Raw genomic sequence first — 72,089 nt, forward strand, 5'->3', positions numbered from 1 at the left:
TGTGTTAGGTTTCAAAAAATTCCCAAGTAGAGATAAGAAAATTGGGAAAATTACAAGTATAAGTAATAATAGAGATTTAGTCCATAATGTGAAAAAAATCTTGCGGTGACAAATCAGATGTGAAAGTCTAATTGGATAAAAATTAAAAATAAAAATGAAAATTAAATAGTGAAAAAAGATTTTCTATGTATAGAAGAGGAATGGAGGGAGTAACTTCGCTATCCGTTCGTATTTATGAATTTTGCTCTCACCAGAGATACGACCCCGTCCGGGGTGGATCAGCCTCCACAGTATAAGCCACTGTGTCGCTTCTTGGGCTGTCTTTGCTGTAATGCTGGGGAGATCCCTCGTTCCTCCATGGGGATGTTGTACCTCGTGTTACATGTGGTAGAAAAGAGGACTTTCCATGGTATAGTATGTTTGCAACTCCATCCCAGATGGAGTGGCCCAGGACACATAAGAAGAGAAAATATGGAATTCCCAGAGAATCAGAGGAGAGAATACAGACCACCGAGATGGGTGGAAGAAAACGAAAGAGGGGAAAGAGAGGAGGTCACAAGAAAAAGAAGGAGAGAACACTAGGGAAAGGCATCTATAATCTTAGCCAGGCCACCTTTAATGAGGATGAATTAAAAATATTAGACTTAGGCCTAAAGTTTGCCCCAGATAAGAACCTGGATAAGTTCGAGACCTTCATAGACCTACAAAAGTTCATAAGAAAATTAAACATTAAGAAATTTTATGCTAATAAGAATTTTATAAGTACCGATAAGGAAGAAACACAATACAAACATTCCCAACTAAGAAATAATTCGGTTTTTAACCCTATCCAACAACAGAATGAAGGCATCAAAGTTTTTAAAAAAATGGTAGAAAAGGATATCAGAGAACTAACAATTAAACCTTCAAAGAGAAAGGGGATTTGGAAGACTATTAAACAACTAGAAAAGAAAAAAGACATAGTCATCAGACCGGCAGACAAGGGAGGAGGATTGGTAATTTTGGACAAAATCGCCTATGAGGAAGAAATGACTAAGCTCCTTAGTATCCCAGACACTTACAAACAATTGAAGAAAAACCCAAAAGAAGAAAATAACAAAAAATTAACAGATTACGTCAACAAGGGTCTAAATAAAGGGATACTTCATAAGAAGGAAGCAAGATATTTAATACCCAAGGCACCGAAAATTCCAGTGATATATTATGTACCAAAAATCCATAAAAATCAAACACAGCCCCTAGGAAGACCCATAGTGAGCGGGATAGACTCCTTATTTTCAAGATTGGGTGCCTATGTAGATGGATTTCTACAACCACTGGTAGTGGAAGGCAAGTCATATTTGAAGGACAGTAGGCAGCTTCTAAAGGAACTCCAGGATATCACCATAGAAGATAATGATATATTAGTAACAATCGACGTAAACTCTCTTTATACAAACATCAAGCAGAAAGATGGATTAAATGGAGTAAAGTGGGCCCTTCACAACAGATCCAAATTGAAATAAGAACAAATTGATTATATACTTGAGGGATTAGAACTGGCTATGTCCCACAACCATTTTTGGTATAAAGGCAAGCATTATGTTCAAACCAAAGGAGTAGCCATGGGGGCCAAATACGCACCCAGTGTAGCTAACCTCTTCCTGGACCATTGGGAGGAAGAACAAATATATGGAGTCACTAGAAAAAACATCAAGATGTATAAAAGGTACATAGATGACATTTTAATTATCTGGGGTGGCACTCACCTGGAATTACAGCAATTTTTAGATGAGATAAATCAGAATATTTATGACATCACGTTTACAGGAAGTTGGGACAACCAGAGTATAGACTATCTGGATTTACAGATTTTTAAAATGGAGGGATCCTTGGGCACCAGAACCTTTTTTAAAACCACGGACAGGAATGGATACATTCCTACCTCAAGCTGCCACCATCCAAGGTGGATTGGCAATATACCCAGAGGACAACTCGTAAGATTGTATAGGAACTGTACAAAAAAAGAAGACTTTGATAAACAGGCTGAAGTCATCATCAATAGGTTCATAAACAAAGGATACAAAGAAGCCCAGCTGAGGGCTCTCAAAGAAAATGTAATAAAAATGGATAGGAAGCAACTGTTGGATAGCAAAACAAACACCAAGAAAACCAGAAATATGGAAACCGCCTTCCTGACAGGTTTTAACAGGCAACACAAAGAAATAGAAAGGATTATCAAAAAACGGTGGCCTATTCTGAAAACAGATGATGTACTAAAACAAATCCTGCCCAACAATCCCTCTTTCATATACAAAAAAGCTCCCAACTTAAGAAATAGATTGGTGAAAAACACAATTGACCCCCCATGACAAATTAAAATTGCCGAACACCTCAAAGGCTTTTTCAAATGTGGCCATTGCCTTCCCTGCCGTAAAAGTAAAAAGACCAGTAGAAAAATAACTAAATTTACCTCGACTACTAATGGGAGAGAATTCAACATCAAGGAACTTATTTCATGCAAGAGTACGCATGTTACGTACATTATAGAATGTCCTTGTCATAAACAATACGTGGGTAGAACCACAAGAGAATTACACGTAAGAATTAAAGAACATATTAAGAACATTAAAAAAGGATACGATAAACATAGTGTCTCACGTCATTTCAGAGACTTTCATAACCAAGATCCTAAACAAATGATTTTTTATGCAATTGACAAAATCAAAGGACATTGGAGGGGAGAAGATATGACCAAGAAAATTTCTCAAAATGAAACCAGATGGATTTTCAACATGGAGACTTTGCAACCTGCTGGAATGAATATAGATCTGGATCTTAACTGCTTTTTAACCAATTTTTAATTTCAATTTTAATTTATTTTTTAACCAATTTTTAATCTTAACACATTTTTCCAGGGTCGAATGTAATACAATCAACAAGGCCTTGAACATAAATATATAGCAGGGGAATAAATAATAAGGTTGCACCTAGAAACTTATATTCTAATATCCTAATGTCCCAACACTTTAATTCTATTTTTCCTACCCAACGTGAAAACAAAATAATAAAAAATAAAAAAATAAAAATACTAATAATCCTATCCCATTCTACCATTTTAGTGCCTTCCCTTCGTATACATTTTTATCTCTTCCATTTTATGTATATATATTTTTCATATATGAACTTTTTTTTATATATATAGTTCATTTTATACATATAGTTCATTTTTTAATTTTATTTATATATATATATATATATATATATATATATATATATATATATATATATATATATATATATATATATATATATATATATATATACAATCTAGGTACATTTCTTACATTTTTTACATATATTTCCTCTTTATGCCAACTGAGATCGAATGTTATTCATTTCCTTTCCCTATTCTACCCCTTGGGTAATATAGCACACATTGGAAATAAATTTCAAATAGCCAATGTCTTTGGAATTTAGGTAGCTATTTGCACATCTGAGACGTTGTCCAGTGTAAATTTAAATTTAATTTTAATTGTAATTTTAATTTAATTTTTTCTACCTCTATTCTCTATGGTAAAGCATATACACACTTTTAGTATTTCAGTATTTTCCCTTTATGTATATAAAAAAAAATTTCCTTCATTTTTCCTTTTATAGATTTTTATAGATACTGTTTTTATAGATACTGTGTATGAATTGGAATTTCTATGTTGATATCGATTTAGGGGTATGTATAAAGTATTAAGGATGTCATAGTATATATTCCACTTATAGAGGAGGAGTGCCCAATCTGCGTTTATTTACATCAGATTATTAGCAGGTACAATGATACATTCCTTGCATGGCCGGCACAAAAATCGGCTTAATAATGGCGATTCCCTTAGCAAACATGGCGGTTAGGCCCCGCGCATGCTCGATTGGTAACTACACCCTATATAAGTGGAAAGGTGTATGAAGATGGCCGCTCCAGATGACGTCTGAATGACGAAACGCGTAGGGCTTGGCCAGATACGTACACCTCCAGTGCAAACGGCGTGCTAGCCGAGCGGAAGTTCCGAACGCTTTTTACAATACGTGTTTTATCGTACTAAATGTGAGTACTTTTAAGTTGTTACAAATAAACTGAGTTGCAAACATACTATACCATGGAAAGTCCTCTTTTCTACCACATGTAACACGAGGTACAACATCCCCACGGAGGAACGAGGGATCTCCCCAGCATTACAGCAAAGACAGCCCAAGAAGCGACACAGTGGCTTATACTGTGGAGGCTGATCCACCCCGGACGGGGTCGTATCTCTGGTGAGAGCAAAATTCATAAATACGAACGGATAGCGAAGTTACTCCCTCCATTCCTCTTCTATACATAGAAAATCTTTTTTCACTATTTAATTTTCATTTTTATTTTTAATTTTCATCCAATTAGACTTTCACATCTGATTTGTCACCGCAAGATTTTTTTCACATTATGGACTAAATCTCTATTATTACTTATACTTGTAATTTTCCCAATTTTCTTATCTATAGTATGCCTGTGAAGGGGCGCATGTTTCTGGTGCTTAGAACTGTCCCTGCACAAAGTGTCATTTGTGCAGGAAAAAAAGTCTTTTAAAATCACTTGCGGCTATTGTCGTGTCCCGTAATACTCAATGAGTGTTCTCTGCAATAGCCGACAATTCATTCATTCATTGATAAAAAATAAAATTAAAAAAAAGCGTGGGGGTTCCCCTAAATTCAATTACCAGGCCCTTCAGGTCTGACATGGATATTAAGGGGAACCCCGTGTCAAATTTAAAAAAAATTGACGTGGGGGTCCCCCTAAATATCCATAACCAGACCCTTCAGGTCTGATATGGATATTAAAGGGAACCCTGCATCAAATTTAAAAAAAAATTGACGTGGGGGTCCCCCTAAAAATCCATATCAGACCCTTTATCCGAGCACGCAACCTGGCAGGCCGCAGGAAAAGAGGGGGGACGAGAGAGCGCCCCCCCTCCCTCCTGAACCGTACCAGGCCACATACCCTCAACATTGGGAGGATGCTTTGGGGTCTGTGACCCCTCAAAGCACCTTGTCCCCATGTTGATGAGGACAAGGGCCTCATCCTCACAACCCTGGCCGTTGGTTGTGAGGGTCTGCGGGCGGGGGGCTTATCAGAATCTGGAAGCCCCCTTTAACAAGGGGACCCCCAGATCCCGGCCCCCCCCCTGTTTGAAATGGTAAGGGGGTACAAAAGTACCCCTACCATTTCACAAAGAAAGTGTCAAAATGGTTAAATAAGACAAACACACTTTTGAAAAATTCCTTTATTAAAAATAAAAAAAATAAAAAAAGATTCCAGCGGTGCTAATCCACTCTTGCTATCCAGCGACGGGTCTCCGGGGTCCAGCGATGGATGATCATATTCAGCGACGGGGGATCTCTCAGTCCAGCGCTGTCCATACATCCTTCTTCTGTCTCCACTCCGGAGACACTGCAGAAAACCCAGCGCTGACGTTTCTTATATTAGGAGGGCGGGGCCACCCGTCACCTGACCCCGCCCCTCTGAAGCTGGAGAGGGAAGCCAGGGGTTCCCCAGTGACGTGTGGGTGACCCCGCCCCCTCTGATGTAACGCAGGTTTCTGTTACATCAGAGGGGGCGGGGTCACCCACACGTCACTGGGGAACCCCTGGCTTCCCTCTCCAGCGTCAGAGGGGCGGGGTCAGGTGACGGGTGGCCCCGCCCTCCTAATATAAGAAACGTCAGCGCTGGGATCTCTGCAGTGTCTCCGGAGTGGAGACAGAAGAAGGATGTATGGACAGCGCTGGACTGAGAGATCCCCTGTCGCTGGATATGATCATCCATCGCTGGACCCCGGAGACCCGTTGCTGGATAGCAAGAGTGGATTAGCACCGCTGGAATCTTTTTTTTATTTTTTTTATTTTTAATAAAGGAATTTTTCAAAAGTGTGTTTGTCTTATTTAACCATTTTGACACTTTCTTTGTGAAATGGTAGGGGTACTTTTGTACCCCCTTACCATTTCAAACAGGGGGGGCGGGATCTGGGGGTCCCCTTGTTAAAGGGGGCTTCCAGATTCTGATAAGCCCCCCGCCCGCAGACCCTCACAACCAACGGCCAGGGTTGTGAGGATGAGGCCCTTGTCCTCATCAACATGGGGACAAGGTGCTTTGAGGGGTCACAGACCCCCAAAGCATCCTCCCAAAGTTGAGGGTATGTGGCCTGGTACGGTTCAGGAGGGAGGGGGGCCGCTCTCTCACCCCCCCCCTCTTTTCCTGCGGCCTGCCAGGTTGCGTGCTCGGATAAAGGGTCTGATATGGATTTTTAGGGGGACCCCCACGTCAATTTTTTTTTTTTAATTTGACACGGGGTTCCCCTTAATATCCATGTCAGACCTGAAGGGCCTGGTAATTGAATTTAGGGGAACCCCCACGCTTTTTTTTTTTTTTTTTTATCAATGAATGAATGAATTGTCGGCTAATGCAGAGAACACTCATTGCGTGTTCTCTGTATTACGGGACCCGACAATAGCCGCAAGTGATTTTAAAAGACTTTTTTTCCTGCACAAATGACACTTTGTGCAGGGACAGTTCTAAGCACCAGAAACATGCGCCCCTTCACAGGCATACTATAGATACCCCCAGCTACGAAATTTAAAGGAATATTACACTTTTATTGTTTCACTTTAATCATTATTAAAATCACTGCTCCTGAAAAAAACGACCGTTTTTAAAACTTTTTTTTGCATTCATCCATGTCCCCTGGGGCAGGACCCAGGTCCCCAAACACTTTTTAGGACAGTAACCTTCATATTACCCTTTAAAATGAGCACTTTAGATTGTGAACGTTCGAGTCCCATAGACTTTAATAGGGTTCTAAAGTTCACACGAAGTTTAGGTCTGTTCGCAGGTTCTGGTACGAACCGAACAGGGGGGTGTTCGGCTCATCCCTACTCCTGCCAACTGGACTCAGTGGCCAAGGGAGGACCCTCCTGTCTTAGAGCCGTCTTTGCAGCCCAAGCTCTTCTGGACAAGACCGCTGACGTTGTGTTGGGCTCCTCATGACATAACTGCCATACTGAACCGAATACAGCCTAAGCACCTGTACTTAGCAAGGCACCTCAGACTCCAGTGTGCCTTGCTCCTCCCCGATAACATCACTCTCCTCTGATGTGATACCCTTAATCCATCCACTCTGCTTCCTCTTCTCGAGGGGAGAACCTCTTTGGAGAATGAAGATCCTCATCTCACCGCTCATGACTGCTTCGAAGTTAAGAAAATGGAAACAACTAACCTACCAACAGTCAGTGAAACAGCCCCTGAGGATACTGACTTGACAATTTTTGTGGATGGTTCCAGGTATGCAGACAGTGCTGGACAGTACCACACAGGATATGCAGTCACCATTGAGGATACAATTCTTCAGGCTTCAGCATTACCCTCCTCCATGTCTGCCCAGGAAGCAGAACTCAAGGCCCTGACTATGGCATGCGAATTGTCAGAAGGAAAGAAAGTCAATATTTATACAGACTCAAGATATGCCCTTGGTGTTGCCTATGATTTCGGGGTCATCTGGAAAATCAGGGGGTTCCTAACAGCAGCAGGTACACCTGTAAAACACATCTCAGCTACCAAGAAGCTAATGGATGCCCTACTCCTCCTAGCACAGGTGGCTATACTTAAGGTGAAGGCACACAGTAAACTAAATTCCCACAAAGCAAAAGGCAATCACCTTGCAGACACCGGTGCAAAGCAAGCTGCAAATGGGACGTGAGAAGTGGTCAGCAGAGTGAATGCACCCATCCTGGATGATCATGTGGATACCCCTGAAGAAACTTTACAAACCACCATGATTCTACAGAACCCTCCTTTGAACAGGACCCATCTCAAGGAGCAATAAGAGGCAGCTGACAAAGAAGAGAAAGAAGTATGGATCAAGAAAGGAGCTACAGAAATCAAAGGAATCATGGAATTAAACAAGCTACCATGTCTGCCATGATCAATGTTTCCTGCAGTGCCTCTCACCTGTCAAAAACCTTGATTAACGCTTTGATCAAAAAATACTACTTGGCCCCAGGGATCACTCCACTTACCAACAACTTCTGCAAGTCATGCACCATCTGTGCTAAATGCAATCCAGGAAGAACAGAGAAGGTACCTTTGAAGCATGAGTACCCCTTCCAGAGAATACAGATCGACCACATCCAGATGCCAAACAGTGGCCGATAAGAATATGCATTATTCATCATTGACATGTTCTCCGGATGGCCCGAAGCCTATTCTGTCACCAACATGACAGCAAAGACCACAGCTAAAAGACTTTTAGCAGAAATGGTGTGCAGATATGGCGTCCCAGAGGTTATAGAGAGCCAATTGGGGTAACAATTGTGATTACTGGGGGGCAGCGAGCTAGAACACCGGAACAGACTGGGGTTACAAGCCCACGAAGGCCTTGAAAGGAAAGGACAGAAATCGGAAGTCACTTATAAGTAGAATGACAATCCTGAAACACATGGTTACCAGACAGTTCAGGCTGACCATTGAGGATCCAAGCCCAGGAGACAGCCGGACCTATGTCTTGGGTCTATGGTGGGGAAAAGGGTATTACAGTTTTAGAAAGACTTTTCCAGGCCCCATGTGCAGACAGTAGGGGACATGGTGGCCATAGCAGACCCTACCTTCGAGGACACCATGGCTGCAGAGACTGGTTTCTCAGATGTCAACTTGTGGCTCGAGTGGATGAGGTACAGTGCAAGGAAGCACAATAAAACCAATTGCTACATGTGTGGGGGGGCAGTACCCCTAAACATACCCCTGAACAAGAGACATGTTTAATCAGCCTGTTTACCAACTCAACCACTAACCACTCCCTGTGTGAACATTGTAAAAAAAGTATCCTATAGTCACCAATACCCTCAAGCCAGGAGAAGGCATCACCATATACGCGGGCAATTACACATGTTATGGACGGTATCAGTGAGTGGGGAAACCTCTTGGAAATTTCACCCCAGGTTACTGTGGATCTTATAGTGAGGTGTCTGCAGATCGGGTGCAAAATCAAATCCAGTCTGTAGGAGATGTGTACTGGGTCTGCGGAGACATGAAAATCTGAAGTAGGATGACAGGACAGTGGACAGGGGAATGTGCACTGGCTAAGGCCAAAATGCCTCTGCATATTTTCTCAGTACTCCTGGAACCATAAACAAACAAAACACCTAAGCCTAACAGGAGACGTAGGAGTGCCCCAGTGGGGGGCTTTGACCCTCATGCATATATAGATGCCATAGGAGTCCCAAGGGGGGTCCCAGATGAGTTCAAAGCAAGAGACCAGGCTGCAGCAGGATTTGAGTCTCTAATCCCCATCATCTCTGTAAACAAGAATGTAGATTGGATAAATTACATCTACTACAACCAACAAAGGTTTGTAACCTACACCAGGGATGCACTCCAAGGTTTAGCCAAGCAACTAGAGGCCACTTGACAGGTGACCTTCCAAAACCGTATGGCCTTGGATATGGTCAAAGCTGATAAGACACACTCAGCTAGGCACACTATTGCCGTTAGCAGCATGCCCCTGCTAACGGCGATATGCCCTTAGCTCCATGCGCGGGAGTGACGTCATCGCTGCTCCGGCAATGTGAGTGGCAGGAACAGTGATACCCGGAAGAAGATGGATGCTCCGGACTACAGAGGACATCGGTGACATCGCTGGCTCCTGTGTCAGGCAAGTGACACATAATGGGCTACTATGCGATGCATAGTTGCCCATTATGCTTTACCTTTGCAGGGCGACAAAGAGGAAGTAAACCCATCAGGGTTTTTTTTTTACCAACTGTATTCCATTGTGGAGATTTACCTTCACGCCCCTGTCCCATAACCAAACATAAAGTGAGAGGAGATCCCTGCAAATGAAGGGAATTTTTTAGGGCCCCCCAGGTCATGAGAACTAGCTTCCCAATTAGAAGATTTCCCTCTATTACTTTTACTTGTATTTTCACTTTCAATGATAATGGTAAGCAGGACAAATAGAGAGTTATATTTTCAGTACTGTTTAACTTTTCTAAACGCACTTAAGTGAAACTGAATCCCCTTTATATGTTGACTTTGAATTCAAATAATGCAAAACAAATAATGAAACATATCTATTTATCTTAAACTGAGGCCATGATCTATATAAAGACATGGACATGGAGGTGAATCCAGCAACATTTTATTGTTTCAGACAAAATAAACAAAGGAATACAATTAATAAGGGTTATTAGCAGTTGTGTACTAGGTACACTGAGAAAATAAAGATATAGAAATTCTTGTAAAATCCAATCAGCACAATATTTTTTTCAGCATTGATTCATCGTTCAGTAGAAACAAAGAGCAATGATAATATTTGAAATGCAAAAACACGCGGAAACCAGAGATCCTTTCATGGAACCAGAACACTTAATGAAGGCTCATTGTTAGCCATAGTGAACTACTGCCCTTTGTTTAATGCTCTTTGACTTAACCACTTCAATACAGGGCACTTTCGCTCCCTTCCTTCCCAGCCCAATTTTCAGCTTTCATCGCTCTAGCGCTTTCAGTGACAATTGCGCGGTCATGCTACACTGTACCCAAATGAAATTTTTATCATTTTGTTCGCACAAATAGAGCTTTATTTTGGTGGTATTTATTCACGACTCCGTTTTTTATTTTTTGCGATATAAGCGCAAAAATGCGGAAATTTGGAAAAAAAACAATATTTTCTTTTTTCTATTTTAAAAGAAATCCAATAAAATCAAATTTTGTCATAAATTTAAGCCAAAATGTATTCTGCTACATGTTTTTGGTAAAAAAAATTCCGTTAAGTGTATAATAATTGGTTTGTGTGATCACGGACATATGTACGCAAATGATCATGTACATATGTGTGCAGGTGATCACGTATATATGTGTGCAGATAATCATTGGAACATGTGATTTTAGTGGGACATATGTGGGGGACATGTTTTTATTATTAGGGACATGTGTTTTTATTATTTGGGGACATGTATGTTTTGGGGACATGCGTGTTATGGGGACATATGTGGGGACTGTGTTTACACTGTGTGGTGTGTTGTGTATTACACTAGACTGGTGATCAGTGAGTAAAAAGCTGTAAAAAACAGCTCATACTCACTGATCATCAGCCGGCTGCAGCGATCTGCTCTCCTCTCCTCAGCGATGACTTCTGTGTGAGGAGAGGAGGAGCCGATTGCCTAGCAACCGGCTGTTTGTTTACATCACATGACGGCCGTCATGTGATCAGGAGGGCCAATCAGAGAGCCCTCCTGCCTATCTGAGATGCGCCGTGTCCGGGTGACACGGGCGCATCGGGATCGCGCCGCTGCGTGGGCACGCGCGTGCGCGATCCCGCTCCTTCTGATGGACGTTCCTGAACGTCCTATCAGAAGTAGACGGCTCCCACCCAGCCGTATATGTGCATTGGCTGGGTGGGAAGTGGTTAAGGTGTATCTAAAGTCAAAACTTTGTTGGTGTTGTCATTTTGGATAGAACAGGGAATAGTTAGAACCTCTGTCAGTATGTCATTGCTTTCTATGTACCCTTTGAGAGGATTTACCCTCTCTATTTGTCCTGATTAGGGATGAGCTTCGAGTTCGAGTCGAACTCATGCTTGACTCGAACATTGCCTGTTTGCCTGTTCACCGAACAGTGAACAATTTGGGCTGTTTGCGGCAAATTCGAAAAGCCGGAACACCCTATACAAGTCTATGGGAGAAATCTAAAGTGCTAATTTTAAAGGCTAATATGCAAGTTACTGTCCTAAAAAGTGTTTGGGGACCTGGGTCCTGCCCCAGGGGACATGGATCAATGCAAAAAAAAGTTTTAAAAACGTCTGTTTTTCAGGAGCAGTGATTTTAATAACGATTAACCACCTCAATGCAGTGCATTTACACCCTCTTCCTGACCAGACCATTTTTCAGCTTTCAGCGCTCTCGCAGTTTGAATGACAATTACTTAGTTATGCAACGCTGTACCCACATGAAACTTGCGTCCTTTTTTCCACACAAATAGAGCTTTATTTTAGTTGTTTTTAATCACTGGTGGGTTTTTTATTTTTTGTGCTATAAATAAAATAAAACGTAAATTTTGTGAAAAAAATGTCCTTTTCTTTGTTTCTGTCTTAAATTTTTGCTAATTAGTAATTTTTCTTCATAAATTTTGGCCAAAATCTATACTGCTACCTATCTTTGGTAAAAAATAACTCACATTAGTATATATTATTTGGTCTTTGTGAAAGTTATAGAGTCTACAAACTATGGTGCCAATCGCTGAAAATTGATTACATCTGATCAGGCCTTCAGTACATCAGGTGTATCTCATTTCTTGAGACACTAACAAGTCAGGAAAGTACAAATACCCCCCAAATGACCCCTTTTTACAAAGTAGACATTCCAAGGTATTAAGTAAGTAGCATGGTGAGTTTTTTTAAGTTGTAATTTTTTCCCACAATTCTTTGAAAAATTAAGATTTTTTTTTTATTATTATTTTTTTTACAAAATTGTCATATTATCAGGTTATTTCTCTCACACAGCATATGCATACAACAAATTACACCACAAATTACATTCTGCTACTCTTCCCGAGTACGGCGATACCACATGTGTGAGACTTTTACACAGCCTGGCCACATACAGAGCACCAACATTGATGTAGTACCTTCAGACGTTCTACAAGCAAAAATGACGCATCTCATTTCTCAACCACCTATTACACTTTTGAAGGCCCTGGAGTACCAGGACAATGGAATATCCCATAAAATGAGCCCATTTTGGAAAGCAAACACCCCAGCGTATATTCTATGAGACATGGGCTGCAAATGGGTACTTGGGTACTCTGATGGGCTGGAGATAGGTACTCTGGTACTCTGATGGCCTGGTGACAGGTACTCGGGTACTCTGATGGCCTGGTGACAGGTACTCGGGTACTCTGATGGCCTGGTGACAGGTACCCGGGTACTCTGATGGCCTGGTGACAGGTACTCTGATGGCTTGCTGACTGGTATTTGGGTACTCTGAAGGGCGGTGACAGATACTCATATGGACTGTGACAGGTACTCGGGTACTAAGATGAACTGTGACAGGTACTCAGGTACTCAGATGAACTGTGACAGGTACTCAGGTACTCAGATGAACTGTGACAGGTACTCGGGGAACTCAGATGGACTGGGACAGGTACTCGGGTACTCAGATGGACTGGGACAGGTACTCGGGTACTCAGATGGGCTGTGACAGGTACTCGGGTACTCGGATGAACCGTGACAGATACTCGGGTACTTTGATGGGCTGTGACAGCTACTCGGGTACTCGGATGAACCGTGACAGGTACTCGGGTACTCTGATGGACTGTGACAGGTACTCGGGTACTCAGATGGGCTGTGACAGGTACTCGGGTACTCAGATGGGCTGTGACAGGTACTCGGGTACTCGGATGAACCGTGACAGATACTCGGGTACTTTGATGGGCTGTGACAGCTACTCGGGTACTCGGATGAACCGTGACAGGTACTTGGGTACTTTGATGGGCTGTGACAGGTACTCGGGTACTCTGATGGACCGTGACAGATACTCGGGTACTCTGATGGACCGTGACAGATACTCAGTACCATGATGGACTGTGACAGGTACTCAGGTACCCTGATGGACCGTGAAAGGTACTCGGGTACCCTGATGGACCGTGACAGGTACTCGGGTACTCTGATGGACTGTGACAGGTACTCGGGTACCCTGAAGGACCGTGACAGGTACTCGGGTACCCTGATGGACCGTGACAGGTACTCGGGTACTCTGATGGACCGTGACAGATACTCAGGTACTCTGATGGGCTGTGACAGGTACTCGGGTACTCTGATGGGCTGTGACAGGTACTCGGGTACTCTGATGGACCATGACAGGTACTTGGGTACTCTGATGGGCCGTGACAGGTACTCGGGTACTCTGATGGGCTGGGACAGGTACTTGGGTACTCAGATGAACTGTGACAGGTACTCGGGTACTCAGATGGACTGGGACAGGTACTCGGGTACTCTGATGGGCTGTGACAGGTACTCAAATACTCTGATGGACTGTGACAGGTACTCTCTGGACTGTAATTGATAGGTACTATGAGGGGTGGTGACAGGTTCTCTTTATTGGGGGGGCAATCAGTGTGCTTGATGTGTACTGTAGGCGGTAACGAGATGCTACTGCAATCTCCTCCTCACACACGATCAGTGTGTGAGGAGGAGAACCCGGTAACATCTCATTACCACGGTTTGTTTACATTTTAGTGGTCGGCTGTGAAAGGATCACAGCTGATCACATGGGTAAACAGCCGGCCAATGGCTGTTTACCAGCATCGGTGATGAGCAGTGTTCCCGGGGAACACGGCGCCATCGACGTGCACGCGCAGCGTGCTGACGATCGCGCGCGTGCGCCGTGCACAGTCGGGGTGTGGCCATCTGTGACTTCATCACGGCCCATCACGTGGTAAACAGCCATAACCAATGGCTGTTCACCCCCTTCGGTGGCGAGTGGTGTCTCCGTGACACACCGCCACCGAAGAAACAGGGATGCGTGCGCACGATCGCGCGCATTCTCTGTTTAAGCGGGAGGCCGTCATATCACGGCCTCCCGCCACAATAGGTGCGTCGCCTGGCTGTCAATTGACAGGCGGCGGTCAGCAACCAGTTAAAGTGAAACAATAAAAGTGTAATATTCCTTTAAATTTCATACCTGGGGGGTGTTTATAGTATGCCTGTGAAGGGGCGCATGTTTCCCGTGCTTAGAACTGTCCTTGCACAAAGTGTAATTTTGCAAAGAAAAAAAGTCTTTTAAAATCACTTTCTCTGTATTAGCCAACAATTCATTCATTGATAAAAAAAAAAAAAAAGCGTGGGGTTCCCCTAAATTAAATTACCAGGCCCTTCAGGTCTGGTAGGGATATTAAGGGGAACCCCGTGTCAAATAAAAAAATAAAAAATTTATGTGGGGGTCCCCCTAAATATCCATACCAGACCCTTCAGGTCTGGTATGGATATTAAGGGGAACCCCACATCAATTTTTTTTAAAAATGACGTGGGGGTCCCCTTAAAAATCCATACCAGACCCTTAATCCGAGCACGCAACCTGGCAGGCGGCAGGAAAAGAGGGGGGGACGAGAGAGCGCCCCCCTCCTGAACCGTACCAGGCCACATGCCCTCAACACTGGGAGGATGCTTTGAGGGTCTGTGACCCCTCAAAGCACCATGTCCCCATGTTGATGTGGAGAAGGGCCTCATCCCCACAACCTTGAGCGGTGGTTGTGGGGGTCTGCGGGCGGGGGGCTTATCAGAATCTGGAAGCCTCCTTTAACAAGGGGGCCCCCAGATCCCGCCCCCCCCTGTTTGAAATGGTAAGGGGGTACAAAAGTACCGCTACCATTTCACAAAGAAAGTGTAAAAATGGTTAAATAAGACAAACACACTTTTGAAAAATGTCTTTATTAAAAAAAAAAAAAAAAAAGATTCCAGCGGTGCTAATCCACTCTTGCTATCCAGCGATGGATCTCCGGGGTCCAGGGATGGCTGATCTGATGCAGCGACGGGGGAATCTCTCAGTCCAGCGCTGTCCATACATCCGTCTTCTGTCTCCACTGCGGAGACACTGCGGGGATCCCAGTGCTGACATTTCTTATATTAGGAGGGCGGGGCCACCCGTCACCCTCCCCTCTGACGCTGGTGAGGGAAGCCCTGGGGTTCCCCAGTGATGTATGGGTCACCCCGCCCCCCCTGATGTAACGGAAACCAGCGTTACATCAGAGGGGGCGGGGTCACCCATACGTCATTAGGGAATCCCTGGCTCCCCTCACCAGCGTCAGAGGGGGCTGGGTCAGGTGACGGAGGGCCCCACCCTCCTAATATAAGAAACGTCAGCACTGGGATCCCCGCAGTGTCTCCGCAGTGGAGACAGAAGATGGATGTATGGACAGCTCTGGACTGAGAGATCCCCCGTCGCTGGATCAGATCAGCCATCGCTGGACCCCGGAGATCCGTCGCTGGATAGCAAGAGTAGATTAGCACCGCTGGAATCTTTTTAAAAAAAAAATTATTTTTAATAAAGGAATTTTTCAAAAGTGTGTTTGTCTTATTTAACAATTTTTACACTTTCTTTGTGAAATGGTAGGCCCTTACCATTTCAAACAGGTTGGGCGGGATCTGGGAGTCCCCTTGTTAAAGGGGGCTTCCAGATTCTGATAAGCCCCCTGCCCGCAGACCCCCACAACCACCGCTCAGGGTTGTGGGGATGAGGCCCTTCTCCACATCAACATGGGGACATGGTGCTTTGAGGGGTCACAGACCCCCAACGCATCCTCCCAATGTTGAGGGCATGTGGCCTGGTATGGTTCAGGAGGGGGGGCGCTTTCTCGCCCCCTCTTTTCCTGCGGCCTGCCAGGTTGCGTGCTCTGATTAAGGGTCTGGTATGGATTTTTAGGGGGACCCCCACGTCAATTTTTTTTAATTTGATGTGGGGTTCCCCTTAATATCCATACCAGACCTGAAGGGTCTGGTATGGATATTTAAGGGGACCCCCACGTCAAATTTTTTTTTTATTTGACACGGGGTTCCCCTTAATATCCATACCAACCTGAAGGGCCTGGTAATTGAATTTAGGGGAACCCCCACGCTTTTTATTTTTTATCAATGAATGAATTGTCAGCTAATACAGAGAACACTCATTGAGTGTTCTCTGTATTACAAGAGCCGACAATGGAAAGTGATTTTAAAAGACTTTTTTTCCTTGCAAAATGACACTTTCTGCAGGGACAGTTCTAAGCCTGGGAAGCATGCGCTCCTTCACAGGCATACTATAGACACCCCCCATGTACGAAATTTAAAGGAATATTACACTTTTATTGTTTCACTTTAATCATTTTTAAAATCACTGCTCCTGTAAAAACATCCGTTTTTAAAACTTTTTTTTGCATTGATCCATGTCCCCTGGGGCAGGACCCAGGTCCCCAAACACTTTTTAGGACAGTAACTTGCATATTAGCCTTTAAAATTAGCACTTTAGATTGTGAACGTTCGAGTCCCATAGACTTTATCTAAAGTTCACACGAAGTTTAGGTCTGTTCGCAGGTTCTGGTGCGAACTGAACAGGGGGGTGTTTGGCTCATCCTTAGTCCTGATACCCATTGTCACTGGGAGTGGAAAATTAGAGAAAATCCAAAATGTTGATTTGTCACTAACTTAAATATAGAGAAGGAACAGCGGGGACATTTCAATAAGAAACGTTTAAGAGGTAATTTACTCTTACTTCATTTTGGGTCCAGAAGTAAAGGAAGATCTCCCTAATGGCACATAGATGGCAATGATAACCTAATGAAAGTTTAAACTATAAATTGCTTTATGCTAATTTTTTTTTAAAGTTTCGGGGCATGACTTACTAGCACACAAGATGGACGCTTAGGCTCAGAGCTCTGCTGACTGGACAGAGAACACGAAGTGACAATATCATTTTTTTCACTTCACAGCCTACACACCTGCCACATGTCCTTCCACACAACTCCCACAATCATGTTGAGGAAGATAAAAGAATAACGTTGGCCCCAGAATGTCACAGCCTTCTTCCTCCAGCCAGCGCCTAGGAAAAGCACAGACCAAGATGGCGCCGCTGCCTCAACTTCCTGCACCTCAGGGTCCTACACATGTCTCCCCGATGCCCAGCAGGGAGATCTCGATGAGCTGGCAGCTCCTCTATCTCCAGACAACTCCACCTCAACCAGCCCTAAAACCAGAAACCCCGTGAAGAGCCACATGAGGCTGGAAACACCACCAACATCCTCCATAGAGGTGAACCAGAGACTTTTCCCCTGCATTCTCATACTGTCTCAAAATCCTCAATTTGCAGCTTTCCCTACATCTGGACAACCTGTTCTCACTTTGAAAGAGATGTTTCTCTTCCTGCAAACATTTCTATTTCCTGATCTTGATCTCTCTGCTCTCATGAATACATTATCCACTGATCTACATGCTATGGATGACAGAGTACAATATGGATCTTAACCAAACTAGTATATCTTAAAGACAGATCCAGACGTAACAATGTCAAGCTGCAAGGGATCCCAGATTCAATCCCCCTACACAGGCTCTACACTTATGCGTGCAACGTGATGTCCACCATCCTACCGGATGCCTCTCCCATAGTGACTGCATCCACCGAATCCCAAAGTCACCACACCTGGCTGATGTACTTATTAGGATCCACTTCTTCCAGAAAAAAAAAATTCTCAACAAGGCCAGAACACTGCATTCTCTCCCTGTCTCATTTGAAGAAGTTCAACTTAATGCTGACCTCTCCAAATGCACCCTTCAAATTAGAAGGCACCTAAATACAATAATAAAGGCTCTGCAAAGCAATAGGATCTCATATAAAGGTATCTCATCATCCACAATGGAGCCTCCCATGTTATCTTCACCTTCAACAGCACCCTGAAACTTCTCAACTCTTGGGGAAATATTCTGGATCCACCTCGTGAGTCTAGCACACCAGCCACTTTGCCCAATTGCTCCTCTACTCGCTGTGCTTCCATCATGCACACTGAAGACCTTCTTCGGATGCCTGAGACTAACCATTAGAAGCATTCTCTCCTGCCCTATGCTCACTTACATTGCATAAGCAAACTTTTTCCCCATTCAGATCAGTAGCAGTTCCGATCTGCCATTTTCCGCCTTGCTACTCTCAGTTTGTATACTGTTCTATTCACATATTACTGTTACCTTTACAAATATTTAACCTCCAGGTTTTTATTCTTGCATATTGTGACATTTCAGTGAGTCAGCCAATGGACAATACATACCTGCTTGAAATGAGCTACACTCTCATCCCGCAACACCTTTGAAGGTACCCTCTATAAAAGCACCACTTAATCGTAAGTGTCTTGAACCAGTGCTATCCTCTACTCATGCTTTTTACAATGCCAGTCTCAATCCTATCCATAAACGCCAAGGGTTTGAACAACCCTGCCAAATGCAGCTCCCTTTGGAAAACTGCACAGTCTCATCATTCTGATGTCCTATGTATCCAGGAAACATTTCTCTCTATCTGTTAAGCCCTCTTGTCAAAACCAGCATTTCACACATATATTCAATGCCTGCTTTCTGAACAAAAAATAAAAGAGGGGTTATGGTAGCTGTTGTGAGCATCAGACGGACAGCATGGCTGCAACCTTCCCCACACAGCTCGTTTAACACCTCCTGAGACAAGTCCTTTGTGGGTTCCTCAGGGGATGCTCTGACACATTGCACAAGTATCATATGGGGATGGATGGCTGAACTAAGCACCTGTGTGGGATGAACCTGACAGAGCCATTTGGCTACGGTATAACAACCTGTTGGGTGGTATACGCCCTTTGTGTGCAGTTCGTTTTGGCTAAGTCCACGGTGACTTTCTGGCTTTCCTCATTTGGTCGTGGATCTGGTCCCGGAGGGTGGTCATCTCTCCACTAGATTTTAACAAATTGGATGCTCTTTGAACAGTAACATACAGCATTACATGGATGGGAGTGCAATGCATAATGAGCCCCGGAAGAAAAGGTTACACATTTCTGGACAACCTTGAAAAGTGTCGGGCCATTGTTGGTCCCAGCATTGATGTGATCGACAACAGTGGTGTCATTATCCCCAATATGCTGGTTTAGAAACTCTGTAACTTGGTGTATCCTCTAGTAATCATTGTGCATTCTTATGTAATTACTGTTTTTTATGTGCTGTTTTATGCAATAAAAATGTATTATTTTGCTATAAATCTATAACGACTACTGCCTAATTAAAGTCCCATTAGAGGAAAAAAATGGTTTTGTGCTTAACGTATTAGGGATGTGGGCAGAGAGTCATTATCCACAAAGTTTATTGCACGTTCAATAAATTGTAGCAATCAAAGACACAGTCTCCTTCCATCTACACAATAGCATTCGGGATCCCAATGGCTGCTTCGTTTTACTGATATCAACAATGTTCTTTACACACCGCTGAACATTTACGCTCCCAAAAGGAAACAACTTCCTCACCAAAAACAATTGGATACCACAGCAACAAATAGAAGACACACATCTCTCTTGAAAGCTCTCCTACTTCTGCATAGAAACCAATGGGTTTCCAGGTTTTATTACCAAAGCTGGTGCTAGAAGCTCGTTGGTTTCTATGCAGAAGAGAGCCTGATTTTGCACTTTCCAGCTTTAGTAAAAAAAAAACATTGTGTACTTAAATTTGGGGTGTGCCTGTATCTTTGATCTTAAAAACCACAGGATAATGGTGTTGTGGTAACTTGCCCAAAAAAACAACAAAAAAAAACATTTCCCTGGTCTCTACACATCACTCTCAGCTGTCCCAATATGCTTTCACTTACTTTTCAGATAAAAAATGACATACGGCAAGTGTGTCCTTTATCCCCACTGATCTTCAACTTACTCCTAGAACCCTTAGCAGAACATATCAGAACAAATCCCTGCATCTCAAGCTTCTCCACTGGTGATGTAGAACACCAAATCAGCTTATTTGCTGATGATGTTGTCCTTATAGGCTTATGAAACACTATAGTGGTTCAGTAAGATTTTTATTATAAACTAAACAAAACAAAATCAGTCATTTTAGACCTAGGACTCAATTTTGTCACCAGATGCCTACTACAACAGCAATTTACATTTGTCTGGACTGAATCTAGCATCACATAGATCGGGATCCAATTGACCAAATCAACAAAAGATTTATTCCAAGCCAACTACACCCCCCTGTTTTCCAAAATACAACACAACCTACTTAAGCCACATGAATTCTACTGGTCAGGGAGACTAGCAGCCTTCAAAATGATGATTCACCCAGCTTCTCAATCTCTTTCATACACTTCCTATTCCCACTTTGTGACACTATTTCAAATTCTTGCGATCCACTCTCAACACTTGGCAAGGTAAGAAGCCACATTGTGTTCATACTAAACTCATTAAGTACAGGTCAGCAGTAGGAATGTGCCGAACACCCCCCTGTTCGGTTCGCACCAGAACCTGCGAACAGACCTAAACTTCGTGTGAACTTTAGAACCCTATTAAAGTCTATGGGACTCGAACGTTCACAATCTAAAGTGCTCATTTTAAAGGGTAATATGCAAGTTACTGTCCTAAAAAGTGTTTGGGGACCTGGGTCCTGCCCCAGGGGACATGGATCAATGCAAAAAAAAGTTTTAAAAACGGCCGTTTTTTCAGGAGCAGTGATTTTAATAATGATTAAAGTGAAACAATAAAAGTATAATATTCCTTTAAATTTCGTAGCTGGGGGGTATCTATAGTATGCCTGTGAAGGGGCGCATGTTTCTGGTGCTTAGAACTGTCCCTGCACAAAGTGTCATTTGTGCAGGAAAAAAAGTCTTTTAAAATCACTTGCGGCAGTATATTGTCAGGTCCCGTAATACAGAGAACACTCAATGAGTGTCCTCTGTATTAGCCGACAATTCATTCATTCATTGATAAAAAAAAAAGCGTGGGGGTTCCCCTGAATTCAATTACCAGACCCTTCAGGTCTGACATGGATATTAAGGGGAACCCCGTGTCAAATTTTAAAAAAAATTGACGTGGGGGTCCCCCTAAATATCCATACCAGACCCTTCAGGTCTGATATGGATATTAAGGGGAACCCCGCATCAAATTTTAAAATTTTTTTACGTGGGGGTCCCCCTAAAAATCCATATCAGACCCTTTATCCGAGCACGCAACCTGGCAGGCCGCAGGAAAAGAGGGGGGACGAGAGAGCGGCCCCCCCTCCCTCCTGAACCGTACCAGGCCACATACCCTCAACATTGGGAGGATGCTTTGGGGGTCTGTGACCCCCTCAAAGCACCTTGTCCCCATGTTGATGAGGACAAGGGCCTCATCCTCACAACCCTGGCCGGTGGTTGTGAGGGTCTGCGGGAGGGGGGCTTATCAGAATCTGGAAGCCCCCTTTAACAAGGGGACCCCCAGATCCCGGCCCTGTTTGAAATGGTAAGGGGGTACAAAAGTACACTTTTGAAAAATTCCTTTATTAAAAATAAAAAAAAGATTCCAGCGGTGCTAATCCACTCTTGCTATCCAGCGACGAATCTCCGGGGTCCAGCGATGGATGATCATATCCAGCGACGGGGATCTCTCAGTCCAGCGCTGTCCATACATCCGTCTTCTGTCTCCATTGCGGAGACACTGTGGAGATCCCAGCGCTGACGCTTCTTATATTAGTAGGGCGGGGCCACCCGTCTCTTGACCCCGCCCCTCTGACGCTGGAGAGGGAAGCCAGGGGTTCCCCAGTGACGTGTGGGTGACCCTGCCCCCTCTTATGTAATGCAGAGGGGGCCCCTTCACGGCCGTTTTTTTGCATTGATCCATGTCCCCTGGGGCAGGACCCGGGTCCCCAAACACTTTTTAGGACAGTAACCTTCATATTACCCTTTAAAATTAGCACTTTAGATTTCTACTTGTATAGGGTGTTCCGGCTTTTCGAATTTGCTGCGAACAGCCCAAATTGTTCACTGTTCGCTGAACAGGCGAACAGGCAATGCTTGAGTCAAACATGAGTTCGACTCAAACTCGAAGCTCATCCCTAGTCAGCAGGGGGCTCTGGTTTTGCTGACTTTAGCAATTAACATCTGGCCACTATACACACACACACAACACGTGAATGGATTTACCCCTCACCCAACACTGTGGGAACAAATAAAATCATCCTTCCAGGACCAACCTAAGACTGTGCATCCTGGGGATACATCTAGGAGCCCAAGTGCCATCCTCTCTCCCCCCTCTTATGTTTGCCTCAATCTTAGCATGGAAAATGCTGTTAACTGACAGCTGCCCTCCTAACCAAACAGTCACACCAAACATCCCACTAGCGGTTTTCCCCCTATTAACCCCAGACCTCTATCTGCAGCAATGGACAAATTAAGGGGTAAAAAGATGTATACACTAATTCCTCTCTCAAAACCTTCCCAACTCTACAAAAGAAATTTGAACTACCCTTCCATGCATACTTTACCTACTCCCACATAAAGCATTGACTGTCTAGGTTTCCTAACCCCCTATAAAAAAAACTTTATCTAAATTTGCATGGAACTTCTTTGCAGAACACAATTTGCAGAAGAGTATTTCGCTCTTTTTCTGTTATGATCAAGCAAAAAAAGTATTCACTAAATTCAAACCTTTCCTGCTATAAAAATCTGATCTGGAAAATACATATACTGAACTTCAGTGGCCCAATGCCCTTAAATCCACATATAGAACAACATGCCACTCCTCGCTATGGCCGTTACTGCTAAAAATCCCACTGAGATGGTGCTTAACCCCTGTCAGATTGGCCCACTTTAAAGGATAAATGACTCCTCTTTGCTGGAGAAATTGTTGGCACGTAGGGGACATCTTCCATACCCTATGGAAATGCCCAATTTTATACTCATACTGACAGGAGATCTTTGTGCTCTTATCTGAAGTTGCTCACTATCACATTCCCTCTTCCCCTGCCCCGGCATTATTTGGATATAACTACAGAAAACAAATTACTCCTCTGGCAACCCTGGTTACAGTGGTTCCAAGTCAACTGCTATATATTGTCACCTTGATGTATACATGGTGCATACGCATATCCTAGAGCTTTCATATGACTTTTCCTTCAGTCCATTACCAGAATCTCTCCTTGTTACTTTGTAATTACCTGATGGTTTTTCGCTGGAAATCATCCTTGCTACCTTTTATATGTATTATCTTATATTAACTGGGTTCATACCCATCAGTTTATATTTATTTGCAATTTCTGGTCTCCACATTTGAACTATTGTTAATATTGTAATATTTATTCTGCTATCTGTTACTGTTGAAAATGTTCAATTAAAATAATGAAACAAAGATAAAAGTTTTTGTTTTAGATGTATCCTAATATAAACTGATAAAGATGGTGTGAAACAATGTGAGAACCTTGTTTTAGGTAGCGCTACCCAGATCCTGTAGATACTGTATCTATTTTGCCCAGCTGCCTCCTGTGAAGTAATTGATACACTATTGTACTTAGCTTAGATAGGTGAGGACCATTATCTAACCATAAGCATTAAATGGAACTGGTCACCCTCAAAGCCAACTATATCCTATTAATCACCTAAAAATGGAATTCAGCTGATCATCTACTTCCTTGAGAATGATTGGCTAAGGATGTCAACTGCTACCCATAAACACATTTTCAATGGGTATCTCATGTCTGTAAAAATCTGCAGTGATGGGTACAGGGTAACAAAAAAGTATGTTCCAATCATTCTAAATGTATATTTTAATTCATCTTGTTCTTGTAAGGAAACAGCAAATCTAGTTGGAACCCTTTTGAAAAGCTTTAAAAGGCCATATCATCTCTAAGCTGGGTCACTGAAAAGACACACACAGACTTAGAATTGTTACTTTATAGAAACAAGAAGTTAATTGTTTGGAATAAAACTCTCTATTAAATGAAGTGTGGAATTAAATCAAACACGTTTCGTCTTATCTCAAAGGGAGTCTGCAAGGACAAATTTGTACTGAAGCTTTATAAATTAATTTGCATATCTAATTCCTAATACTTCCCTGTCATACTTTAGAAAATGAATATTAAGGTTTTCTTCTTGGTAGAAGCTTGTCTTAGAGAAGCTGTGCGTGTTTTAAAATCTTTCTGTTATCTTCAATGTGCAATCAAAGGCTTACTAAATCTTTCATATTTCATGTATTTTTTAAAATATTAAAGGACCAGACTCTTTTTTGGACCAATTTCACAATGGATATCTTTACATTTACAGTGCAGTGAAAAACTGTGATTTATTATTTAATTTTTTTGTATTAGAAATATTGGCCATATTATGTGTAATTAGGAGAGAGAAGCAAGATGTTATTTTATTGTGCATAGTTCCTTCGTCTTAAAGTGATCTCAGTGGCATAGCGTGCAGGCCGAGTCCTTTTCACTAGTACAATATCAAACCCTTTACCTAAGCACCCCTTACATAAGTGTTCACACATATCCGGCTGCAGTTTGAAGTCCTGAGTCCGTGCGTTCCAGTTCACCTGTTCAAGTGCAAATGTTTGCCTGAATTCACACCCAAACTGGATCCAGAAACACCCTTTTCAAAATCGGCCATTCTGGACATGTTAACTGACTCCATTGAGAGTCGGTCACATTCACATGTTATGCGACTGGGATTTGGTTAAAAACACATCCAATTCCCATATCTGGGAACCCAGCCTAAATGGGATATGTGCATGTTTACAAACTGGCTGTCTTTCAAAATGGTAGGAACCCCCGAAAATAGAAAACCTCAGTTGTAAAGCAACAATTTTTATAAAATCTAGCACACAGACTTCCACAACTTCATTGCTGCTGTGGTATTTGTATGGCAACAGCGATCTTCTGATCCCTGGTGCAATGCTTTACAGGCCTCAAAAAATAAATAAATAAATGCACAGTGAACTTATCCTTTAACTATCTCTTCCACCAGACTGGGTTCATACGCACGGTAAGTACCAGGAGGTGGCACCTCACTTTATGCATGCCTGTGGTCCCTCTCTTCAAACATGGCCTGTAAAGGTATGGACTCCTGCGCTGTCTAGTTGGTGTATGTGTATTGACAAAGGAAAGTGTAGCAATACAGAAGATACAAATAAAATAAATAAAGATTGCAAGGATAAAAGAATGATGCTGCTGCAGTCACAAATGTGTTTCCACAGCGTAAAGTCCAAATAATATAAGGTGTGCTGCTCTGCAAATCAGTGTGCAAGACAAAAGTTACTGCTAACAACTACCATGAATAGCTAAAAACATAAACACTTCCAAAATTAATATCTTCAATTCATCAATAAAATGTAGGTAGGTACACATGTTAGAATAAATAAAAAGCAATGCCTATATAGTAGTGAAACAAATGTGTATGTAGCCATAGTATCAAATTTCTTCAGTGATTTGGGGTCCCACACCTTTAACCACTTCAATACAGGGCACTTATGCCTCCTTCCTGCCCAGATCAAATTTCAGCGCTCTCACACTTTGAATGACAATTATCTAGTCATGCAACAATGTACCCAAACAACGTTTTATCATTTTTTTCACACAAATAGAGCTTTCTTCTGGTAGTATTTAATCACCACTGGGTTTTAAATTTTTTGTGACATTTTGAAAAAAAGCAAACACCCCAACATGTATTCTATGAGGCATCATGAGTCTTTTTAACTGTTCATTTTTTTCCATAAGTCTTCCGAAAACATTGGAAAGAAAAGGAAAACGTATTTTTTTTTTTTACACAAAGGGGTCAATTTATAAGATATTTCTAACACGTAGCATGTACATAGCAAAAATTACACCCCAAAATACATTATGCTACTCTTCCTGAGTATGGCGATACCACATGTGTGAGACTTTTACACAGCCTGGCCACATGCAGAGGCCGAACATTAACGTAGTACCATCAGGCGTTCTAGGAACATAAATTACACATCTAATTTCATTCCTTGCTATCACATTTTAGAAGATCCTGGAGCCCCAGGACAGGGGAATTACCAAAATGACCCCATTTTGGAAAGCAAACACCCAAAGGTATATTCTATGAGGTATGGGCTGCAGATAGGTACTCTGGGACTCTGTTGGGCTGGTGACAGGTACTGGGTTATTCTTATGGGCTGGTGACAGGTACTTATTTACTCTGATGGGTTAGTGACAGGTACTCAGATACTCTGATGGGCTGCTGACAGGTACTCAGGTACTCTGATGGGTTGGTGACAGGTACTCAGGTAATCAGGCTGGTGACAGGCGCTCAGGCTGGTGCAGGTACTTGGGTACTCAGATGGACTAGTGACAGGTACTCGGGTACTCAGGCGGCTGGTGACAGGTACTTGGGTACTTGGGCTGGTGACAGGTACTCGGGTACTCAGATGGGCTGGTGACAGGTACTCAGGTATTCAGATGGGCTGATGACAAGTACTCTGATGGGTTGGTGACAGGTACTCGGGTACTCAGATGAGCTGGCGACAGGTACTTGAGTACTCAAAAGGGCTGGTGACAGGTACTCGGGTACTTGGGCTGGTGACAGGTACTCGGGTACTCTGATGGACTGGTGACAGGTACTTGGGTACTCAGATGGGCTGGTGACAGGTACTCAGATGGGGTGGTGACAAGTACTCTGGGCTGGTGACAGGTACTTTGATGGGCTGGTGACAGGTCCTCTTTATTACTGGGGGGCAATCAGTGTGATTGGTGTGCACTGTAAGCAGTAAGAAGCTCATTACCACAGTTTGTTTACATTCTGTGGCCGGACACAACAGGTCACGTGGTAGAGAATTTAATTTACTGAAGTATAGCAGGGGACCCATGGCAGCACATCCAGTGGCAGACAGGAGACTCAGTCAGAATCTGAGGAAGGATCGCACCCAAGAGCTGGAGTTTTAAACTTCCTGCTCACCACACTAAGCTTGCTTGACCCACAATGCAGTACTGCTTGAGGGTCCATTAGATCTGGTGAGTTCAACCATAGGGGGGTGTGGATTCTGTGATTCATATGTATGTGAGCTGCTAATGCTGCACACCCCAAATATTTATACAAAATGGGAATTCCCTCACAGGATTTTTAAGCAGCCAAAAAGAAATGTTGAACAATATTCAGGTTTAATTAAAATAATTTTTATTAAAAAAAAAAGTACTTTATACATTCATGAAAGTTGTAAAAAGTAGATCTGGCATTGACATGAAAATATAGCCCATCAATGATAAAAAAAAACATATGTTACATGAAACCCATTATGTTAATGTGGTAATCCACATGATACTCCAACGTGTTTCGACCCTTCTAATTATCGGTCTCCTTCAAGGGGATTGTTTTCTATACAGAAAAGAGAAAATGCAGATTAAATTTTAGATAAAACATCTTTTTATATTATACATTACATTTCATCATATATAAGGTGGTGTATATTTACCATTCAGTGATGGGAAGGAGGATAAAGATGTCCTACAGCCAGAATTTTTTTTTAATTAAGCTTCGGTGATCCCAAGGCCTCCGTGTCTCTGTATTCCTTGGGCCCCCCTCAAAAGAACTTGCAAGAGATCACCTTTTTATGAACTCACCGGAGGGACCTGGAGGAGAACAAGTGAGCACCTGTGATGTATCACAACAACCTATTTTTATAATGAAAAATCCACAAGGTTTTTTGTAAAGTCCTTATCAGGTTTGAGTACCCATCAGTCAAAGAGAATATGATTTTGGGTGATTATATTATTATTTAATACTCCTGCAATTTCATATGATAACTTTCATATATCATTAAATAAGGAAAAAAGGAAAAGAATATGTGAAAATGATTGTGCTTATATTGTGTTTGGGAAAAAAAAACACTGAATGGGTTAAAAAAGTGTTGGTTGATTGTATAATAAATGTAATCATAGGTGTGTCTGTGAAGTTAACTCTGGGGTATAATTAAATACCAACAGCATTTGTTTCCAAAAAATAGGTAAAATATGGGTATGAAATTAGTTAAATTAATAAAATAATCAATTAAGGTGTTTTGTGAAGTGCAAAAAAGTGATAAATGCAAAATCGCCTAAATACAAAGTTTTACAGACCACAAAGCCAAAAAACAAGGAACAAAACACACAAAAAACGAAAAAAATGAAAAAAACAAGAAATGAAAAACAAAAGAAAAAAGGCAACAGCCCTATTGATTACCTTAGGCAATAAAAAGGTCAATCGTGACCCATAGTGCGGATGGTGAAGTAGGTCTATAATGTGAGTGGTAAGGCTCAAAAAGTTTTCAAGCATCCGTGTCTATATAGTGATTAGAACAAAAAAATAAAGCCTTTATATTAGTTATTGGGAATGGGAAGACCTCAAAAAAGGGGCACTTACTTGATGGTAATGTTTTGTTAATTGCCTCTATGTGTCAGCAGCTCTCCTGTGATTGCTCCAGGGTCCACAAGAGGCTGAGTCTTATACTGTCTGTTAAATTAGATGCAGGTGCTCCCTCCTCCATAACCCCTCTCCCCCCGTGTCCTTGCCACCATAATGACGGTTTCAGTGCAGTCTGCTCAACAATTCAGAAGACAGATGCCATCGCTGTGGTAACGGCACAACATCGTGAAGTCACCTGCATGTGCAGTGGCGCCACGCACATGGCATGTCTTAGGGATGATTGGAACATCTTGATGTCTCGGTCTCTTAAAGATTTTGACACCAATGAATCAGCAGAATCAGAGCTTTTATACATCTTTTTGAATCTCATTAATCTGGTTGAGAAAAAAGTGTCCCTTCATTGGAATATCAAATCCTTCAAGGACTAGAATAGGGAAGGTATTAATCTATTCAGTCTTTGGGTTCAGATCTTTCCATCATTTGAAATGATTGAACCAGAATTCAAAACTGCCTGGGAACAAGTTCTCAAACAATGTTCAACAACTTTAATGCAACTCCTCATCACTGAATACGGGAAAAGAATTAAGGACGTTGATGCCAAGATTGACTGTTTGAATACTCAAATTGTCAAATTTAAAACTCATATTTCTTATGCATGTATGGAAAACAAGCTTAAAGAACATTTGGAGAAATTTAATAGGGGCATCCTTGTCAAAAAGGACAAAAAGTTCTATTGTGACAAGAAGGCCTTTAGAGAAGAGCGGGCATATAAGACACTTCTTCATCAAGATTAGAAAGCAATAGACCCTTCAACACAGCACCAAACTTCATTGCCTCCAGACATTCCTCCTACAAGAGGGAATGTTCCCCCATTCATCCCTACACAATCACAAGGATCACAGCGATCTAAAAGATCATGACAAAGCAATACATCTACTGAAAATAGCTCAGAATTGGAAGATAATTCTTCCACACACACTAGCAGCAACATATTGACACTCATCATACCACACAACCCAAAATTCATCGTAGTCGAGGGAAATCAAGATCTAGCACCTCCATATCCACGCCAACAGTAGGAGCATCACAACAGGGAGATTTTTTAGCATATAGGAAAAAGTGTTGCGCTAAAAATAAAATAAAAACAATTATGTGCAAAATATCACAGATGTGACCTATGTGTTTTGCTAAATATAAATTCTGGCAATTATTTAACAACAACAAAACGTGATTGGTGCAGTTGTAATATGAACATATATATGAAGAAAAAGTCCTTTCGTGGAAAGCCAAATGCAATCCCCCTTAGTGCAAGATAAAGAGATCAAAATGTTCTTCAATCCATAGGGATATTGAGTATAAACACCCTGGTGCCAACACCGCCACCCAAAACAGATGTAGGCTTACCGACTCCTATTGACCGAAGCGAGCATACGCTCCAAAGGTCAAATGCGCTTTGATGTCATACAACTGAAGGGCGCTCCGGCCGGAAAGCATTAAAACTTTAAACTCAATGCTGAAAATCACTTCTCAAGCCAAGTTGAACACGAAGCCAGTAATCACAGAACAGGTCACGCTCCCCAAAAGAACCATGCAGGACGAAAAAATGGGGCCAAATAGCGTAATTCCATAAAACAAACTACTTTATTAAAAAGTTATCAAACTTACATTTATGTAGTTGAGAACTCCACTGCCATCTTTTATGTGAGAAGCGCTGTAAGGATATTGCGAATATATGGACACACGGAAGGGTATCACTTTGCCAAATGGGGAAAATTTCAAACCCAGACAATATACGAACCACCATACCACAGGTGTGGTATATTTACTGTACAGTTTCTATGTTGTCAAGACCAAGTTAGAGTTTTGGCATCCCATCTACCGACATGTAGTGAGTATCCAGAAACAAGATTTGACCTTGCCTCTGGGTAGGCACAGTGCCCTCATACACGGTGATAGATCCAAAAGGCAAATTTTTGGCACTTGACCACATTGGCTCCACATCTTGGGGAGGTGATTACAATAAATTATTGTTGCAGACAGAACTTAGATGGATTTTTCATTTGAAGGCTACTTTGGCCCCAGGACTCATTGAGGCCTTTAAGTTTAGGCCTTATCTTCCAGAATTTGAGTCTGGTGTTTGCGAATTGGATATGTAATGTCATGTACCTGGTTTGTGAGCCGGACGAGTAGAGATGGGCCTCTCATATCACACCAGCTTGTGGTTTACTGAAGGTGAAACAGCAGCCACAGAAGCACAGTGGCGTAGGATCAGTCCTGTAGTCTGTATGGCTGGTTGTCCGTGGATGGATGTGCAGCAGGCAGACAAGTGGCGGTTAGTCAGACCAGGGCCGTGGCAGGCTGGGATTGCAGCTAGAGCAGGATCCAGATGTGGATTGCAGAGCAGAGCCGTGACAGGCTTGTTGAGCAGGTTCAGGATCAGGCAGATAGACAGAGCAGCAGGCAGGAAAGAAGTCCAAAAACAAGCCAGGATTGGGGTATCAAGCACACAGCATTAGTGAGAACAAGCTGGATAAAGATCAGAGGTCAGCACAGGTAACAGGTCAGAACACACAGAAGCTGCAGACCAAACAGCAATGAGTCTATGCAGGAGCTCAGTTTAAATAGCCCGTAATCTGTTCAATGTTCTGTATTTCAATATGCTCTAATTGTCCTACAATATTTATATATTATAGTTTCATCTGTTTTGACTGCTATATCATGTATACCAGAGTATTTGTCCCCTTTTTGTAATTTTCACTTGTTGGTCTACGGCCATGACATTCTTCTGCCCATCTTGTGACGGACCTGGATGGACTTCTTCGCTCCCGGTGTGCAGGGGTCCTGACCCGCTCCCACCACTTCACAGTGATGGTGCGGCTCTGTACATCCACTTCCTGGCAGAGCAGGTCCAGCCTCCATATGCTTGCTTTCCACCATGGAACAGAGGCACTGTCAATTGCACGTCGGCAGCATCATGATGCAGGACGCAGTCCCGCCCCTCATCAGGGGGTGGGGCCGCGTCGCTGGTAGACTCCAGGGAGTTGGACCCTGCGATGATATCAGTCGGTTCCCCCCATTCTCTGCACCAGCTGATTCTTATTGCGATCACTAGGGATGAGCCGAACACCCCCCGGTTCGGTTCGCACCAGAACTTGCGAACGACCCCCGCATTCAGTACGAACGTTAGAACCCCATTGAAGTCTATGGGACTCGAACGTTCGAAATGGAAAGTGCTAATTTTAACGGCTAATATGCAAGATAGTGTCCTAAAAAGGGTTTGGGGACCTGCCTCCTGCCTCAGGGGACATGGGTCACTGCAAAAAAAAGTTTTAAAAACTGCCGTTTTGGCGGGAGCACTGATTTTAATGACGATTAAAGTGAAAAAAAAAAGTGAAATATTCCTTTAAATATGGTGCCTGGGGGGTGTCTGTAGTATGCCTGTGAAGTGCCACGTGTTTCCCGTGTTTAGAACAGTCCCTGCACAAAATGACATTAAACGGAAATAACACCATTTAAAACTGCTTGCGGTTTTAATGTTATATCTGGTTCCTGCAATATGGTTGAAAATCATTGAGAAACATGGCATGGGTAGCCCTCCCTGCCCATTACCAGCCTATTTGGGTCTTGTACGCATATTAAGGGGAACCCCGTACCCATATTAAAAAAAGGAAATGCGTGTGGCCCCCAGGCCCTATATACTCAGAACAGCAGTATACAGGCGGTGCAAACAAGACAGGGACTGTGTAGGTTTGTTGTGTTAAGTTGAATCTGTTTGTCATTTTCAAGCGGTACATTTTTAAAGTGTAGCTCCAGTCAAAAAAACTATTTTTAAGCTTTTTGGAAAACATAGGGAAGGGTTATCACCCCTGTATAATTTGTTTTGTCGTCCATCTTTTTTCATCTCACTTGCTGCTGTCTCCTTGCGTTTGCAAGTAGGAGATGTTTGTAAGTTGGATGTTTGAAAGTAGGGGCCTGCCCTATACTATAGCGGTATGTACTGGGTACAGAGCACGCAGACAGCACGCACTATCTCCTAACACTACTGACTGCAAGCTCTATTATTAACCACTTGTTAGCCCAATGTTTGCATAAAGTGAAAGATGAAGTTATGCTGAGTAAATAGATATTAAACATGTCACTCTTCAAAATTGCACATGCCCGTGGAATGGCGCCAAACGTCGCTACTTAAAAAATCCCCATAGGCGACGCTTTAAATTTTTTTTTACTGGTTACATGTTTTGAGTTGCAGAGGAGGTCTAGGACTAGAATTATTGCTCTCGCTCTAACATTCTCGGCGATACCTCACATGTGTGGCACATGCGAGCACATGGGGACATGGGCGCTTTAATTTTAATTTTATTTTTTTATTGTTCATTTTACTTTATTTATTTTAGTTTGACATTTTTTTCCCCAAAAATATATTTTTGATCACTTTTATTCCTATTACAAGAAATGTAAACATCCCTTGTAATAGGAATATGGGGTGACAGGTCCTCTTTACAGTGAAATCTGGGGGGTCAATATGACCCCACATCTCACCTCTAGGCTGGGAAGCCTGAAATAAAAAATAAAAAAAAGATTCTGGCTTTGATCGTACTGGCGAGTTGGTAGAAGCACCGGAGGGCGGTGAGGGGTGGGGGGCGTCTATGGCTGGGTATTTCAGGGTATCACCGAGTATGGCTGGGTATCTCTGAGTATGGCTGGGTATGGCAATTTATGGCAGGGTATTACAGAGTATTGGCGGGGTATTGGCGGGGTACTACAGAGTAATAGCAGGGTACTGCAGAGTATTGGGGGGTACTACAGAGTAATGGCAGGGTACTGCAGAGTATTGGGGGTACTGCAGAGTAATGGCGGGTACTGCAGAGTAATGGCGGGTACTGCAGAGTATTGGGGGGTACTGCAGAGTAATGGGGGTTACTGCAGAGTAATGGCAGGGTACTGCAGAGTATGCACTGGTATTGCAGAGTATTGGCAGGGAATTGAGGGGTTAAATTCGGTGAGCAGCGATGTGGGCACTGCAGATGCAGCCCACATCGCTGCTGACACCGATCTCTTTCCCCTCCGCTGTACCGATCGGTACAGAGAGGGGAGGGAGGAACCGGCGTCATAACATGACACCGGTTTGTTTACAAGTGATCACTCCGTCATTTGACGGAGCAATCACGTGGTAAACGGCCGCTATGAGCGGCCGTTTACCGTGATCCGTGACATGACCCGGCGGTCAGGGATGCTCTCGAGTGCGCGCACCTCGGGGCACGCGAGAGCAGAATTCTGGGAGGCCGTTAATTAACGGCCTCTCAGAGTTAAACAACCGCCCTGAAGCCATTAATCGGCAATGGGCAGTTAAGTGGTTAAAGCTAGATCACTAGCTATATAGGTGAGGTGAATATAGTGGTGTATACTGCAGTCAGGGCACAGACAACAACCACTACACAGCAGCAAGATAGGAAATTAGCCAAAAACGATTGGTGTGTACTGTGTTGAAGGTACACAGAACACCCACTGCTTCAGATGCTAAGTAACACACTACAGGAGGCCGCCTCAAAGGCGGCCTTATATAGTGTGGGGCGTGCACTACACAGCCTGAGCTATGATTGGCCACAGGCAGGATGCCTGTGGCCAATCATGGCTCTCCTCGCTGCCGGCGCTGCGATTGGCCAAGCATGCGGGGTCACAGTGCATGCTTGGCCAATCATGGGGCAGCAATGCACTGCGCCACGGCAGTGCATTGTGGTCCGCGCGCGCGTCACTCGAATTTTGACGCGAACGGCCCAAACGTTCGGAATTCGCCGAACGGCCGAACAGCCAATGTTCGAGTCGAACGTACGTTCGACTCGAACACGAAGCTCATCCCTAGCGATCACCATCGCGATTGGATTCCGCCCCCCTTACAGGTGCTCATATACCTTTTAGATGTTGAGGGAGCGGTCTGTCATGAGCAAGCACAATTCATTTGGAAGGTTAGTCCATTCGTTTTGATTTTTGGTTTTGGTTTTGATAAACCTTGCCTTGGATCAATATCTTTTGAGATGTCAGGTTAAACGATTGCTGCAATCTTTATTTGATTGTTGGATTTATTTCCACAGCAATTGATTTTGATACACATATATCTCTTATACCATTTAAAGCAGCAATGTTCCAGTTCTGGTGAGTGACCACACTATGCTCTACCATGTTTGAGTCCTTATAGTAAAGCAAGCCCTGGCTCTTCCATATGGTTTGGTTGGCTGGTGGATTTGGAATGTGCGTGTCCCAATGACCAATGAGTTTTCCTCACCAAGTAAATTCCTTCAGATATTTACTTTATGTGAATTGTTTGCCATGTAAGTAAACTAGTTCATGTTTTATATCACATGTCATGTTAATATATAGCATGTTTTGCTATTTAGCTGAACAATTATGGATATTATGACTTTGTACTAATGTTGAATGTATTTGCATACTTCCTTTTTTTGTAGAAATGCTATACCCATTTGAACCAATAACATAAAACCGCTGAAGAAGGACTTCTAGTCCGTATCACACAAAAGGTGTTATATACACTATGTCAATCGCCACCAGTCTTTTGCACCAGGGTGGTGATTCATCTATATAATTGTATCAATCAGGGTATTGGATATGGCTTTTATGCTCTACAGTATATGTATTGTCTGTACATGTATATTGTTGATATTTTGTATTAAAATGTATACTTTTATACATTTTGGTTTGGTCTGTCTATTAACGACAACAGATGTTTTCTTAATGTTTGCTACATTTGGGTCAGACAGATCAAACCTTTTCACATACAGTCCCATCCCTCCCTGCACGCTTTAGTGTAACGTCATACAGCGTCCAGTGATGATCACAGGACACCGCCAACATGATTAGGCTCCATCTAGTGGTGCAGATGGAAAATGCGCCAACCAGGGGCAATGTTAGGGAGCATTGCAAAAATCTGCATTCTCCCTTGCGTTGGAAGTTAGATGAAAGTGGGAATACTCACCCTGGGAGGCAGAGAGAATGCTGGGCCAATGCACCACCGAAAACAAAAAAAAGAGAAAACAAAAAGTACAAAACACATGTTATAATCGCTAAATACGCATATTATAGTAGTTAAATGCATACTGCGATTAGATACAGCTAATGTTGTATATTATTGTTATTGTTCTTACCATTTTCACATTTGGTTGGTTTTGTGTGATAGGCTAAGGGTCCAGATAGCTCTCTGATTGATACTCTCTTTGACAAGAGCAAATAAACTGATTAGGATCAAATGATTAAAGAAAAAAAGAAAGAAAATCCCATTGTAATATTTAGCTTGTTTTACCAGATACAACCCCTTTTAAAAAAAAAGCAAACAAAATAGATTAGCTAAGGCCTGGGAAAGTTGTGGCCTGTAAATTATAAATCCAGCATTGCTGAAGTTGGAGCAATACTTTGTTCCAATCCCCCCCCCCCCCCGATAAAGAGATATGTATCCTGTCGAGGGCGGCAAAGGTAATTTTGTAATGGTGATGTAATTCTACATGTCTGCCTACTGGTAGATATGTAGTTCCAATTTCCATGCTATAGACATGTTTTGAAATTTGCCAGTGGTGTAGTGGTTAGCACTCTCACCTAGCAGTAAAAAAAAGGTTGCTGGTTTAAATCCCAACCATAAGACTACCTGCCTGGAGTTTGCATGTTCTCCCTGTGCCTGTGTGGGTTTCCTCCAGGTACTCTGGTTTCCTCTCACACTCCAAAGACATGTTGGTAGGCTTCTGTTCAAAATTGGCAGTAGAATATGAATGGGGATCTTGGATTGTGGGCTCTTTGAGGGTAGGGACTGATGTGAGGGTGCAATGTACAGGGACAGGGACAATTGTAGACACTCACTCAGGGTGGACTGGTGTCTTTATCAACCTTACTAACTATGTTTCTGTAATTTTTTTTATCTTAGTTTAGTAAATGTGGTAACAGTTCCTTTTTCAAAGAATACCCAATCATGTGCAAGGTAAGCAAGGAAAACAGTATTTTTGTTTGCACATGAATTAATGAAAGTCAGCACAGCTGCCTTTTTTAAATTAACCCCATTATGTCCACTAATGTCTATCGTAGTGCTAGGTGGGAAAATGTTGAGTCTTTACAAGCAGAGAAACGATGTGTTATTTTTTTAAATTTTTTTTTTACATTTTAGCACTTTGAATTGAACATGGCTAATGTTGCATGTCCACTAAATAACATAATTGATTGGTGGGTCCTGGTGGAGAGCTATGACATATATATATAACTCACATAGGCACTAAATTGTTATGAAATGTCATCGGAATTAGCCTCAAAACTCATGATACAGACTGTTTAGGCAAAATCTGCTTGAAGAAAAAGCACATGGCTTTGTTTTTACCAGAAAATACTGGTCCAGGAACAGTGGCGTAACTAGAACCTTCAGAGTCTCTATGCAAGAAACCATGAAGGGCTCCTGACCAGGCATGTACTGGCCATTGAGACTACAGGGAGTTTCCCGGTGGGCCGATGGCTCAGTGGGCCGGTTTCAGTGACAAAGTAATGGCTGCACGGCTTTCCCTCAACTTCACGCAGTGATGTGAGAAGGATGAGAAAAAATACAGAGGAGAATAAGTGAAATAATAAAAGAGGTTAGTGAGGACTCCTTATGTTTTACTACTTATGTTTTTTTTGCACAATTATGTTTAGTTTTATATACTGTTTTTGTGCTTGTTTGCAAAATTAAAGGGGGCTGGTCTGGATGAAGTCCAGGGCCAAACTTTTGTCCCAGTCCAGCCCTGCTCCTGACCCCCCGGACAGGGCCCTTCCCTCTGAACTTGGTGGCAAAACGGGTCGCAAGTGGGTGGTAAATGGACAGGCAGTGAAGAGGCAACATATTGCCTCTTTACCGGCTCTTAAATGCCTCTGAAAGGAGATCTGAGCATGGGCCGCTTTTCAGAGGAACAACATTTTTTTGCTGTTACTATGAACAAACGGTAAAAAAAAAATCAGTTCTGATTGTACACATATAGGAGGTCAGGATTAAAAGCGCATACATAAAATGTACACACATGCACGCACACACACATACATACACATATATAACACACACATAAACGCACATATGCACACATATATAAACACATGCACACATACATAAAGACACACATACATACATGCACACACACATGCATACATGCACAAGCACATATATGCACACACACACACACACACATATAAACACACATACATACAGCCTTTTAAAAATCAGCAGTCTTTTACCCTAGTTCTTCCTGTCGGGTACTGCACTGTAGGGTGAGACAAAGAGTACAGCACACACTGCTTTCACTTTAGGTGTAATCAGTGTGACGAGCTTCCCACAGTGCCGGTTTACAGTTCGTGGAGGATCAGGAAGCTCAGTCTCAGCTGCCCTTGCCTATCCTCATATTGAGGCATAAAGCATGGAGCCCGGTTGCCAAGGTGACTTCTGTGACCCCTATATGTCGCCCACTGTCCAGGAAAAGAGGTGGCAAAAGTTGCCAGCAAGGGACAGTGTTCATTTCACACATGTTAATTAACAGACAGACAATTACAGTTTTGCAAAGTCCTACACCCAGTCATACAAACAAAAAGCAAAAAATAAAAAAGCAAATGAAAGCACGCATTGTAGAGTGGTGTACTCTACACATAGACAGTCAAAGCTAGATAATGCACAGTCTATGGACATGGGGAATGCAGCACTGTCAACCCAACCAGAGTGTAATAGACAACTTAGGATTTAGTCATAGGCTTCTAGTCATAGACTTCTATGACTAAGCCCAATTGGTGGGGTGAAATGTGTCAGGGGGTATGGTTTGTGAAATAGTTCTGGCTGAGGCAGTTTAACATACGTGCTTATACTCCAGTCAGGTTGAGAGTGTGGCGTCCCTCATGTCTATAGATTCTGTCACTGCTGGGTCGGGATGAGCCGAACACCCCCCCCGGTTCGGTTTACACCAGAACTTTCGAACGGACCCCAAATTCGTTCGAACTTTAGAACCCCATTGAAGTCTATGGGACTTGAACGTTCAAAATAAAAAGTGCTAATTTTAATGGCTAATATGCAAGATACTATCCTAAAAAGGGTTTGGGGACCTGGCTCCTGCCCCAGGGGATATGGGTCAATGCCTAAAATGTTTTAAAAAATGGCCATTTTGGCGGGAGCACTGATTTTATTGACGATTAAAGTGAAAAAAAAATGAAATATTCCTTTAAATATCATGCCTGGGGGGTGTCTATAGTATGCCTGTAAAGTGCCACGTGTTTCCAGTATTTAGAACAGTCCCTGCACAAAATGACATTTAACGGAAAAAAAGTAATTTCAAACTGCTTGCGTTTTTAATGTAATATCTGGTTGCGGCAATATGGATGAAAATCATTGAGAAAAATGGCATGGGTAGACCCGCTGCCCATTATCAGCCCCTTTGGGTCTTGTACGGATATTAAGGGGAACCCCGTACCCATATTAAAAAAAGGAAAGACGTGGGGCCCCCAGGCCCTATATACTCAGAACAGCAGTATACAGGCGGTGCAAACAAGACAGGGACTGTCTAGATTTGTTGTGTTAAGTAGAATCTGTTTGTAATTTTGAACTGGTACATTTTTAAAGTGTAGCTCCAGTAAAAAAAAAAACAATTTTTAAGCTTTTTGGAAAACATAGGGAAGGGTTATCACCACTGTATAATTAGTTTTGCCGTACGTCTTTTTTCATCTCACTTCCTGTTGTCTCCTTCCGTTTGCAAGTAGGAAGACGTTTGTAAGTTGGATGTTTGAAAGTAGGGGCCTGCCCTATATGCTCTGGAGAAATGGCGGAACAAGGTGTTGGTGTTGCCACAACTTTGTAAGCCCTCAAAGTGACTCTTGGTGGGCGCTGGAGTGCCCTGCTGTGAACGATTATATCAAGAATTGTAATTACATGCCATTGTTGAACAGTGGTAGAAAAATTGGGCCTTTGGTGGTTGTGGTGCTGGTGCTGGTGCCACAACACTATTGTCACAGATCAGCTGCGGAGCTGATCTGTGTCTCACCTTTACTGCAGTGGGTCAGCTGGCATCTGTTGTCCACTGTCTGGTGTTAAGCTCTGTGCACTCTCCAGCTATGGGTGTCGACGCCCTTCACCTGTTGCCTAATATATGATTCCTTCCTGCTACTTCCTGTCCAGCCCTCATGTGCTTCTCTATTTAAACCCCTTTCAAACCTGCTACTGGTTGCTTGAGCAACGTTTGTTCCTAGCTCCCCTGTGTACCTGTTTACCTGTCTTCTCGTGATCTGATCTTCTGTGTACCGACCCGGCTTGTTCTGATTATGTTGTCTGCAGCCCGCCCTAACCTTGGCTCACTACCTGGCTTTCCTTGCTTCATCCATCCATCCTTGTTTACAGTGTCTTCGGGTACTTCCCTAGCGAGCAGGGTGAACCCGGGAGTCGTGACCTGGGGTCAGCATGCAGCTAAGTCCAAACCTTTGTGAGAGGGTCACTGGCGGAACACCGGCTGACTCTTAGATTCCACACCCTGGGGGATCCCGTGTCACCTGCTCGCCTGAGGGTTCGCTGTATGTAGTACAGTGACAACTGTAAGTCCTCACAGTTACTCTGGGTGGGCACAGGAACGGGCCCTGCTGTGAAATATTATATCAAGAATTGTAATTACATGCCCCTGTTAAATAGGGGCTGAAAAATTGGACCTTAGGCACTGGTGCTGGTGCCACGACACTGCAACCTCTCCCATATACTCTAGTTGTAGTGCAGGAATGAGATAAAAAATAAAAAATAAAAAAACAGCGCAACAAAGAGACTTGTGATATGGTGTAAGAAAACACATAAAAAACATTTATTAAATATGAAGAAAACAATGGCAAAGACATCTGATCCTCCTGGGATCTTAAAAGCATAAAAATCATCAGTCATCAATCATAAAAAGATATATAAACTGACAGATGTTTTGTGACGAATCACCCCTGGAGTCTTTTGTTTGTGACTTTAAGATGATAGAAAACCTGCACTGCCACCAATCAGCTGGAATATGGGGACTTGGTAATTGTGAACAATCCTCCAGAAAGGGGAGAGGAAAAAGTTAATGAAGTGCAGGTAAATGGAACTATGTTCCTGGAGTCACTCACTGTTAGTGGATGGACTGCGGCGCCGCTGCTCTGAGCCTGTGTAGTGTAGGGGAGATGTACAATCCTGCTCCGTGTGTTGATGCAGACTCTGGGACGGAGGTGCGGTGCACGCTGAGTGGTGTAAACTAAAGTTGGGCGCGAGGTGGCACCTGCCTGGCGTGACAGAAGACCTGGAGCGCAATGCACAGGTCTGACGTGTCGTGCCGTCTGTCCGAACGGCTGGGTGTCACGTGGAGAGCTCCGTAGTGAGGAAGGTTGCCATGCCGACTGCCTGCTTACATGTTTCGCGCGCATGCGCTTTTTCAAAGCTAGGGCGGCATACGGCAAGGCAAGGAATAAGAAGCATTGGGTTGTGTGAAGGGGGCGGAGAAAGTGAGGTGGGCTGGATTAACCCTGTGTGTGTGGATTTGGGCTGGAAGTGTTTGAGCATTGATGTGTGTCTATGTAGAAAGCAGTTAGCTGGGAGAAAACTGAGGAATGGATAGGTGTATGGGATAAAAATATATATGTATATATATATATATATATGTAAAAAGAAGTTTTTATTTACATGGAAAATATAAAAAAAGGAAAAATATATGAAAAACGGGGAATGAAATTGTGTTGAAAATGTATGAATATATAAAAAGTATATTGTATATCGAACAAATAATTAGATAAAAATATAATTGGATAAAAATAGAAAAAATTTATAAAAAATAAAAAATTAAAATTGAAAATGAAAAAATAATGAAAAATATTTTAATTTATTTGAATAAATTGTATGTGAATGAGTAAATAAATAAATAAATAGATGAGGAATGAGCCCTGCTGCAAAGCATTGCATCACAAAATGTAATTAAACGCCCCTGTTAAACAGGGGCTGAAAAACTGGGCTGCTGGCACTGGTGCTGGTGCCACAACACTGCAACTTCTCCCATATACTCTAGTTGTGGTGCAGGAATGAGCCCAAAAATGCACCAAAAATGTTCTTCCAACATATCAGCGGAGGAAGAAAAAAGAAGAAAAAGGGGCGCATGCGCGGCGCTGAACGTGATGGCAGCCTAGAGGGATAGCTCTGTCTCGTCCGGAATCTGATCAGCGCCCTGGGGGCTTTACACCTCATCACACGCCATACTATTTACAACCCCCAGGTTCCCTAAACACGGTGCATGCCGGCGAAGAAGAAACCTCGTAGCGGGAGCCAGCATACCCTAACCCACTATCTCCTACGCACAAGGGACAGCAGCGGGATGGCTCAAGATGGCGCGGATCAAGGCCGGGTCGCGGCCTCTCCGCCCCCCTCGCCGCGAGATCCCACAGGCCTCCCCTCACTCCAAGCTCCAGCGCTCTTTCTAAGGCTGACCTGGATGCCAGCCTCAAGGCCATGTATGACAGACTGGCGTCCAAGTTTCAATCTGAACTGCATAAAACCTAACACACTTTATCACAAGAAATTTGGGCTCCAGAACCGAGAGGTTGGAAAACAAGCATGATGAACTTGCATTGGCACACAATGACCTCAGTAGAGAACATGAGGTACTGGCGTCGGCAGTTTCAACAATGTAGTCGCAAATCGAAGACCTTGATAACAGAAACAGACGCAATAATTTTCATCTCCGCGGTATACCTGAATCTGAAACAGATCTTGTTCCCACTGTTATTCGTCTCTTTAAATCACTTCTACCGGACAACGAATCAGCTACTTTTAAATGCGCTCGTATCCATAGAGCTCTCCGCCCGAAGCCCCCAGCAGACAAACCCCCTCGGGATGTTGTTTTGTGCATGAAGGACTTTCTGGTGAAGGAGGAGATACTGTGAGCGGCCAGAAACAAACAAAGAATCTTCCTGGATGATACCCAAATCCAGATCTTCCCAGATATTTCCCCTGACACCCTAGAAAGGAGGAGAAGCCTCAAGGAAATCACGTCTGCACTTCAATCAACCAGAATTCGTTATCGATGGGGCTTTCCGTTTGAACTAGTGGTCCCCCACAATGGCAGCACATATTCCGCCTCTACACTTCAGGAGGGTCAAGAGCTGCTGGTGAAACTGGGTCTTCTGGATGCTGCGGCCATGCACAGACCACCTTCTACTCCCAGACCAGCTCCTATTTGGCAAACGCCACCATCACGGAGGGACAGGAGAAGAATTAGTTACGGTATTGGAGACCACAATGCTGAAAGCCCACGGTAACTGGTCTGCCCTCAACTACATGCCCACTATCTAAGGCCTAAGACTTCCACGCTGGTATACTCCCCACTTAGCCTGACTTTCCGGGAGCAGTTCCCTGTTTGGCTTCTGTCGGTTGGAACCGTTGCGCGCTACCCCCCCCCCCCCCCCCAGTAGTTTACTATAACTTTTCTTTTTTATACAGATTTCTGTGTCAGAATTGAGCTGGGTTCGAGACCTGGTTGTCTCGGTGAAAATTTTATTTTATTTTTTCCCCTGAAGTGTTCAGGTAATTGGACAGTTTTCCCCTTTTTTTTCCGCTGATTACCTGACCCCACTATTTTTCGAGTATTTTTGGACATTGTATGTTAGTTACTTTTGATATGTCCACAGTTTTTGACCTTTTTTGGCCAGTCCTCTTTTTCAACTTTTTCTTTTATTTTTCTCCTTTTTTTTCTCCAGAGACTAGCATTTGTGGATCCACCTCAGTATTTCCTACTCAGATATGCCTGTCTGTCTTACTGATTTATATCTGCATATTAGAGTATACCTGTTTATTCTTTTTGTACTGGGTTAATGGCGACCCCCCTGGATATCTTATTTGGAAAGCCTATTCCGCACCTTCTCATTTTCTATCTTATCCCGGGTTGCAGGACCCCTTAGTTGATCTCTTATTGGTTGATTCCCTATGGTGATCACCTGTCTGTCCCACAATGTCCAGGGGTTTAACTCTCCCAATAAGAGACGAAAGGCTTTTGATTTTTATAAACAGCTAGATGCTAAGATCCTCCTCTCACAGGAGACGCACTTTGCATATAATTCCCACCCGAAATTTTTCCATAGAAGCTTCCCCCAAGCATTTTATTCCCTTTATACCTCTAAATCTAGGGGTGCCGCCATCTTTCTGCATTCCTCCTTCCCCATGGAGGTGAAGCATATCCATAGGGATGCAGAGAGTAGGTATGTGATTATTCAAGGGGTAATATATAACAGGGAATTAACCATTGCTAGTGTATACGCGCCCAATGATGCCCCAGCTACCTTTTTCAAAAAATTCTTTGACAAACTGTCTTCGTTCCAATCTTCCCATTTAATTATTGGTGGTGACTTTAATTTAGTTGCTAATGCCACACTTGATTGCTCTTCCCACACTCCTTTATCCAGGGCCTTCCCTAAGTCCCTTTCCTATGGCCTGACGGAACTTCAGCTTTCTGATGCATGGCGTGCCCACAATGTGGGTATCAAAGAATTTACCTTCTACTCCCATCCTCATAATAGCTCAGCACGTTTGGACTACATCTTTATTTCACCCATTATATTGGCCAACTCAACTCAAGCTAACATTCACCCCTGTGTCTGGTCGGACCATCACCCCACTTCATTTTCCACCACTTTTATCAAACTGGCTCCCACTTCACACTCCTGGAGACTAAACAAAGCTCTCTTATCAGATCCAACTATAACTCCCAAAATTGAGGAAGCTATAGAAGACTACTTTAATATGAATGCCCAACCGGAGATGTTGCCTTCTACGCTGTGGGTGGCCCATAAGGCCGTTCTCAGGGGTAAACTTATTGAGGTATCATCATTACGCAATAAACTGATCAACGGTAGAATCCTGACTCTTACACGTGAGATAGACCGCCTGTACAATAACACATCCACTCTACATTTAGAGTCTACTAGGCAGGAAATTGATAGTAGAAGGCTAGAATTAGACTCCTTGCTGTCCAACAAGGTAGAGAAATCCTTCAGATGGGCGAAGGAAAAACACATTCTATTGGACAACTCAGCATCGTCACCCTTCACACGAAAACTGAACCGTCTCTCACGCCCACCTCATGTCTACAAATTGAACAATAGGAAGGGTCTCCTCACGTCCCACCCAAAAGAAGTTTTAGATATTTTCAAACACTTTTACTCTTCCCTGTTAGCACCCAGTAAAGATATAGAGGTCCAAGCAATTAATTCCTGGTTGGATATGGTGCCACTGCCCACTTTAACTCAATCACAGGCTGATCATTTGAATGCACCTATTCATACCTCTGAGGTCCTGAACGTGATTAAATCCCTTAAACAAGGCTCGGCACCAGGCCCGGATGGGTTCGCTGCAATTTATTATAAAAAATGTGCATCCCTTTTGGCCCCCAGACTTGCCTGCCTCTTTAATTGGGTGATGCAGGGTGGTAGTTTTCCAGAAGAGATGTTGCTGGCAAACATGTCTTTAATACCCAAACCAGATAAAAACCACACTCTCCTACAAAATTACAGACCCATTTCTGTTATGAATAATGACCTTAAAATTTTTAGTAGGATCCTAGCGGATAGACTGGCTAAGTTCATCCCCTCCCTTATCTCCCCGTTCCAATCAGGCTTTATTCCTCATAGACTGATTACTGACAACATTCGGCTGGCCACAGACATTATCCAGGATGCCAATGACAACTCTCACAGCCTTCTCTTACTTAGCCTGGACATCCAGAAGGCATTCGATAGTGTGGCATGGCCCTACCTTTCCAAAGTTTTGCAAAGAATGGGCTTTCGGGGGGAATTCCTGCACTCCTTTCACACCCTTTATAGAAACCCTATGACAAGAATCAAAATCCCTGGCTGTTGCTCAGATTTTTTTAGTATAGGTAGGGGGACGAGACAGGGATGTCCTCTTTCACCATTAATTTTTGCCCTGGCCCTAGAACCCCTCGCAATTGCTATCCTGAATAACCCTGATATCACTGGATATACCAAAGGCCCCTTATCCTACAAATTTTGTATGTATGCAGATGATGTTTTAATGTTCCTGACAAGTCCCCTACTCTCCCTACCTAATTTATTTGCGTCCCTATCTAATTTCGCTAAGATCTCGGGATTATCCATTAATTTATCTAAAACCTCCGCCCTCCCCATAGGTATTCAGCCATTAGAACTTTTGCATCTTAAGCAGACCTTCCCCTTCCATCGGTCAGATTCTCACCTTTCATACTTAGGCATAGTACTCCCAGATCATTATAAGAGATTATTTGCGGCCAATTACCCTCCTCTGGTTACAAAACTTAAGAAAACACTAAAGATGTGGTCCAGCATGCATATTTCCTTCATGGGAAGGATAACGGCCCTAAAGATGGTTGTCCTTCCCAGGCTCCTATATATCTTCAGGTCTCTCCCAATTAAAATTTCAAAGTCCTACCTTGATGATTTTCAAGCTCATCTTATCAGATTCATTTGGCAAGACAAACCCCCTAGATTTTCCAAGACCATATTGTTTCGCTCCTCTAGACATGGGGGCCTAGGGGTCCCGCGGCTTTGGTTGTATTACGTGGCTAGTAGGTTCTCACAACAAGCTCAATGGAACATTCGGAATCTGTAAGTCCCCTGTTTCTACCTGGTATTATGTGGGCCCCCCTTTTACCTAACCACACAAAGACCTATAAGAACTTGATTGTCTCGGACGGCATGCATTTATGGCATATGTATAAACTTTCTAACCTCCCATAACCTCCTGGGTGCATCCCGTCTTTGGACTGAGCTGGGCCTAATCTCCCTGAAAGATTTTATTGTAGATTCGAAATTCGCCTCTTTTCATGACTTGCAAGCTAGATTTCAGATCCCTCATACGGAGTTCCTCCACTTTTTGCAACTCAGACATTTCTTTACACAGCTTTACCCTGGCCCCTATTCCCCCCCCCCCCCCCAACTTCTTTTGAGGAGATTTGTCATACGGCACCTAGACAAAAAGGGTTTATCTCAGGGCTTTATAAGGTTATGGAAACAGCAACTGATAAAGGAGACTTGAATTATAGACTCAAATGGGAACAAGAACTAGGGGTGGAGTACAACACAATTGACTGGGAGAAGAATTGGCGCAATATGTGGCAATGTTCGAAATCTTTATCGATTAGGGAAACAGCCATAAAGGTGATTACCAGATGGTATTATACACCCCTACGAATACATAAGATCTTGCCACTGACACCGGATAGCTGTTTTAGGGGTTTCCCCCCCCCCCAGGCTCGTAGAAGCACATTTTTTGGGAATGTGACCGGATCCAACCCATATGGCAACATCTCTTCGACATTATTAATAAGTTAGCCGGCTTCAGCATAACCATAGATGTGTCACGCCCTGCTGTTTCAGTCCCCACCAGATACCCCGAGACCTCTGAGAAGTTTGATCCACTCTATTTGCGTAGCTATGCAATGGTCTATTGCTCTAAATTGGAAATCCCCTTCGCTCCCACTTGCACAAATTCTGTCTCGAGTTGATCTAATGATGCACTCAGAAAAAATATTTCATACTCTTCATGACACAATCCCATTATATGAAGCTAAATGGAATCCATGGTTTATGTTCAGACTTCTAAATTAACTATGCTAGCCTCTCTCCCCCCCTCCTCCTCTTTGTTTGTTTTATATTATTCTTGTTGATTTTTTCTTTTTTCTTTTTCCTCTTCCATATTGTACAGGGATTATCTCTGACTCTAGTAGCTAATAAGACCGTAGCTCTCTGCGGTATACCTGGTCCATGCAGATGGTTAGTTCCAGCTTATACAGCCCACTACTGGCTGCAAATGGTCACACTGGAAGTTTATGACCACTGTTATGCTCATATACTGTACAGAACTACTACTATGTATCATAGACCTCTCTTTTATATTGTTCTGCATGGGTATTTTTCAACACCCACATGTTTGTAAATTTGGTTATTTCTTTTCAATAAAAACTTTTGAAAACAAAAAAAAAAAAAAGAAGAAAAAGAGTACGTTGGGACTTTAAATGAGGCGGTGACCGGGTAAGGTCAGTTGCCTCCATCCCTATTTGAATAAAGCAATCAGGTTGACTGGGGGTTGGGACTTTGAATGTTTGAATGAAGCAGGCAGGTGTAAAACATTTAAATTTATTGGAAAATCAATGGTAAGTTGCATGAGGGTAATCATGAGTACACCAAGAAGACCAATAAATTCCATTCAATGGAGAGTAGAAAGTTAGAATGATTAGAAAGGTGAAATACATAGAATATAAAAAAATAATAATTAAGAAACCATATCAACCAAAGGGGGTAGATGAAATAAAATAGAAGTGCAGCCTAAATCAAATGGTGAAAAAGTAAGATCAAATTACCTAATAGACACTTCAGTGTTGAGTGATCCACAAAGTGGGCAGATAAAGTGCTGGAACCACCATGTGAGTCAATCTGCCCCAGAAGACTTATAAGGGCTAGTCTGCCACACCCACCAACGTCACGCACTAGCATGCACTAAGGAGGATAGGCAGCTGCAGTCGGGCAGAACCGCCCCCAAGCAAAACAGTGCCAAATTATTCCTCCACCTGGCTGCTAGATGTAAAAAGTGATGGAAAGCGGCGGCGCCAAAGACATGGCGCAGCGGTTCCATCAAATAAAGCGTGACATCGATGCGTAGTGCAGGGCGGTCCACTCACCCTAAAGAGAGGGGAGGAGGAAGGCCCGCGCTACGCCTCGCAGCTCCCAAGGTGATGGAGCGACTGCTCCTATCTAAAACATGTGACACATGCAACTGCCAGGGATATTAGCCTATTTAAAATGGGGGTGGGAGGTAAAAAGGGGCCCCTTCCCATGGCGATTAGCCCGGTGGAAGGGGGGGAGTTCCTATATTAGGTGATCTAATTACATGGTATAATTGGGTATTAATCAGACCTAAAATTATATAAACAAGCGCGCTTCCATCCCTAATTTATTTAGAAGAAAAAGAGAACGTTGGGACTTTAAATGAGGCGGTGACCGGGTAAGGTCAGTTGCCTCCATCCCTATTTGAATAAAGCAATCAGGATAACTGGGGGTTGGGACTTTGAATGAAGCAGGCAGGTGTAAAACATTTAAATTTATTGGAAAATCAATGGTAAGTTGCATGAGGGTAATCATGAGTACACCAAGAAGACCAATATATTCCATTCAATGGATAAACATACAGCAATAACAATTGACCACTAAAAATACAAATCACATATTACAAGTGATCATTAAGTAAGTAAAACATATAGTTGGCATAAAACATGGCATATAGTAGCTCTATGCCTTTCTTGGATTCATCCACTCTTCAGGAGCATGCACGTGGAAAACTGAATGCTGTAGTATAATAACAATATCTGTAAGGTCTGACCCTGTCACGGAAAGCAGAGATTAAAATAAAATAATTAGAAGTAATATTGGCTAGGATAAACCCCCAAAACCACTCTCAAAAGTACTTACATTATCTGTATCTATGCAGTAGCAATGTGCCAAAATGAATCAGAATAACCCCATACGGGTATCACTGATGGGAGCTGAGGTGGTTAAGGCAGACCAGGACTGGACAAAGATGGTTTCCAAGAAAGGAAATTCCAAAAATTAATAATGGTCAACAGTGACCATATGTGCTAAAAGTAAAAGAAGGATTGTAAAATAAGTTGGAGGATCATATTATGTGGTACAATAGGTCATCTGTCCTAAACTTGGTAAAGGATAGGATAATGAGATGCTAATGAGTGTATAGATAAGGTTAACTTAGTGAGAGTAGAAAGTTAGAATGATTGGAAAGGTGATATACATAGAATATAAAAAAAATGTTTAAGAAATCATATCAACCAAAGGGGTTAGATTAAATAAAATAGAAGTGCAGCCTAAATCAAATGGTGAAAAAGTAAGATCAAATTACCTAATAGACACTTCAGTGTTGAGTGATCCACAAAGTGGGCAGATAAAGGGCTGGAACCACCATGTGAGTCAATCTGCCCCAGAAGGCTTATAAGAGCTAGTCTGTCACACCCACCAACATCATGTGGGAGCATGCACTAAGGAGGATAGGCAGCTGCAGTCGGACGGAACCGCCCCCTAGCAAATTGCTTTATATCAGCGGAGGAGGAAGAGGATAGACAATCAACATAATGGGACAGTCACTCAGAATCAGCATAGGCAGTCTTGAAGGGATGTGATATTTTAAAAAAAAATTATTCAGTTACATCAGCCTCAGGTGCTTGGTAGCTGTGGGTGATCCAAGACTGATTCATCTTTATGAAGGTCAGTCGATCAACCTCCCAGCCACGTACAAGTCCACGCGTTTCTTGAGACTGTAAATCATCCCTACAAGACTGCTGCTGCTGATGCTGAGTGCCAGTCTCCACCTCCATGCTGACACAATCATCCTCCTCCTCCTCCTCCTCCTCTTCCTGTGTGATGGGTGGGACAGCATGAACACTGTCTGGATAAAGGGGGCCTTGAGAGGCAAGGAAGTCCTCCTCTTCCTGCCTCTGTTCTGCCTCAAGTGCCCTGTCCATTATTCCACGCAGCGCATGCTCCAAGAGGTGGACAAGAGGTACAGTGTCACTGATGAATGCACTGTCACTGCTCACCATCCTTGTGGCCTCCTTAAATGGTGACAGGACAGTGCATGCATCCCTAATCATGCCCCACTGGCGTGGTGAGAAAAAACCGAGCTCCCCTGACCCTGTCCTGGTGCCGTAGTCACACAGGTACTCATTGATGGCCCTCTGCTGCGTGTGCAGCCGCTGCAACATGGCCAACGTTGAGTTCCACCTGGTGGGCATGTCACATATAAGGCGGTTCTTGGGCAGGTTCAACTCCTTTTGGAGCTCAGCCAGCCGAGCACAGGCATTAAATGATCGGCGGAAATGCACACAGACTTTCCTGGCCTGCTTCAGGACATCCTGTAAGCCCGGGTACCTGCCCAAAAACCGCTGAACCACCAGGTTAAGGACGTGAGCCGCACAGGGCACATGGGTCAGTTGTCCCTGTCGGAGGGCGGAGAGGAGGTATGTGCCATTGTCGCAAAACCACCAATCCTGGCTTAAGCTGGCATGGCGTCAACCATCTCTTAGCCTGCCTCTGCAGAGCTGACAAAATATCTGCCCCGGTGTGGCTCCTGTCCCCCAAACAAACCAACGCAAGCACGGCATGGCATCGTTTTGCCTGCGTACTTGCGTAGCCCCTTGAACGCCTACGGGGCACCGCTGGTTCTGAGGACAGAGCACTGGAAGAGGCCATGGAGGAAGAAGAAGAGGAGGGGGTGGAGGAGAGAGGTGTGTTACAACCAGTAGTAGCATTTTGGAGGCGTGGTGGCGGAACAACCTCCAACACTACTGCACCTTGTCCTGCATCCTTCCCAGCTGCCAGAAGAGTGACCCAATTGGCCGTGAAAGACAGGTAACGACCCTGTCCATGCCTGCTGGACCATGAGTCAGCGGTAATATGCATCTTAGCGCTGACCGCCCTGTCCAGCGAGGCAAGGACATTGCCTTCCACATGCCGGTAGAGAGCTGGAATCGCCTTCCGTGAGAAAAAGTGGCGTTTGGGGTCCTGCCACTGAGGAACCGCACATTGTACAAACTCATGGAAGGGGGCTGAGTCTACCAACTGAAAAGGCAGCAGTTGAACCGCTGGACATGTGGATGGCTGGGAGTGAACTTCTTTCGACGGTCCAGCAGCTGGGGCAGGGAAATGTGCCTGCTACAATCGGACGTGGGTGTACTGCTAGCAGAGTGCCCGGAAGCACTTGGCTGTGACACACCTAATTCTACACCTTCATTCCTATCAGAGAAGGTTTCAGAGAGGACTGAAGGTCTAGTGGGGTTGGAGATCCCAGCTGATGAGGAGCAAGGAGAGGTTCGCTTTGTTCTTTGGTGTGGGTCTTTGAGGTACGCTTGCCAACGAGCTTCATGGCAGGTCAACATATGTCTGGTCAAGCATGTGGTGCCCAAGCAGCTAATGTTCTGGCCATGCGAGATACGCTTGAGACATATGTTGCAAATAGCAGCGGTGCAATCTGATGCACTCGTCTCAAAGAAGGCCCACACCAAAGAACTTTTAGAATAACGCGCAGAGGCAGCACCCTGCACAGGCGGAGCTCTGCGGTGTGATTCATTCGTGTGCTGCCCCTAAGCTGGCCCCCGGAGGGCATCCTGCCTCGTTGGACATGTGCCTCCTCCTCCTCCTCCTCCTCCTCCTCTCTCCTACCAAGCACCCACGTGGAGTCGGTGCCCTCATCATCCCCTCCCTCTTCATCGCTGGAGCAAATCTGGCAGTATGCTGCAGCTTGTGGAACATGACTGCCAGATTGCTGTCCTTCTTGAGCATCCCCTCTCTCTGTGCTCACGCTACTGCCTCCCTCTAGCTGAGTATCATCATCAGAGCCTACAAAACACTGGGCATCCTCCTGGAGCATGTACCCAACACTGTGCTCAAAAAGTTCAGGGGACTCCTCAGGAGGACGTGGTGGGTCTAGGGAAGGAGTCCTTGATGATGACATTGAGAGGAGGGAAGACGATGCGTTGGCAACTGCTTTGCTAGTACCCTGAGCCTGGGTGAGAGAGGATGAGGAGGATGAAGAGGGCTTGTTCATCCACTCTACCAAGTCTTCGGCATGATGCGGCTCAACACATCCAGCTGCCGAAAAGAAGGACAAGCGTGTCCCATGGCCACGTGCTGATGATGACGATATACCACGTCCACGACCAGCACTGTTGTCTCTAGACACAGAGCCTACTTGCCCTCTTTTATCGGCTTGCCCCTGTCTGCCTCTCCTTGTTGGCCTTCCAGACATGGTAATGGCCTGAAGGGAGATTGGAAAACCATCAATTGGGTAGTGTATATTGTGCTGGAGGCACACAACACCCACTAACTCCTGCAGATGGCAGACGGCTCAATTAGAGAGAGCTATATAGGTGGATATAATGGTGTATAGTGCGCTCAGGGCACGCAGACAACACCCACAAACTCCTGCAGATTGCTAAAAGCTCAATTACAGAAGAGCAAGAATGCAAAATCGGCCGATAACGAACGGTGTATACTGTGTTGAAGGTACACAGAGAACACCCACTAACTCCTACAGACGCCAACACACTACACAAGGCCGCTGTGCTGGCGGCCTTATATAGTGTGGGGCATGTATTACACAACATGAGCTATGATTGGCCACATGCATCCTGCCTGTGGCCAAACATGGCTCTCCTCGCTGCCGGCGCTGTGATTGGCCAAGCATGCGGGGTCACAGTGCATGCCTGGCCAATCATGAGCCAGCAATGCACTGTGATGGCACAGTGCATTGTGGGCCGTGAGCGCCACACGAATTTGGCACGAACGGCCCATAACATTTGGTATTTCCCCAAACGTGCGAACAGCCAATGTTCAAGTCAAACGTATGTTCGACTCGAATACGAAGCTCATCCCTACTGCTGGGTGAGTGAGCTTGAACAATGGCACCCCAACTTCTAAGGACCGGGTGGATTTTTACCTTTCCTGTTGCTTAGAGTAGCACTCCAAGCTTCATCTTTGGTCACTTAGATCATAGGTTGTATGACAGGCTGAGGCCAAGCACATACATGCATTCACCACTGGGAAAATCTGCAGTAATGACTAGTAACAAAAAAAGTGCATTCATGTGGTGTAGGTCTTGCCCTAAAATATTCTACCTTGATGTGGTTGGTAGTATTGTTATCTTTTCAGCAAAAAATGTGTTATGGAATGTGGATTGATTATTAGTGTAATTATGAGTGCAGTTACAGTAGTAGTGTCTACCGTTTAACCAAAACATTGGTACAGAAACTAAGACCCACTCAAACAACTTCCCTCAGAGACATGTCTTTCTAGGGTTCTTCTGAAATATGTTGCTTTAAATTGTGTTTGCCCATTTCTTCTAAAACCTTTATGCATCTTTCCTGACCCTAATTTTTGTTTCACATATCTTTAGAATTTAAAAATGTTAGTCCGTTAAAAAAAGCATCCCATGGATCCCATGTTTCAAGTCTAGTAAAATAGCTGCTATAGGCACAGTACATACAGATGGAACATACTAAACACTTGGAATACTATTATTACTGACTTTTTTTAAAGGGATGATAAAGCTTTACATATTTTTTGCATTGAAATAATAAATATATCATACTTACCTGAACTGTGCAATAGTTTTGCACAGAGCAGCCCGATCTTACTCTTCTGGGCCCCTCACCAGTGCTTTTGGCTTCTCCCCCCCAGCTGAGTGCCCCAAATAGTAAGCTGCTTCCTATGGCAAACTTGTGTGTGCCTAATCCCAAGCTGGGCTGTTTGCATCTATTTAGACACACAGAACAGCTCGGCTCCAACCCTTACTCTCTGCTCAGTGGTTTTCACTGACAGCAGCAGGAGCCAATGGCTTTTGTTGCTCTCAGCCAACCTCTGAGACAAAGGAGAGGGGAGAAAAGTTGCTGCAGATGTGCACAGCACTGAATCAAGATCAGTCTCATGTATTGGGGAGGGGGGCTACTAATAAAAGTTTTTTTTACCTTAATGTGGATTTAAACCTGATTCATGAAATTTGACCTAAGCACATACCTTTACATCTGTAGTGCTTACTTATCTCTCTCCAAAGCCCCAATTCCCTTGTCTTTCTGTTGCTCCGTTCTTCTGTTATCAACATGATACTCTGACAAGTTCTCCGACAACCAAGATAAAACCAGCCTGAAATTTGTGCCGGGGTGGGTGTAATAATTGATTAGTAGAGCTGGTCTATTCACAGAGCAGCTCTGCACATTCCTTCCTTCCTTAAAAAAGAATCAAAGCCCTGTGACTTTAAATGAGGGAGCCCAAAACAGTCAATAAGAGCATATAAGGTAATCATAGTTTAGAAATTGATTACAATTTTATAACATTCATCATATATAAAATGCATAAACAGAGGTGCAAACCATTTGGCAGTGATAGACACAGAATACCAAGTGGCCACATACATACAGTATCTCACAAAAGTGAGTACACCCCTCACATTTTTTTTAATATTTTGTTAAATCTTTCATGTGACAACACTGAATAAATGACACTTTGCTACATGTAAAGTAGTGAGTGTACAGCTTGTATAACAGTGTAAATGTGCTGTTCCCTCAAAATAAATCAACACATAGCCATTAATGTCTAGACTATTGGCCACAAAAGTGAGTACACCCCTAAGTAAAAATGCCCAAATTGGGCCTAAAGTCTCAATATTTTGTGTGGCCACCATTATTTTCATTGTCTTGGTCAGTCCATCACCTTTACCCTGAGCTTCTTTAGCAAGGCAGTAGTCATTGGAGGTGTGTTTGGGGTTGTTATCATGTTTGAATACTGCCCTGTGGCCCAGTTTCTGGAGGGGACCATGCTCTGCTTCAGTATGTCACAGTACATGTCGCCATTCATGGTTCCTTCAATGAACTGTAGCTCCCAGGTGTCGTCAGCACTCATGCAGCCCCAGACCGTGACACTCCCACCACCATGTTTGACTGTAGACAAGACACACATGTCTTTGTACTCCTCACCTGGTTGCTGACACACACACGCTTGACACCATCTGAACCAAATACGTTTATCTTGGTCTTATCAGGCCACAGGACATGGTTCCAGTAAGCCATGTCCTTAGTCTGCTTGTCTTCAGCAAACTTTTTGCGGGCTTTCTTGTGCATCATCTTTAGAAGAGCCTTCCTTCTGGGACAACAGCCATGCAGACCAATTTGATGCAGTGCGTATGTTCTGAGCACTGACAGGCTGACCCCTCACTCCTTCAACCTCTGCAGCAATACTAGCACCACTCATAGGTCTATTTTCCAGACAACCTCAGGATATGATGCTGAGCACATGCACTCAACTTCTTTGGCCATGGTGAGGAATGTTCTGAGTGGAACCAGTCTTGTTAAACCTCTGTATGGTCTTGGCCACCGTGCTGCAGCTCAGTTTCAGGATCTTGGCAATCTTCTTATAGCCTAGGCCATCTTTATGTAGAGCAACAATTCTTTTTCTCAGATCCTCAGAGAGTTCTTTACCATGGGGTGCCATGTTAAACTTCCAGTGACCAGTTAGAGTGATAACACCAAATTTAACAACCCTGTTCCCCATTCACACCTGAGACCTTGTAAGACTAATGACTCACTTGACACCGGGGAGGGAAAATGGATAGTTGGGCCCCATTTGGACATTTTCACATAGGGGTGTACTCACTTTTGTTGCCAGCAGTTTAGACATTAATGGCTGTGTGTTGAGTTATTTTGAAGGACAGCAAATTTACACCGTTATACAAGCTGCACACTCACTAGATTGTAGCAAAGTGTTATTTCTGTTGTCACATGAAAAGATATAATAAAATATTTACAAAAAGTGAGGGGTGTACTCACTTTTGTGAGATACTGTATATATTTGAAATTGTTGATGTACAGTAATACACATGTATCATAAATCTCAATGCGTTTTGTGAGTCACTGCTCACTTCTTCAGAAGCAGATGTAAATGCAGTGTATCTACAAAAAAATCAATGAGAAATATACAGTATAACATAAAGATAAATGTCATAAAGAAGATATATATTATTATTTTTATTATTATTATACAGAATGTATATAGTGCCAACAGTTTGTGCAGTGCTTTACAACACGAGGGAAGACAGTGTACTTACAATACAAATCAATACATGAGGGATCAGAGGGCCCTGCTCATTAGAGCTTACAATCTAGAAGGGAGAGTCAAGTGGAAACAAACGTTAATAACTGTGGAGGGTGAGCTGATGGAGAAAAAAAAAAAAACAGTTGTTAGGTGTGGGTAGGGTAGGCTTCTCCAAAGAGAAGGGTTTTCAGGGATCATCTAAAAGCTATCAGAGTAGGATATATATATATATATATATATATATATATATATATATATATATATATATATATATATATATATATATATATATATGTATATGTATATATATATGTATATATGTATATATGTATATATGTATATATATATATATATATATATATATATATATATATATGTATATATATATATATATATATATATATATATACAGTGGTGTGAAAAAGTGTTTGCCCCCTTCCTCATTTCCTGTTCCTTTGCATGTTTGTCACACTTAAGTGTTTCGGAACATCAAACCAATTTAAACAATAGTCAAGGACAACACAAGTAAACACAAAATGCAATTTGTAAATGAAGGTGTTTATTATTAAAGGTGAAAAAAAATCCAAACCATCATGGCCCTGTGTGAAAAAGTGATTGCCCCCCTTGTTAAAACTTACTATAACTGTGGTTGTCCACACCTGAGTTCAATTTCTCTAGCCACACCCAGGCCTGATTATTGCCACACCGGTTCACAATCAAGGCATCACTTAAATAGGAGCTGCTTGACACAGTAAGGTCCACCAGAAGATCCTTAAAAGCTACACATCATGCCGAGACCCAAAGAAATTCAGGAACAATTGAGAAAGAAAGTAATTGAGATCTATCAGTCTGGAAAGGGTTATAAAGCCATTTCCAAAGCTTTGGGAATCCAGCGAACCACAGTGAGAGCCATTATCCACAAATGGCGAAGACATGGAACAGTGGTGAACCTTCCCAGGAGTGGCCAGCCGCCCAAAATTACCCCAAGAGCGCAGCAACGACTCATCCAAGAGGTCACAAAAGACCCCACAACAACGTCCAAGGAACTGCAGGCCTCACTTGCCTCAGTTAAGGTCAGCGTTCATGCCTCCACCATCAGGAAAAGACTGGGCAAAAATGGCCTGCATGGCAGAGTTCCAAGGAGAAAAACACTGCTGAGCAAAAAGAACATCAAAGCTCGTCTCAATTTCTCCACAACACATCTTGATGATCCCCAAGACTTTTGGGACAACATTCTGTGGACCAATGAGACACAAGTGGAACTCTTTGGAAGGTGTGTGTCCAAGTATATCTGGCGTAGAAGGAACACTGCATTTCATAAAAAGAACATTATACCAACAGTAAAATATGGTGGTGGTAGTGTGATGGTCTGGGGCTGTTTTGCTGCTTCAGGACCTGGAAGACTTGTCGTGATAAAAGGAACTATGAATTCTGCTGTCTACCAAGAGATCCTGAAGGAGAATGTCCGACCATCTGTTCGTGTACTCAAGCTGAAACGAACTTGGGTTCTGCAGCAGGACAATGATCCTAAACACACCAGCAAGTCCACCACCGAATGGCTGAAGAAAAACAAAATGAAGACTTTGGAGTGGCCTAGCCAAAGTCCTGACCTGAATCCTATTGAGATGTTGTGGTATGACCTTAAAAAGGCCGTTCATGCTCGAAAACCCTCTAATGTAACTGAATTAGGACAATTCTGCAAAGATGAGTGGGCCAAAATTCCTCCAGGACGCTGTAAAAGCCTCATTGCACATTATCGCAAACGCTTGGTTGCAGTTGTTGCTGCTAAGGGTGGCCCAACCAGTTATTAGGTTTAGGGGGCAATCACTTTTTCACACAGGGCCATGATGGTTTGGATTTTTTTTCACCTTTAATAATAAACACCTTCATTTACAAATTGCATTTTGTGTTTACTTGTGTTGTCCTTGACTATTGTTTAAATTGGTTTGATGTTCCGAAACACTTAAGTGTGACAAACATGCAAAGGAACAGGAAATGAGGAAGGGGGCAAACACTTTTTCACACCACTGTATATATATATATATGTATATATATGTATATATATATATATATATGAGAAGGGTCTGCATAATGTATGACCCAATCAGATAATATTGTAAACATGTCTGGTATGAAGTAAGTACCCGGAAAGCCAACCGTATATAGAAGTATATAGAACAGAAGTCCACTGTTCAGTGCATGCTATTAAACTACTAGGCCTCTGGGGAGAAGTACTGCAGACCTCTGGTCTAGTAGCAGCAACTAATCAGAGTCAGCATTAGAGACTATTCAGATTGGGCTCTTTTGCATATAGAAGATGTGACAAGAAACATAATGTGCAACAGTATAAGTTTGTGCAGGAGGGAAGGATTCCTGGGAGCAGTAGCCTGCAGGAGTTACGCAGAGGAGGAGCAATAATCTGCATGATGATGCAGGGAAGAGACTATAGATGTTATATATGTACATCATTTCTTCAAGGCCCAACAAACATTCTAATTTATAAATATGATGGCAAAGTGATTTGATCTATGGGCATCCCATATATCCCTTTCCCCAACTAAGTTACTCTATATTCCCCTAATAAAACCCCCCAAAAAAACAAAGCAAATGACTGTTTATTGTCTCAGAGGTGATATATGAAAGTCTGGCAGCAGGGTAACATGGTGGATGTTAGTAACTAGTGGCAACACACCTCTACAAAAGCATCCCCCCACAACATGATGCTGCCATCACCATGTTTCACGGTGGAGATGGTGTGTTCAGGGCGATGTGTAGTGTTAGTTTTCCGCCACACATAGCGTTTTGCTTTTAGTCCAAAGAGTGCAATTTTGGACTCATCTGATGAGAGCACCTTCTTCTACATGTTTGCTGTGTCCTCCACATGGCTTCCCAAAAACTACAAACGGGACTTCTTATGGCATCTTTTAACAGTGGCTTTCTTCTTGCTACTCTTCCATAAAGGCCAGATTTGTGGACCTGAGGTGTGAATCTTTGCAGCTCCCCCAGAGTTACTATGAGCCTCTTGGCTGCTTCTCTGATTAATTCTTGCCCGGCCTGTCAGTTTAAGTGGATGGCCATGTCTTGGTAGGTTTTCAGTTGTACCTAACTCTTTCCATTTTCCATTTTCGGATGATGGATTGAACAGTGCTCAGTGAGGTGTTCAAAACTTGGGATACTTCTTTGTAACCTAATCCCGCTTTAAACTTCTCCACAACTTTATCCATGACCTGTCTGGAGTATTCCTTGGCCTTTATGATGCTGTTTGTACACTAATGGCACGTACACACAACCGGACTTTCCGTCACAATAAACTCTGATGGTCTTTCTGATGGAGTCTCGCTGAAACGGACTTGCCTACACACACGATCACACCAAAGTCCATTCGTTTAGAATGCGATGTTGTATGACAGGATTAGAAAAGGAAGTTCAATAGCCAGTAGCCAATAGCTGCCCTTGCGTTTTTGGTCCATCAGAATAGCATACAGACGAACATTTTTTTCCGATAGGAATTGATTAATTCAGAAAGATTTAAAACATGTTCTATTTCTAGGTCCATCAGAATTTTTGAAAAAAAAAAGTCATATGAAGCCCACACACGATTGGAATATCTGATTAAATGATTCCGGAAAGTCCAGTTGTCTGTACGCGGCAGTAGGTTCTCTAACAAACCTCTAAGGGTTTCAAAGAACAGATGCATTTATACTGAGCTTAAATTACACACAGGTGGACTCTATTTACTAATTAGGTGACTTCTGAAGGCAATTGGTTCCACTAGATTTTAGTTAGGGGTATTAGAGTAAAGGGGACTGAATAAAAATGCCTGCCACACTTTTCAGATATTTATTTGTAAAAAACTTTGAAAACCATTTATCATTTTCCTTCCACTTCACAATTATGTGCCACTTTGTATTTGTCTATCACATAAAATCCCAATAAAATACATATACATTTTTGGTTGTAACAAGACAAATGTAGAAAATTTCACATAAAATCCCAATAAAATACATTTACATTTTTGGTTGTAACATGACAAATGTGGAAAATTTCAAGGGGTATGAATACTTTTTTAAGGTATTGTATGTGGGGAGATGTGTTTCAGCTCTGTGTATCATCTGAGGCTGTTCACTTCACTGGGTATACTCATGGCAATAAGATCCAAGTCATAATCTTATATTTTTTTTCTCAAACAAAAGATTTTTATTGAGCAGAAGAAATAAGACATACAAAGTCCAGAGCAAAATAATTATATAAGGACTGCAAATTGTAACATATGTGCATTTAAGGCAATATATACCACACTACATGCATTGTTCTCATCATACCTATACATTTATAAATGTCTTAATAAGCACAATAAGGTATTGCTGAAAAAACATTACTATGGGACCTTCAAATACATAGTTTGGTAACCTCTCAACTGTTAAAGTTTATGGTCCACCTGGGCTAAACCTGGAACATCTAGCTAGGAGGACCATAATTTGGCAAATTTTCCCCTTCTACCTCTGTGTTGGTAAATGAGCTTATCAAGTCAAATGATATCACCAATTTCAGTGACCCATTCCTTCACTGTGGGAGGGTCTGTAGACTTCCAGTGCCCCAGAATTAATTTGCAGGCTTGAAAGAGAGCTCTGGCAATAGCCTGTCTATGACTATCCTTATCTAGGATAACCAATTGGTAATGTTTAAGGTCCTCTGGAATCTGAACCTGTTAAGAGTGTTTATAACCTTCTTGCAATATAAATGTAACTTTGGGTACCTCCATAGAAGATGTATCAAATCCCCATGATCCCTACAACATCTAGTGCAGGTGGGATTCGATCACACCCTCATGCAGGTTAATCTGCCCGGTATATAGTGTACTCTCAACAAGGCATTATCTTCAAATTTTAATTTCGAATTTTAGAATTTAGAATTTTTGAAGTCCGAATTTTCAGAATTCGAAAATTGTCAAAATTTGTTAAAAAAAACATATTTTAAACTAAACGAATTGCTTGTGTCTAATGGCCAGTTTTAACCTAATGGTTTGAGCCATTAGGAGTCAGAGAAGTAGACTTAGAGCTCTTCCCATTTGAACAAGGGGCTAGTCTTTTCAAATAGCTGTTTGTTATGGAGGGTGTTGTAGAATAGCAAGATGCCCTTAGAGACTTTTGACGGGTTGGAAAGGAATTTCCAGACCTTGGGATAAAGATGTATAGAGGAAGCCAGAGTAGGCAATAAAAGGTGATGGAGCCTAAGGAGGGGGGAAAGAGGTGCTGAGGTAATTTGTATTTGTTCAAGGGAGGAATCTGAGGGGGTCCTGGTGAACCTTGAATAAAGAGATCATCTATACAGTGGATACCAAACTTGTCCCAATCTACTTGTGATAGGGATGGAATTAGTTGAGACAGTATCGAATTGGAAAATGTTATCAAAAAGTTGTTTTGATAAACACGTGTGCAAATATCACAGGGCCTTAAAAATCTGTGACACCTTTGTTTTATTCTACCTACCATGTACTTTCAGAAAATTTATGGTTTGGGGTGTCTTTTACAAACCCTGAAAGCTGTAAGGGAAAAATAAAAAAGCAATGGTAAAATTACAAAAGTGGTCTGGCTACCTGAAAGTGGAGTGCTGAGCCTGGCAGTGAAAAAGTTCAAGTCCATTGCACCCTTAAAAATTAAGTTAATTGCACCTTTCACCAATGCATTTTACCAAAAAGATGACATTTTGCCAAAATGTCCAGATTTTGGCGAATCATAAATTCCCAATTTCACTTTTCCCTAGTAAATAATGTCACAGTCATGTCATTGACCTTTTTGAAAATCATGCTAATGGGCCATTATAGAGGCCACTTCTACTTTGATCTCATAATCATAAATATTTAGAATAAGTATTATGGAATATATCACTGAATTCTGAGCAGCCATCTCTCCACTCCGCTTCTATTTTAGTTGAGGTAAGCCTTAAAGTATGGGTCTATTTTCAGGAATTTAACAATATACTATAGGTCAAGCAGACCTAACTCCCTGTGCCATAAAGGTAAGAAAAACTTGCATATTGTGGTATAATGTGTCTATTCACCTTATAAGGAACACTAAGAAAGCCTTCCCCCTTTTATCAAATGCATTTAATTAAGATCCTAATAATTCTGTCTTTCATCATTTGCTGATAATGTACTTACATGTACTGAATTAAACTGTGATAAAAATCCCTGGGCGGTGTAATTAGTTATGCAATTACATATCAGATACATGTAATTATGCATAGCTGATTTCCAATTAAAACTGACACATTGTGCAATAAAAGTTATTCCTTTTTCATGGGGTTAGAAAAATGTTTCTTAAATACCATGAAACATGAATTGTCTATTTTATAGTTCAACATATACATTTTCAAATGCATGTTAAAAAATTAAATTTTTTTTTTTTTTTTATAATTTAACACCAACTGAAACAGAGGAAACCATGAATGAAGACATGACCTGTAGTGGAGATTTACTAAAACAGGTGCACACAGAACCTGGTGCCGTTGTGCATAGTATTCAATTAGCTTGTAACTTCAGCTTGTTCAATTTAACTTTGCTAATAAAACCTAGAAGCTGATTGGTTACTATGCACAGCTGCACCATATTCTGTGTGCACCAATTCAGTAAATCACCCCTTAGTATCATAGTTGGAATATGTATGTCTATCAAGCCCTGAATTCCTGTGGTCTTAATGACAAGGAAGAGAAAATAAAGGTAAATATAAGAGCTAATAAATATCATTCATGTCACTTAGCTCATTGGCATACAAATTGAATATATGCAGTTCTGTTTAGCATTAATTCCTATTTTTAAAACAACAGCAGCAAATTAAAGAAATGTAATATCAGTCAAGGATGGCGCTGGGCAGCATTAAGTCCTTCAGCTATGTTTCTGTTTGAAAAAATGCAAAACAAATCTCAAACAAAGAGAACACCTTCATCCTTTTTGGGAGTTTGTTTCAAAGAAATTACTGCCAGAAGTAAGCAGAATTTCGAAATTGTGTGCTGGTCAATGATGGACTAGATGAAGTATCCTATAATATCACCTGCATTATGGACCAGTGTAATATTATATCCCAGTGGCTGCTCTAAATGTGCTTTCCACTTCGTGTGCACACAATTGAAATGGAAAAATCAGGTAAGCAGCGCTAATATTGTGAGCCATAAAATAAACTATTGTGATTACTTAATGAAACCATCTACCTTCCATTTAGTGCAAAAAAAATCAAAAATTATCCTGCTGAAATTATAGAAGATGAAATCATATGTGACTTTGTGTTCCAAAATCTGCTGCCCTCTGTCTGTGAATAGCTGAGGTGCTTGTTTCCCCCTTGTTGATAATCGCCTCATTTCTCAGTGTCCATGGCTTTCTCCTTCCATGTTAAAATACTCTTCGCTGCGGTTTGAGGTCACATTTGGGATCCTTGTGTGGATCATATGAGGCCTCGGTGTCCCCTCATGGGGGATACACATGTGGGAGGACATCCTGACTCTGGTGCAGGCTTAATCTCTGACGTTTTTACATGTGATGACTTCTGTGCTGACTGCTTTGCTGAGTGTTTTAATCTTGTGGTCTTCTCTATGCAAATACCCCTGAAGAAGGGATTTGAGTTTTTTCCTGAAGCACGTTGGGAACAATGAGAAGATATTGTCGCGGTAGCATTGATTCTCATATCAATCTTACCTTTTGTACCACCCCCTCCCTTTAGAATGTAAGCTCTATGAGCAGGGCCCTCCTGTACCTTTTTGTATTGAACTGTACTGTAATTGTGTTGTCCCCCCTATACATTGTAAAGCGCTGCGTAAACTGTTGGTGCTATAAAAATTGTGTATTATAATAATAAATCATTACCTTATTGTGCTCTGTTATGTCTCTTTATTTAACTGGTGATATATGCACCGACTTTTTATCTATGTATCTAATAAAGCTTTATATTTTATGCAATTGTGGTTCAATATATGAATTACCTTTAAAGTCCCATTGTAACGGGGGGTACTTATTTGCATAATCTCCAAAATATATTATTAGTGCAAAAATTACTATTTCATAAAAATCAATCTGTGCTCCAATGCGTCAACAAATGTGCCACTTCACCCCAAAAATAACACTTCAAGGTGCTTCACATAGATATAGACTCAGACCAGAAGTTTTTGGCCCTTAGGGGTTGATTTACTTAAAATAGAGTGCACAATTTGGTACAACTGTGCATGGTAGCTAATCAGCTTCTAACTTCAGCTTGTTCAATTAGGCTTTGACCAGAATCCATGAAAGCTGAAAGATTGGTTACTATGCAGAGTTTCACCAGATTTTGCACTCTCTAGTTTTATGAAATCAACCCATTAATGTCTAAATGGGTAAAGGTTTGCTATATATATAGTGAAAGGCTTCTCCATTCCTCCAATACACAAAAACTGTTGAATGGAACTGTTCTGTATGGCTTATGCCCCATACACACAAACAGAAAATTCTTCTAGGAGTCGGATGTGAGCTTTTGGTCAGAAATTCCGAAAAGATTGAGAGCAGGTTCCCTATTTTTTGATCGGAAAAAGTTCCTATCCGAAAATGCGTTAGTCTGTATGCAATTTGGATGCGCAAACAATCATGCAAACAATTCAACGCATGCCTGGAAGAATTCATTTTCTCGGCTCATCGTAGTGTTGTATGTGATTGTGTTCTTGGCAGTCGAAAGTTCAGAGAACTTTTGTGTGACCGTGTGTATACAAGGCAAGCTTGAGCAGAATTCCATTGGAAAAACCATCCAAGTTTTTTTCTGGCAGAATTTCTGATCGTGTGTATGGGGCATGAGTCCGAGGGATATAAAATGTGCAACACAAACATTATTGCCCAACACATTTATTCCAGTAAAACAATAAAAAAAAAACCTCATACTCACATAATATTGTGCCCACCAGTACCTAATATGTCCAGCGAGAATCTCAACAACTATTATACCGATGTTCCATTTAACCAGAAGTGACGTCTGAGGCTGGAAATTCCAACTCTACCTGATTCACCCACACACGGGTATCATCAGGAAGCTTCCTCATTTTTTTTTTTCGATGGAGTGGATGACCAGATGGAGCAAAAAATGGAAATGTTTTAAAAGTTTTACTAGCATTTTCCTGGAGAAGAGCTCCACTTTGGGTAGAATAAGTGCTACCAAAGAATACTAGAGAACATTACGTGTGGATTCTAAAGCGCTTCAAGCATATAAATTGTGTAAAACAACATAAGTGGCAACTGGAATTGGGGTTCTTCTTAAAATATACAAAAAAACAGCAATGAGATAAATAAGTAAATCATAGTATTACTGCAGTAACAATTAAAATAATAGAGATTAGTAAAATGTTATTGCACAAAAATCTAAGTTAGAATATTTAATATTTTAAGATATTCTATGTGTGTGTAATTGTCCTCTCTATATTTAACAACTTTAAACAGTAATTTTTTATCAGTAAAACACAAATGGTGGGTGTCAGCAGGATATGCCAGAACAAGTGACATGAAATACGACTATGTAAAATCATGAGATATATGTCTGGTCAGAGGGTGATAAGGTAAGAGTAAATTGAACACACATGAACTAAAAATTACTTTCCATGCACTCAAAATATCTCTGACTTACTGGAAAATGTGCATTTACTTCTGCTTATAGTAACCCTGTCACTTAAATACAATTTGGAATACAAGATGTACCTGCAAAGAAAAATTAGAAAATGACCTATCCCACTGATCATTTAGCCAAGCGCTGTGATACATTGACTGACAATTAGCAATGCAAAAATGTACCCAAATAAATGTTATATCTTTTTTTTTTACAGTGCTTTATTTCGTCTGTATGTAAATTAGATTTTTGTTTATTATATAAAGGAATATATATAAAGGAATAGAACTAAAAATGTGAAAAAAACCCTGTTCCCTTACTTTCAGTTATAAAAGTTATAGCAAGTACAAAAGCGAGAAGACAACAAAGGTGATCAGATTTTTTTATCCTCCTTTTTTGTAAATTAAAGAAACATTTCGATATTGAGGGGTTTAAAACATAGAGCTTGATAATGGTACACTAGAGATTACAAATTAAAGCCACAGTCTGGGATATTTTTCGCTCCCCTTAGCTGTGCCTCCCAACCAGTTATGTACAATGGAAAAATGGCAAGTGGTTAACGAGAAATAATTTTTTTATAAATACAATAATGTAGCTTATACCACCAATTGTAACTTTAATGTTAGTCACTTAACCTGTCAGTGGTCATATATTTCTTATTACAATGGCATCTAAAAGCCATAAGGATATATTAGGCAGCAAGTAAACATTTTGTTCATGAAGTTGATGTGTTGAAAGCAGAAACAATGGACATTACAGTTTTTTGTGTATGGGGATGCATAGTTGTAGACACTTCTGGGTGCCAGTGCTAACCTGTGTCCACAACTAAAAGCTCCTGCAATGTGAATTTAGGACTGAACCACAGAACATCAGAAGAAGGTGGTCTAGCGTGATTACTCACATTTTGTTTTACTTCATGTGGATGACTAGGTGAGTGTGCATCACTTACCTAGGGAAGAGATGGCACCAGAATGCAGTAAGGGAAGAAAGCAAGCTGTGTGGCTTTGGGCAATGTTGTATTGGGAAATCTTGGGTCCTGCCATTCATGTGGAGGATACTTGACATGGACCACATACTTAAACATTGTTGCTGACCAAGTATATTGCTTCATAGGAAACAGTATTCCCTGATGGCAGTGGACTCTTTCAACAGGATAATATGCCCTGTCAAGAATGAACTGAAGAACACATCAATGAGTTTGAGGTGTTGACATGGCTTAAAAATTCTCAAGATCTCAATCCAATCAAGTATCTGTGGGATGTGCCAGAAAAACATGTCCGATCCATGGAAGCACTGCCTTGAAACTTACAGAACTTAAATGATCTGCTACTGATGACTCGGTGCCTAATACCACAGCATAACTTCAACAGGCTAGTGGCATCCATGCCTTTAAAGGTCAGGGTTGTTTTGGCAGAAAAAGGGGGCCTACTCAATATTAGGTGAGTGGGCATAAAGTTATGGCTGATCGGTGTATAATTGCTTTGCAACACACTTTTGTAATTTGAATACAAAGTTAAATTTGCACTTTAATCTTTACCTTACCCTGATTTTCTAAGAATGATCAAAACAATTTCAAATTTCCCTTCCTTTCATTCATTGCATTGACATTATGTCAATGCAATGCAGAATGGAAGGGAAACTCCCCATCTGCTAAGTAATTGTCCTCTTTTTCCAGAAATCTGCACAGAACTTAAAGGCAAATTACAGCAAAAAACAATTGGAAGCTACTTTATAAGTTTTTTTTTATGCATAATGTTCTGGGAAGATCTACAGCACTAAACCTAGGATATAAACTGGAAAGAATTTTAAATAAAAATGTTCAAAATTTCTTTCAACATGTATGTAGCACCCTGATCCTAGAATAGGGCTACAGATACATTTAGTTATGCTGGGTGATAGCCAGCCTGGCTAATTTGTAGTGTTTAATGGTCAAATGACTTCTGTTCTAAATCCTATTCAGTTGTGGCTTCTCTCTTTTCTCAGTAGGTGACACTGTTGCCTTTGACTTTAGTATGATAAGCTACAGTACATTCAAGTTATGGATAAACATACTTTTCTCAGCCAATCAGATTTGCTGCTATGAATTCTGGGAAAAGCTATTTAATGGAAAGAAGTCAGGTGATCAGGGTCAGTCTTTCTGCCCAGGGCTTCGGCCTGGGTGAATGTGTTTACAGTTCCTGGCTGCTAGGCCTGAAGCCTGAGGTGGCTTCCGGCTGCTAATCCTTTCTACGATCCTATCCTATGTTACCCTATTGTACCTACGGTCTATCGGGTGTTCAAGTTTATGCAGAGGAAAGCCTGCCAAAGATCCAGAATTGATTCTGAGAGGGATGGAGTTCTAAGGAAGCACCAGAAAGGACTCTTCATGAGCTGGAGGCTATGAAGTGGCTGGGAGAACTTCAGGAGAGAACTCATCCAAGGCAATCGGAGATGAAGCAGTAAGTAAAGTTCAGTTACTAGAGGAGACAGCCTGTCCTACAAAGTACAGATGTGCTGGTTCAGCTTATAGGCTCTCTTCCTGTACTGCTGTCTGTCTTATCTCACCTATTTTTGTTTAAGGATTCTGCCAATCTGCCTGTTTCTGATCGTTAATTAAAGTTGTCTTGGGCACAATCTTCTCCCAAATTCTCCCTGTTTAAAGCATAAAAGTGACTGGTGACCAATGTTCTTTCTTTTTCATCACCCACCATGCACAAAAGCCTGTACTCTGAGAATATATGTCAGCCCTCCCTACCCCTGGTCATCACCATCAGGCTCCTGGAAAAAAGCAGGGTGGGCACTATATCTGGTGCCCAATGTGGGGCAAAGCGTTATTTTTGTGGTGATCTCCTCTAGCAATGGACTGCAATCATGCAGCAATTTGGTTTGGCCTTGTGGGAGAGTGGTAAGTAATGCTCCTGTACCTCAGAGACTGTGCTATTGTTTTTGTAAACCATGTGGGAAGAACCTAATTGTCCTTTTGCTCATGGGAGAGTGTCAGCCTGGTCTTTGTCACTTTTTGCAAGTACTGAAGGCATTAAGGCAGACTCCAGAAGAGTTTTGGTGCACTACTTCAAGAAAGAGGCAGGTGCTAAAGTTTCTGCTGAGCAGACGGACCAATTTTTGGCAGGGGAAGGAGTCAATGCTCTGCAAAGGAGGGGATGCAGTGGCCCACTGTCAGAAACCATGAAATCAGACTGAGACAGAAGTACAGTTAAATCACACTAGTTTAATAATAAAAGTAATTAGAACAAATGTAGTCAAAACATAGTGCAGGAACCTGAACGGATAGTCGGACAAGCCAAAAGTCAGGGAGCCAGAGATGAGCATAGTAAAATAGCAAGCAGGATCTGACAGTAGGCAGGACTGACAAGCAGGATATAATCAACAGCTGAGTATCTGTGGAGAGATAGGAGCTGGCAATTAGCTGACAGCTAAGTTCCCAGCTCAGAGAAAGAAGGGCTGAGCCCAGCCCTGACAGTACCCCCTCCTCAATGACCTCTCCCCCTCAGAGGACCACCAGGCTTGAGGGAAAACATCTATGGAAATCACGGAGGAGGACAGGTGCATGTACATCCAAGGATGAGACCCAAGAGTGTTCCTCTGAACCGTACCCCTTCCAATGCACCAGGTACTGTATGCACCCACAGAACCTACGGGAGTCAACAATGGACTGTAATTCATACTCCTCATGGTTCTCAACTTGTACAGGGTGAAGACGTGGCATAGAGGTGGTAAAGCAGTTGCAGACCAAAGGTTTTAATAAGGAGACATGAAATACATTTGAAATACCCATGTTAGAAGGGAGGTCTAATGCGTAAGCCACTGGGTTAATCCTGCAAAGAATACAGAAAGGTCCAAATAAACCGAGGTGTGAACTTCAGTGAGGGAACACGAAGTCGGAAATTGCGAGATGACAGCCAGACCCTGCCTCCAACCTGGTAGAAAGGCACGGGCAGGTGTCTTCTGTCAGAATGGAGTCTGTACCTATCATTAGCATGTCGCAAAGCCTCCTGGATTTGTGCCCAAGTGGATCGAAGACCACAGAGCTGCTCCTCTAATGCAGGAATACAGGAATACTCTGCGGAACAAACGAGTCAGGCAACACGGAAGGTTGGAAACCATAGTTCACCAATAACGGGGACAATCGGGAAGCAGAATTCAAGGCTATACTGTGAGCAAACTCTGCCCATGGTAATAGGTCTGACCAGTTGTTATGATGGTCAGAAATATAGCAACATAGGAATTGCTCCAAGGACAGATTGGCTTGTTCTGCGGCCCCATTAGACTGCGGGTGATATCCAGAGGAAAAAACAAGCTGAATTCCCAACTGTGCACAAAAATCTTGCCAGAACCGGGATACAAACTAACTACCCCTGTCTGAGACAATCACCTTCTGTAGTCCACGTAAGCGAAAGATCTCCCGAGCAATAATGGAAGCCAGTTCCTTAGAACTGGGCAGCTTCTTAAGTGGAATACAATGAGACATTTTTGAGAACCGGTCAACCACTATCAGGATAACTGTGTTGCCCTGGAATTTGGGTAACTCCACAATGAAATCCATATACAGGTGGGTCCAGGGCCTCTCTCCATTGGGTATGGGTTGTAGGAGGCTCACTGGAAGATGTCATGAAGTCTTACTCTGAGCACACAAGGAACAGGCATCTACGAAGGAAGTTACATGAGCACATAGACTAGAACACCAGAATTGTTGGGAAATGGCCCAAAAGAGTTGATTCTTCCCAGGGTCGCCAGCAGCTTTGGGAGACTGGAAAGTCTGGAGCACGGCAGTACGGAGACTCTCTGGGACAAAGCAGCAGTCACAAGGTTTCTCAGGAAGAGCATGAATCTGAGCAGCAAGAATTTTTTCACTCAAAGGAGAAGTGAGACTGGTGCGAACCGTAGCCAATATATGATCAGGAGGAATCACAGGAACCAGAACCAACTCCAACTTGTAAGTGGAGGAAAATTGTTGTGAAAAGACATAAGCCCTAACATTCTTAGTACCGGGTAAGAATGAGACAATGTAATTGAAACTTGACAAGAAAAGAGACCATCGCACCCTTCTGGGAGAGAGGTGTTTAGCCCCAGACAAGAATGTGAGATTCATATGGTCAGTAAGAATGAGGACCGACACAGTGGTACCTTCGAGGAGATGTCTCCATTCTTTCAGGGTTAAAATTATTGCTAACAGCTCTCTGTTCCTGATCTCATAAATACAATATATAGATAATTAAGCAGGCTTTCCACTGTTGAAAAATGTATCCATCAACTATCACAAGTTTTACACACACGTATGATGAAAAGGCAGATTTGTATAGAGGTTTAAAAAACATGTATCAGTCAAAATTAATTAGGACAGAAAGGCAGCATTAGAAAATGAGATTAATGCAATGTTAACCACTTGCCGCCCACCCTATAGGCAATTGACGGCTGCAAAGTGGTTTCATAATCCTGACCGGATGTCATATGACGTGATCAGGATTATGAGCCGCTGCGCGCCCCCGGGGGCGCGCATCGCGGCGATCATTGTTGCAGGGTGTCAGTCTGACACCCGGCAACTACGATCTCGGTAAAGAGTCTCCGACGGAGACTCTTTACCACGTGATCAGCCGTGTCCAATCACGGCTGATCACAGTGTAAATGGGAAGAGCGGTGATCGGCTTTCCCTCACTCGCATCTGTCAGACACGAGTAGAGGAGAGCCGATCGGCTGCTCCTCTGACAGGGGGGGTCTGTGCTGATCGATTATCAGCACAGCCCCCCCGAGGATGCCCATACTGGACCTCCAGGGATGCCTTCAGACCACCAGGGAAACGGTAATCCTCCCTAGACCACCAGGGATGCCAGTCAGCACAATGGATGCCAATCAGTGCCCATAATGGATGCCAATCAGTGCCCACAATGGGCATCACTGATTGGTATGCATTATTGTTTGGCA

The sequence above is a fragment of the Lithobates pipiens genome, unplaced genomic scaffold (assembly GCF_037356315.1).
Source record: "Lithobates pipiens isolate NorthernLeopardFrog02 unplaced genomic scaffold, aLitPip1_a1.2 Scaffold_3, whole genome shotgun sequence".
Classification (NCBI taxonomy): domain Eukaryota; kingdom Metazoa; phylum Chordata; class Amphibia; order Anura; family Ranidae; genus Lithobates; species Lithobates pipiens.